Source organism: Hemitrygon akajei, chromosome 4, assembly GCF_048418815.1.
Source record: "Hemitrygon akajei chromosome 4, sHemAka1.3, whole genome shotgun sequence".
NCBI lineage: Eukaryota > Metazoa > Chordata > Chondrichthyes > Myliobatiformes > Dasyatidae > Hemitrygon > Hemitrygon akajei.
This window is the reverse complement of record NC_133127.1, coordinates 31928542-32000630: the sequence shown is the minus strand read 5'-3', so window position 1 is coordinate 32000630 and position 72089 is coordinate 31928542. Positions and strand designations below refer to the sequence as shown.

Sequence of the window (72089 nt, the reverse complement as noted above, 5' to 3'; positions counted from 1 at the left end):
TTGAAAGTGAGTCCATAGGTTGTAGGAACATTTCAGTGATGAAGCAAGTAAAGTTGAGGGAAGTTATCCCCTTCGGTTCAAGACCCTGATAGTTGCGAGGTAATAACTGTTCCTGAACCTGGTGGTGAGAGCCTTGAGGCTCCTGTACCTTCCTTCTGATGGCAGCAGTGAGAAGAGAGCCTGGCCTGGATGGTTGGGTGTCCCTGATGGTGGATGCTGCTTTCCTGCAACAGCACTTTGAGTAGATGTGCTCAATGGTGGGGAGGACTTTACCCATGATAGTCTGGGCTGTATCCACTACCTTTTGTAGATTTTCTGTTCCAAGGGCATTGGTGGTTCCATACCCAGGTGTGATGCCGCCAGCCTCAAGCACACATCTGTAGAAGTTCATCAAAGTTTTAGATGCCATGTCAAATATTCACAAACTTACAAGGCTGCTGTGCTTTCTTCATAATTGCACTTAGATGCTGAGCCCAGAACCAGTCCTCAGAAATGATAACACCGAGGAAGCTGAAGTTGGTGCCCTTCTCCACTTCTGATCCTCTGGGTAATGAGGGATGGGCAATAAAAATCCTGGCCTTGCCAGAAACAACTAGACCTAAAAAAAACTTACATTTAAAAAAAAATCATATTAAGATCAGAGAAAGGTTCTCCTTTGACTTCTACCCAAACCCATTGTTGGTATTGCTGATATAAGACCAAGAGTTGCACAAATGACTGATGTAAAATGCCTTGCCAATAGGAACTGATGAACTCTCCACCTCAATTCCTAATGCCCCTTTCTGAATGTGAGTATAATTCAACTCACTCTAAATTAATGCAAACACAATTATATAATACATAACCGGGGACAGGTTCTGCTCCATACTTTAAAGCTTTTCTGGGCCTTTGCTGTGTTATTGCTATTGTGCTCACTAAATCTAGCAAAATACTACCCCATTCCTAGGACTAATCAAGGAACTGCAATACTTTCAGCATGGTCAAGTGGTTAAGGCTTTGGGCTGGCGATCTGAAGGTTGTCAGTTCGAGCCTCAGCCGAGGCAGCGTGTGTGTCCTTGAGCAAGGCACTTAACCACATACTGCTCCTGCACGTTTATAGCCCAGTGGCAGCGGTTGGTGCAGTATGGACAAGACAAGACAAGACTTCTCTTCATAGTTGTTTTCACCTGTTTGTCAACAGAAGAGATTCTGTAAATGCCAGAAATCCAGAGCAGCACACACAAAATGCTGGAGGAACAGGTCAAGCGGCATCTGTGCAGAGGAATAAACAGCCGATGTTTCGGGTCCTTCATCAGGACTGGAAAGGAAGGCAGAGCAGGCCAGAATAAGGTGGTCGGAGAAGAGAAAGGAGTACAAGCTAGCAAATGATGAACACTTGCTTATTGACAAGTTCCTATCCATTTGTATATCTATTTTATCCAAGGAGAACTTCTTTTTGTCTAAATGACCACGCATTTCTTGTGAGTTTAAATTATGTTTATATGTAGCCACCTAAACTCTTCTATTATAGGAATATATTTTTCTTGTTCCTGAAGTTGTGCCATTTTGATTGCATAGACAATTCCATATCCTTACCATATGGTTTCTCATCTACATATTGCACATCGGAATATCTCCAGCTATGATTTCACATACAGAAGTGTTTTTATGCACAAATACAAGCAATCACATGCATTTTTGAAAGTAGTGGGGGTAGGGGGAAATGCGAAATGATAGGAGAAGACCGGAGGGGGTGGGATGAAGCTAAGAGCTGGAAAGGTGATTGGCCCAGCTCTTAGCTTCATCCCACTCCCTCCGGTCTTCTCCTATCATTTCGCATTTCCCCCTACCCCCACTACTTTCAAATCTCTTACTATCTTTCCTTTCAGTTAGGCCTGATGAAGGGTCTCGGCCCAAAACGTCAACAGTGTTTCTCCTTATAGATGCTGCCTGGCCTGCTGTGTTCCACCAGCATTTTGTGTGTGTTGTTTGAATTTCCAGCATCTGCAGATTTCCTCGTATTTGCTGTTAAAATCACATGCATTAATGGCTGCCACTGTTGCAAAGTGTTAACAGCTCAGGGCGTTCCAAAGTTTGGTGTTCAATTCCAGCACCATTCTGTAAGGGGTCTGTGCACGCCCTTCAGGTAGTATGTGTGGATTTTCACAGGTGTCCAGTTTCCTTCCACAGTCCAAGGTTATACCAGGTAGGGCAATCGGTCATTGTAAATCGTCTGATTAGGATGGGGTTAATCAGGGTTGTGGTGTTGCTGGGCAGGGTGGCTCAAAAAGGCCAGAAGGGCCTATTCCGTACAATAATCGCTAAATAAATAGATTGTAAAATATTAATGATGCTTGTTATCCACATTCAACTGAGCTTATGCATATAATGGTTTTGGTTTGATCGGAACTTTATATCCTGCCAAATCTGCATATAGATTCTGTGTCATCGCTAATATAGTGTTCGTCATTAACTGCCTGTTTAAATGTCACTTGTAATAGTTCAGTAGGATAGTTTTATTTGAGTTAAACACTAATGCAATTAGGATTTCTGAGTCACTCTGGCTTGTCTTCATTCTAATCTATCCAAACTTCCTCTGGTTTTCAGGGTATGAAATAATTGGAGATTTATCGTGGGTTAGTTTTGCAATATGAAACATATTGGCTTTATACACTGTAATACCCATGCAGGTTTCCTTAAACATTTCTGTATTCTTTCCCAATGATATGTCAAAGTGTGATATTGACAGAACCATGCTGAAAATCTTTTTCCAATCTGGTTTCAATTCCCTGAGCCAATCTTTGCTCATCAATGTTGACTGATTAATGTAATCAGCTACAATTATTAGTTGTTCTATTTGCTGACTCTTGTGACTCACTAAATAGTTCAGCTGGCCTAAAGTCTTCAATACATCACCTAAATACGGGTGCAACTTTGCTATATTCTTGGATGAACCTACACAGATATATAGTTTCGACAATAGTTGAGCAATCAGCCTCCATGTCAATAGGTCGGTCTTTTTACCAAGCTTTTCGCAAAGGAAACCCTGCTTTAAAACATTACTGCTTTATGAACACATTCTCTTTGAGTCTAGTATTGTGTAAACTTGCTATATGTGACTTTTCCCTGGGAAAGTTTTCCTTTGTGAAGGAATAGTACTTTCTGATGTTTCTTTAGCTTGTTATTCTGGCATTAGACTTGTACACTGAGGAAATGTGCCTTTTTGGGGGCATTTTTGGAAGGAAACATTTTGCCTTTTATATAGTGGATGGTATCCAAGATTGAGTTACCTTGTAACCTTGTGAAATGAAAGATATTTTATTTTTAATGATAGCAGAAGATTCACTAACATTTTGGATCCTCCGTCAGCTAACAGAATAGCTCTCTGCACTCCTCTATGGCATTATTCTGTGGAGCCGCATTTGCGCCACTGCCAAAAGGTCCCACTGCTGATTTTTGCTGGTTAAGCTATTCCCCTGCACTCTGTGCAGGAGCTGCTAGTGTCATCACTCTGATCATATACAACACACTGTGACCGGCCTGAGTCTGAGGAGCCATTTTGTTCTCTTCCTCGGACGTCATCCCCACCAAACTGATGTCACCACACTGGAGTGTGCAAAGGGTCTCACTATTTCAGCAGTTCCTTTGCCAGTTACATCTTCTTCTCAATACAAAAGCTGGACCTATCTGCAATTCTCTCACCCCGGATCATGCACACTTAACATCACATTGTATCTACATGCTCTTGTCCTGACCAGATTCCTGCCTGTACTTGCCCAGAGTACTCACTGATCAAATGTAGTATTTCCTGTCCTTGAACAGATTCTGGACGCTGCTCTCTGCAGTTCCCATGCTAGCTGTGCTCAGCCATATTCAGCTGCTTCTCTACTCAGCAGTGCTACTTGTGGTTCAGACTACCACTATGGCCACTGACACAGCTCGCTGGCTTATCAGTGAGTGTCCTTACATGGTTTGCAATTTGTTTATTTTCCACTTCAAAACAAATCAAAACCACTCAAAGACTCAGCACGGAGGACTGACACTGTATGATGCACTATCCACAATAACGCAGCTCCAAGTCGAAGAAAGTACATTTGATCCTTTATTAAGAAATCAGCAAAAAAAGAGAACAATCTTGTAACGATAAAAACTATGTAACTAAAACTAGCAATATAGCAAAATTAGGTAGTCTAAGCGTATTCAAATATACTTAAGCGGTAGTGTATTTAAATAACCTTAGATGTGTTTAAGCAGTCAACAAAAATCACCATTCCAGCTGCCTCCGGTTCTAATCTAGACTAAAAACTGAGCTAAGGACAAAGTGAATACGTAACTATATTCTTCGCTTCTACCATGCCCCAACACACGTGACAAAATAGCCAAAATAAACATGCAACACAAAATACAACGCAACCAGATAATGGGTATGTGGCTCCTACATCCACTTTATGAAAGGTTCTTTCACTGCACCCCTGTCACTAAATTGTATTATGCATGTGAATTCTTATTCTAACATTCTGTCAGGAATATAGTAAAGCACTAAGAGACATGGAGAAAGACAAACATGTGCATCTTGTACATTATGGTGCAGCAGGGGAGCACAGCAGTTTCCAGCACGGCAGCTGTAAGACTGGGTTTTAGTTCCTGCCACTTTTTAAAAGAAGTTTATACCTTCTCCTCGTGACCACATGGGTTTCCTCCGAGTGCTCCAGTTTCCTCCCATGTTCCAAAGACATACGGGTTAGGGTTATTGATTTGTGGGCAAGCTACATTAGCACCAGAAGCACAGCAACTTTTCCAGTCTACCCAGCACAGTCCTTGCTGGTTTGATTTGACACAAATGCCGTATTTCACACTATGATTCAAGTATATGTGACAAATACAGATATTTTTTTAAAATCTCTCATTATTCCATTCCATACATACTGTAGACATGTTCCTATATTATACAGTAATGACATACATCACTTACAATATTCACCTTAATGCAAAAAAAAGCTTTAATACAGGCATTTATAACTAACAGAACTTACAATGTAGAAGAGTTTGCTCCTACCCACTGACATACTTATCCAATCCCTGTGCACTTATTTACTTCATTTTATCATTTTTTCCCAAATCCTTTTCTTTACTTGTGTTAATTCCACATTTTCCAGAAATAAAACAGTAAACATTCGAACCAAGGGAGCTTATGTTAACACTATTACTATGTTGATGAGGAAAGCAGCATGAACTTTTAGGAGAGTCATCTAAAGTCTGCTCACACTGGGGTTAAATTCAATCCATTTATTCCAAATTTGATCAAATTTTTCTTTTTGAATTCTCGAAGAGTAAGTCATCTTTTCCATTTTAAATATTTCCAAAATAATTTCATGCCAATCTTCTAATGTAGGTGACTCTGGATTTAGCCACTTTCTGGCGATTGATTTCTTACTTGCCGTTAAAAAGGCCTGCAGCAGTCTTATATCTTTTTTATATAACATATAACATGAAAATATTAGGATACAAACACCTACAATAGAAGTTACATAGGGTTACACACAATATTTTGGACTAGAAAGAAATGGACCAGAAGAGAACCACAATTATTACTATTTTTTAACAACTATTATTATAATTTAGTTTAATAGTGTGGAATTACAATTGCACATAAATATCTATTTAAGTGCCTAATTATATATTTTTTATTCACACTATGTTACATACTATATCTTCTCAGTGTGTACTTGTGAATGTATAAATATATATAGATTTATACATGTATAAAAAATGGAAAAGGTTTTACATGTAAAAAGGTTTGCATAATACTTGCAAATACCTTATCCAAATAAAAACAAAATTTAAAAAAAAGAATGTAGGACAGTACAACACAGGAACAGGTTCTTTGGCCCATTACACCTGTGCCAACCATATGTCAATCTAATTAAACCCATTTGATGAATGTGTATTCATCTATATTCATCTATTTCCTGTCTATTCATGTGTCTTTCTAAATACCTCATAAATGTGTCTATTGTATGGGCTTCTACCACTTCTCCTGGCAAAGCATTGCAGGCACTTAACACCCTTAGTGTAAAAGACCTGCTTCATAAGGGAGTAGAGATAGCCCAGGAAATTATAGCCAGTGAGTCTTACCTCAGTAGTTGGTAAGTTGATGGAGAAGATTTTGAGAGGCAGGTTTTACGAACATTTGGAGAGGTATAATATGATTAGGAATAGTCAGCATGGCTTTGTCAAGGGCAGGTCGTGCCTTACGAGCCTGATTGAATTTTTTGAGCATGTGACTAAACACATTGATGAAGGAAGAGCAGTAGATGTAGTGTATATGGATTTCAGCAAGGCATTTGATAAGGTACCCCATGCAAGGCTTATTGAGAAAGTAAGGAGGCCTGGGATCCAAGGGGACATTGCTTTGTGGATCCAGAACTGGCTTGCCCACAAAAGGCAAAGAGTGGTTGTAGACGCGTCATATTCTGCATGGAGGTCGGTCACCAGTGGAGTGCCTCAGAGATCTGTTCTGGGACCCTTACTCTTTCAGATTTTTATAAATGACCTGGATGAGGAAGTGGAGGGAGGGGTTAGTAAGTTTGCTGATGACACAAAGGTTGGAGGTGCTGTGGATAGTGTGGAGGGCTGTCAGAGGTTACAGCAGGACATTGATAGGTTGCAAAACTGGACTGAGAAGTGGCAGATGGAGTTCAACCCAGATAAGTGTGAAGTGGTTCATTTTGGTAGGTCAAATATGATGACAGAGTATAGTATTAATGATAAGACTCTTGGCAGTGTGGAGGATCAGAGGGATCTTGGAGTCCAAGTCCATAGGACGCTCAAAGCAGCTGCGCAGGTTGACACTGTGGTTAAGAAGGCATAAAGTATATTGGCCTTCATTAATCATGGAATTGAATTTATGAGCTGAGAGGTAATGTTGCAGCTATATGGGACCCTGGTCAGACTCCACTTGCAGTACTGTGCAAAGAATGGGCTGCCAGCAATGGTGGTGGAGGCAGATACGATAAGGTCTTTTAAGAGACTTTTAGATAGAAACATGGAGCTTAGAAAAATAGAGGGCTATGGGGAAGTCTAGTAATTTCTAAGGTAGGGACATTTTCGGCATAACTTCATGGGCCGAAGGGCCTGTATGGTGCTGTAGGTATTCTATGTTTCTATAAATTTTCTTTAAACTTCTTCCCTCTAATCTTAAACTATGCCTTCTACTATTTCACTTTTCTACCTCGGAGAAGAAGACCATCTACCCTACCTACACCTCTCATATGTTTAAACACTTCTATTAGGATGCCGCTTAGTCTCGAATGCTCCAGAGGAAATAATCTGTCAGTCCTCTCTTTATATCTAATAACTCCAATCTAGGCAAAATCCTAGTGAATCTCCTCTGCACTCTGTCCAAAACTTCTAAATCCTTCCTAGAGAGTGGTGTCCAGAACTGCATAAAATACTTCAATAACTTTTTTTTATACAGCTGCAAAATGACTTTCCAGCTGTTATAGTCAGTGTCCTGACTAATGATGGTAAGCATGCCATAAATCTCCTTTACTACCCTACCATTTGTATTGACACTTTCAGGGAGCAATGGACTTGCACACCAAGATCTCTCTCAATATTAGTGCTCCTAAAAAGTCCTGTCAGGATTAAGAATAGTTTTAGAAAAGTAAGTGAGGGGAAGCTGTTTGAGTGGAAGACAGGTTTGTAGACAGATGCAGCATATTTAAAGTGAGTGATATAGGAACAAGAGAAAACACAAATCGCTCTGACATGAAAGAAACAGGTTCAACAGTAACATTGAAAGTGTTGCTTTCACAGTATCAGGAACAACACAATCACATTCTGAATAACTTCATTCTGTAATGTATCATTTGTAGAACGATAAAACAAAGTTACTACATATATACAAGAGCCCTAATCCTTGATGTTGACTCTTTCCAGCCAATCAGTGGAACAAAACTTCAACGGATTTCTCTCAGCTTGACTGATAATATGTCACTTCATATATCTTACTCAACATATGTATTCAATATTTCTAACACATTTAATCAATACATGTTATAATACATTTAAAGCTGCACTCCCAGACATATATATATATTTGCTAATATTTTATGGTATCTGTCATTATGTTTGTCAATAGTTTTCGATATATTGCTTTCCTGTATGAGGAATCAAGCCCCTGAGCTGAATAATGGGATCAATCAGTTTCTAGTTTCCATTCAATTCAGCCAAACTCCGCCATGCTCTTTGTAAATGTATTCTTTCTAGCTTACATGCAATTGTTTTTCCACGTAAACTCAATCTGATTACTTGTCGCCCTGTTCTCTTTAATTTAAGGTGTTTCTGCTTCAAAGTTTAGTGTGTTAAACTAAAGGGCCATGGGATGTGAACACAACAGGAATTAGATCTACAAAAGAAAATAGTGAATAAACAAGAATGCTGAAGTAAAACACAATTGAATGTGCTGCAAGTGAAGGCGCAGTCAGTTAATAACAGCTAAGAGACCAGCTACAATAGTGATGACACATCAGGAACAGTTGCCTATTATATTGCCATCCTCTTGTGAAATTTATGGGCAAAAGAGTGTTTACAGCTGATTAGGGCTCAAGGAAAAAAAAGTGCAAAATGTATAATGAGTGTCCTGGGGCTACTTGCATAGAATTTCTTTTCAAGTATTTACCAAGCATTTGAAAGCAAAATTGGGGATCGGAAACAGGTTACAGAGTGTCTGTTTCTTCAGTGTCAAGTGTCAAGGTTTCAAATTCTAGGTTTAAATTATCAAATAAAATGTGAAACCAGCAAGTAATTTTCATTAAACTGCTTGCAATAATAAAGTTATTTTATTTGCAAATTATTATCTGTGAGCAGATTCAGATAAATGCTCTGAACATGAAGAATGTTGAGGATCCACAAATGTGGTGTGTGCATAGTAACTAATTCCTTTATTGTGGTTTCATTGCATTTAATTGATATTCATACCCTGTGATGAATCTGTAATATCACTGTGTTCCACCGGTCTATACACATTTCAAAAAGAATTCAAAATGATCAGAAGAAAGTACCATTAACAGTGGTAGTTATAGTTCCAATGGAATGAAGCTCAATGTGCAGAATAAATAGTAGCAATTATAACCGGCTTGTCTTTTTTATCAGTTTGTGTTATTGGGGTGCCATGGTGGTGTAGTGGTTAGCACAATGCTTTACAGTGCAGGGGACTTGGGTTCAATTCCTGCCACTGCCTGTAAGGAGTTTATATATTCTCCCCATGACTGCGTGGATTTCCTCTGGGAGCTCCAGTTCTTCCCAAAGTCTATAGATGTACCGGTTTGCAAGTTAATTGGTCATTGTAATTTGTCCCGTGATTAGGCTAGGATTAAATCGGGGGTTTGCCGGGTGGTGCAGCTCAAAGGGGTGTAAGGGCCTATTCCACACTGTATCAATGAATAAACAAGTATATAAATGAGAAAATAAATAATCTGTGAAAATACAAAGCACATTTGAAGATTGTAATCCCTGGTTCAGGTCTACTCAGCCAAAGGAAAAAAAATATCACTGTACCTACAATGATGTTCCCCCCAAAAACTAATGTGCCTTTGAATGAGATCACCTCTATCTGAACTTCAACTTCTTTTTAATACAATTCTTTATTCTCTGAATGTTCTTGTTTTTTGTTGCACGTCGTGCCAACACACCACAGCAAATTCCGAATACATTTAAATGTATATGGCAAATAAAGTTGATCTTTCATTCTTGCTTCTTGATCTAATTCATCTAAAGTCTAGAGAGCATAGATCCATCCTTAACTTCTCCACATGCAGAAAACCTGCCACCCAATAACCAATCTGATGAACCTTTGTTGTATCACAATTATTATCCTTCCTAGTTAGGGAGACAATGTTCCTAACTGCTCCTAATCCAGGTGTTTTATATAACTGGAGCAAGCCAGCGCTTCACTTGGAGTTGTAGAGTCTTAGGCAGATACAAGAGCACAAGAAAACAGGAAATTGGGAGTGGGGCTAGGTCACTCAAGCCTCAATATGATCTATGCCAGCCTCAATTCTCTTCTGAGCAAGCTCCCCATAACCTTCAATTCCTCAATCTATCTCCACCTTAATTATATGTATTGATCTGGCCTTCAGCAGTCTTGGAGGTATAGAATTGCAGAGAAAGACGGTACTTCAGAGTAACGGCCTCTCTGCCTATCGTGTAAGTGTTGCCCACCAAGCTCTTATTTTTATCCGAATCCTACCCCAAAACATTTTATTCTCTTGACATTCCCACCTCAGATTCTACCACTCACTGATACACCAAGTGGCCAAATAATCTGTACATCTTCAGGTTGTGGGAGAAAATCGGCACAATCACAGGGAGAATGTGTGGGCTCTCTCACTGGCAGCTGTGTCACTGTCTTATCCCACGCACTCAAATCCTCCTGCTTTGAAGCAATTTGCAGCCATTAGAGTAGTTTGGATAGTGAAAAACACCCACCCATCTGCACAGCTGGCCCTTATAATAGCCATAAGATAATAATCAAATAATCCATTTTTATTAGTCAGGTTGTTTGAAGATCAAAAATGATCAGGAGAGCAGTAAAGATCTCTGCCCTGTAAACACTTTAAACCACTTTTTATAATGCTGTTTGCATTGTAAATACATACTGGTATTTCTGCACATTTTATTCCATATCTGTTCTTCTAATTTTATTTTTATACGCTGTTTGGCTACTTTATTAGGTGCACCTGTACCCCTGCTCGTTAATGCAACTATCTAAACCACCAATAATGAGGAATGAGGCAGCAGCACAATGCATACAAACATGGTCGAGGTTCAGTTGTTGGTCAGACCAAACATCGAAATGGGGAGGAAATGTGTTCTAAATGACTTTGACTGTGGAATTATTGTTGGTGCCAGACGGAGTGGAATGAGCATCTCAAGAACTGCTGATCTCCTGGGATTTTCACACACAACAGTCTCTAGAGTTTACAGAGAAGGGTGTGAAAAACTAAATAAAATCTAGTGAGTGGCAGATCTTTTAAGGAGAGGGAACAGAGGAGAATGGCCAGACTGGTTTAAGCAGACATGAAGGTAACTCAAATAACCATGCATTACAACAGCGACGTGCAGAAGAGCATCGCAAACGCACATGTCAAAACTTGAAGCGGATGTGCTACAGCAGAAGACCACAAACATACACAAAATGCTGGAGGAACTCAGCAGGCCAGATAGCATCTATGGAAAAAAAGTACAGTCAACATTTCAGCCTGAAAAGTCGACTGTACTTTTTTTCTTCCCACCCCATAGATGCTGCCTGGCCTGCTGAGTTCCTCCAGCATTTTGTGTGTTGCTCGGATTTCCAGCATCTGCAGATTTCCTTTTGTTTGTGATTGGATCACGAACATACACTCAATGGCTGCTTTATGAGTACAGGGGGTACCCAGTAAAGTGGCCACTGAATGTGTAATTCTTTATTCTGTGCAATTGTTGAATGTTGTCATTTTTGTTGCACATAGCGCCAACATACCACAGCAATTCAATTTCCTAGTACATTGAAATGTATTTGGAGAACAAAGCTGATCATTGAGCAAGTCAGAGCTCTGTATTGCATTTCAAGGATACAAACAATTCAGGAGATCCTGACGCCCACTGCTCTTTTGTCTCTATATCCATTCTGCCATCTGCTTGCTCTAATGGCTTGATTTGTTTGTCCCAATCGAGATGTCAGGTTCACAGTCTAGATCTTTCAAGAATTAATGCTTATGGACACCTAGAAAGACTTATCCACTGATCTTCAGACTAGCATTATAGCTCCTTTTAATTCTATCCAAGGGAGCATTAGACTTCAGTACAATGCCTCTCACAGCCTCTAAGAGGACCCCAACCTTGCCGTGGTTCAGAGGCCTGCATGCCCCAAAGACCCAGACAGCTATGTTGGCTGGAGTCAGGGCTTTATGCTTTGGCTCTTGGTAGGGGCACCCAAGCCAAACAGGTCAAAGGGTAGAGATTAGACTAAGAGTGGATCCACTGGTCCTCCAGGTTCTGGGGTTCAGCTCAGGGCTAACAACCCTGACTGGTAAAACAGAACTGTTATGGAAACGGCAACGAGTAATCCTTCTCCATCTGAGTGCGATGGTATTCCTGAGGCTCCATCCTGAACTTGCATGACTGACAGTAGTGAAAACAATCTACTGGCACAGTGAAGGAAGCCCTGAACAATGCCAGAGATGGAAAACCTTCCCTGCTGCATTAAATGCCAGTGGCATAATGGGCAATAGAGAGACAACACCTCCAACAGCGCAGCACTTCTAAATACTGCACTGTACTGTCAGGCAAAGTGTGTGGCTTCAAGTCTCTGGGGTGGAACTTGCCCTGGACCATTTCACTTAGAAGCAAGAGTACTAGAAATTGATGCATGTCTTGCTTGAGTCAGCAGTGGAAAAGGTGAACAGTTTCAAGTTCCTGGGTGTCAACATCTCTGAAGATCATCACGTCTGATTACAAAGAAGGCATGCCTGTGACTATTTTTCATTTGGAGTTTGAGGAGATTGGCTCTGTCACCAAAGACTCTCACAAACTTCTCCAGATGTACCATGGAGAGCATTCTGACTGGCTGCATCACTGTCGGTATGGAGGAACCAATGCACAGGCTTGGAAAAAGATGCAGAGGGTTGTAAGTTCAGACAATTCCATCATGGGCACTAACCTCCCCACCATCCAGGATGGCAGCATAGGAGTTAGCACAACACCTTACAGTACAGGCAACCTGGGTTCAATTCCCACAGTTGCCTGTAAGGAATTTGTATGTTCTCCCCATGACTGCATATGTTTCTCCCAAAGTCCAAAGGTGTACCAGTTGGTAGTTTAGTTTGTCATGGTAAATTGTCCCATGACTAGGCTCGTATTAAATCGAGGGATTGCTGGGCAACATGGTTCGAAGGTCCAGAAGGGCCTGTATCTCAATAAATTTTTTTTAAGTGTGTGTGTGTGTGTGTGTGTGTGTGTGTGTGTGTGTGTGTGTGTGTGTGTGTGTGTGTGTGTGTGTGTGTGTGTGTGTGTGTGTGTGTGTGTGTGTGTGTAATATCTTCAAAGGTCAATGTCTCAAAAAAGCAACATCCATCATTAAGGACCCCCACAAGGCAGGACATGCCCTCTTCTCGTTACTACTGTTAGTGAGGAGGTACATTCAATGTTTTAGGAATAGTTCTGCCATCAGATTTCTGAATGGTCCATGAACACTGCTGCACTATATCACTCTTTTTTGTGCTACTTATTTTACTTTTTTTATTATTTCTTATTGTAACTTATAGCAATTTTATATACTGCATTGCTGTCGCAAAACAACTATTTTCCCAACATAAGTCAGTAATAATGAACCTGATTCTGATTTTGTCTTATGAGAGACAATGAAGAGAGTTAGTCTGTTTTCTGACAGAGCTCTCAATGCCCATAAAGACTCTTCCTGCCCCCTGCCCCACTCTGCACCCCGACCTGACCCAAATCAGCATGCCCATGTCTCTTAAAAACGTTACATCTTAGTGCAGCTCTGGAATTCAAATACCCCATTTGGTTCTGCGACCAGTGGGAGCTTCTGTTTGAGACTAACTCTCCACACAGCAATACAAACTTCAGCAATAAGTTTACTTTGATGCTTGTCACAGGCCGAACTGTAGCATTCGACAAGAACAAACTGATTTTGAGGGACTTATCACACACCTCCGCTATTTGTCATTTCTTGCTTCATTACCCACTGCAGGGTGTCAAATTGTTGGGATTATGATTCTGTGACAAGCAAGGCATAACACAATGAACTGCAATGGACCCATGTAGCTCTGAGAAATAGTTCTATATTGTATAAAATACTACATGCGAAACTCTTAATATCTCAAAATTACTTTAAATTTACAGGCGAGTGTGAATAAACGCAATGTATAGTATAATAAGTATTCACCAATGAACAAAAAGATGTAAAGCTCTTAACATTTGCCAGCTGGGTACACATTAGGTGTTTGACTGCAAAAGAGAAACTATTAAAATCCAGTCTATGATAAAGTAATGAATAATATTATACCAATAAAATGCCGGTAAATTACAAAAATTATGTCTCTCTACTTACTGAGTGCCTCAATCGATTCGAAGCAGTTTGAGCCAATAGCTGCCATTTATTGAGTAAACATTCTCAAGTGGGCTCCTGAGGATCCAATTGGTCATGTAGTCTGCGCACATCCAAGAAATGCATTATTGTTCCTATTAGATTAGCACTTTCTGGAAATCTTAAGGAACACTGAAACTAGGGTGCCTAGGACTTGTGGAGTACTCTATTTGTCAACGCAAAGCAGAGAACGAGTTTGTAGATGTGCCTATCGCCACAATAGGTCAATGGCAGATGCAATCTCGATGGCTCTTCACACGGCTTTAGACCACCTGGACAACACAAACACCTATGTCAGGATGCTGTTCGCCCACTACAGCTCAGGATTGAATGCCAACCTTCCCACAATCCTGACTGAGCAGTTACAGAACATGGGCCTCTGTACCTCCCTCTGCAATTAGATCCTCTGCTTCCCAACTGGAAGACCACAATCTGTGCAGATTGATGATAACATCACCCCCCTTGCTGACGATTAATACTGGTGCACCTCAGGGGTGTGTACTTAGCCCACTGCTCTGCTCTCTATATACACATGACTGTGTGGCTAGGCATAGCTCAAATACCTCCTATAAATTTGCTGATGATACATCCACTGTTGGTAGAATCTCAGATGGTGACGAGAGGGCGTACAGGAGCGAGATATATCATCTAGTGGAGTGGTGTCGCAGCAAAAACCTGGCACTCAACGTCAGTAAGGTGAAAGAGCTGATTCTGGACTTCAGTAAGGGCAAAATGAAGGAACACATACCAATCCTCAGAGGGATCAGAAGTGGAGAGAGTGAGCAGCTTCAAGTTCCTGGATTTATTTCCTGGATTAAATTGATTTATAATGGCCCAGTAGCTGCGGTTATAACTAATAATCAAAAGTTTCCTTATTTTAGATTAAATAGAGGTACCCATCAGGGTTGTCCCCTTAGTCCTTTATTATTTAATTTGGCTTTAGAACCACTTGCTATTGCTCTTAGGGATTCTAATTCTGTGCAGGGTATTAAGAGAGGGGATAAATTACATAAGGTTTCATTATACATGGATGATTTATTAGTTTACATTTCAAATCCTAGGAAATCTATTCATTTTATGTTATCTATATTTATGGAATTTGGTATTTTTTCTGGATATAAACTTAACTTACATAAAAGTGAATTATTTCCTATTAATAATTATTCTGATTATTATGATCAAATACCTTTTAATATTGCCAAAAACCATTTCACTTACCTTGGTATCAAAATTACTAAAAATTTTAAAGACCCATATAGGTATAATTTCTCCCCTTTAGTTGAATATACTCAACAGGCGCTTTCTAAATGGTCACCTATGTCAATGTCATTGATAGGTCGAATAAATGCTATAAAAATGGTTATTCTACCAAAATTTTTATATATATTTCAAGCAGTTCCCTCTTTTGTTCCAAAAACATTTTTTGATAAAATAGATTCTCTGATTTTATCTTATGTTTGGAATAACAAAAGCTCTAGAGTGAATAAACTTCTATTGCAAAAACCAAAAATAAGATGGAGGACTGGCCTTACCAAACTTTAGATTTTATTATTGGGCAATTAATATTCGTTATATTACTTTTTGGATTTATGATATAGATGACCAAGATCGCCCTTCATGGTTACAGTTGGAGGAAAATTCGGTAGCGGGGTTTTCTTTAGCTTCTTTATTAGGAGCTCCTCTTCCATTTTTGCTCTTCAGAATAGGTAGACAAGCTTTCAACCCTATTGTTAAACATACTTTAAAAATTTGGTTTCAGTTTCGTAGATTATTTGAATTAAATTATTTTCTACTTTCTAGTAATATTTATTCTAATTTCTTTTTTAAACCATTAACTTTGGATAAGGCTTTTTTAACATGGAAAATTAAGGGAATAAAAACTTTTTTAGATTTGTTTTTACAGGACTGTTTAATGTCCTTTTCACAGTTAATGGATAAATATGATATCTCTAATACACATTTTTTCAGATATTTACAGGTTAAGAATTTTTTAGGTGATTTTTTTACCGAATTACCCCTTGGCCTGCTCTTTAAATTTGGCTTATGCTATTTTTCAGCTTAAACCTTTTCAAAAACGATTAATAGCTATCATTTATAAACAGTTAATGAATGCTCGCATGTCACCTAATGATAGGGTTCAACGCATCTGGGAAGTAGAACTTCAACACTCACTTTCAGACAATCAATGGAGTAAAATTTATTATCTAGTCAATAATTCATCTATCTGCACATGCCATATCTTAATTCAGTTTAAGATAGTACACAGGGCCTATATGTCCAAAGATAAATTGGCGCATATTTTTCCTAATATAAGCCCTATTTGTGACAGATGTAATGCAGAAGTGGCTACTCTAACTCATATGTTTTGGTCATGTGTAAGCTTAAACAATTTTTGGAGGGATGTGTTTGGAATATTATCTAAAGTTATAGATGTGGGTGTTCAACCATATAACAATCACAGCACGGAAACAGGCCATCTCGGCCCTCCTAGTCCATGCCGAACTCTTAATCTCACCTAGTCCCACCTACCCGCACTCAGCCCATAACCCTCCACTCCTTTCCTGTCCATATACCTATCCAATTTTACCTTAAATGACACAACTGAACTGGCCTCTACTACTTCTACAGGAAGCTCATTCCACACAGCTATCACTCTCTGAGTAAAGAAATACCCCCCGTGTTTCCCTTAAACTTTTGCCCCCTAACTCTCAAATCATGTCCTCTCATTTGAATCTCCCCTACTCTCAATGGAAACAGCCTATTCATGTCAACTCTATCTATCCCTCTCAAAATTTTAAATACCTCGATCAAATCCCCCCTCAACCTTCTACGCTCCAATGAATAGAGACCTAACTTGTTCAACCTTTCTCTGTAACTTAAGTGCTGAAACCAGCAATTTTTGGGAATATTCCAGAGGAAGTAAGCAAAGTGTCTGCTTCGGCTCAACATATGATAGCTTTTTCAACTTTACTGGCTAGGAGAGCTATTTTGCTACATTGGAAAGAATCTAACCCACCTACTGTTTTCTATTGGCTCTCCTCCATTATGTCATGTCTAAGCTTGGAAAAAATTAGAAGCCAGACATTTGATACATCCTTTAATTTTGAACAAGTCTGGCAACCCTTTATTCAATATTTTCGCATGATTTAATCTATTTTTTATTTATTTAGTTTTCTTTACTTTTTTCGGAAAATCCTTATCCGTGAAGGTTCGGAGATGTCTGGAAGGATGTTTTTTTTTCCTCTCTCTCTTTTTTTAATTTTATCCTCAATTGGACTGCCCAATTTTTTTTTCTTTCTCTTTTCTTTCGTCTTAGTTAGTTAGTGGGGTTTTTTTTTCCTTTATCAAATAAAATTTCCAATCTTTTTTCTGATTACTATGAGGAGTTATAGTTTTTTTATTGACCATTGTATATATAACAGCATAACATTTTACCTATCTGATTTTGACATTATATATTTTCTGTTTTTTTAAATTGCTGTTTATATGTCTTTTATATTATCTGTTTGCTAAACTCCTCCTCTGATTTGTATATTCTTTATTTGAAAATCAATAAAAAGATTGAAAACTGAAATGAAGTTCTTGGGTGTCAAGATCTCTGAGGGTCTAACCTGGTCCCAACACATTGATGTAGTCATAAAGAAGGCAAAACAGCAGCTATACCTTATTAGCAGTTTGGAGCAATTTGGCATGTCAACAAATACACTCAAAAGCTTCTATAGTTGTACCGTGGAGAGCATTCTGACTGGCTGCATCACTGTCTATACCAGACAGTGATGAGGAGGGGCTACTGTACAGGACCGAAAGAAGCTGCAGAAGGTTGTAAATCTAGTCAGCTTCATCGTGGGTAATAGCCTACAAAGTACCCAGGACATCTTCAGGGATTCATTTATATTTGTAATTAATTTAGATCACTTTGTAGAGACCTGTTTTCACTTTGACACAAAAGAGTCTTTTTCTGTTGATCAATGTCAAAAAAGCCAAAATTAATCCACTGTGATTCAATGTTTATAAAACAATAAAACTTGAAAACTTCCAAGGGGTATGAATACTTTTTATAGGCATTGCATATGTGCCTAAGACTTCTGCATAATACTCAGAACCAGAATCAGAATCAGGTTTAATATCACTGGCAAATGTCATGAAATTTGTTAACTTTGTGACATTCACCATTGATATTAATCCTGATTCTGATTTTGAGCAATGCACACAAAATGCTGGAGGAACTCAGTAGGCCAGGCTGCATCTATGGTAAAAAGTACTGTCGGATCGTTTCAGGCCGATTTCAGCATCTGCACATTTCCTGTACAAAACACCCCCTGATAGTCTAGCTGCTACGATGCCTAATTCATGCCCATGAAACAGGTGAGGGAGGTGCCATTGAACTTCCTCGTCATCATGTCAGACCTTGGACTGATTAGTTCAGAAGCAAACCGATTGTTAAAGTGATTTTCATGCCCATCAAGCAGCAGTTAATCTTTCTTTTAACTTGTTCACCCATCTGTAGGTGCAGGATACTCAGGTTGTGGCAGGTAAAGGGTTTTGAGTGACAGCAGGGTGGCAAAGTTACTGAAGCCGTGAAGTAGTTTGGCTAACTTAAATTCAATTATTTAAGCAATCTGTCATTAAAATGTCAGTATCCTTAATGTTTATCATGAAACTATGGGGTTGTTAGGCACCAAAGCTTCCAGAATATCAGGGGCTATTTTGTACAGGGACTGAGTCACCATTTCAGTGGATGCATCTGCATTGGCATCAAGCATAGTCACTCAATGGTCCTGAAGTATCCGTCACAAACAGGAAACACATTGCCTTATTGGTTTGGCATCAGTTCCACCCCAAGAACACACTAGTTTATCGACTCTTATCTGATAAGACTGACTTAGAAGGATACAAGCAACCCTTGTGTCACAGGTTGCCTTTTGAGAAAAGGTTCCATATTGTGATTTTCCTTCAATGCGAAACCACGTCATCTGTGCATGTGTCAAAGTCAAAGTAAATTTATTATCGATGTACAGGACTATGATCAAATTTGTTATCAAGGAACACGAGTTGAAAAAATAGATTTTTTGTTTATTTACTTGTTTTGACCATAAAATCCATGAGAGTGAATTATATAATGCATCTCAAAATTTTGGGTAGTGGTTTGTGAACTCAGTATGGTTAAGTTTCCATTACCCAGACAGTTGTAATGTAGGGTTGCCTGTACACCAATCTACATTGAATGCCTCAGCAAGCAGTTTTGTGATATAGTTAAGGATGGAAAAAAATGTTGGCATTCTACATATTCCCTAACAGTGACACCAGTGCACAGGTGGAGCTGCTTCCTTCAGCATCCATGGTTCAATCTTGAACTCCTCTTCTCTACATAAGGTGTTTGCTTATTCTACTAAAAAAATAAAGTTTAATAAATTATTTAGTCACTGTAAATTTCCTTCAATGTGGAAGGATCTGAAAGGCTGGGCAAAATAACATGAAGTTAGTCAAATACGGATTTTGTGGGCCATATGCCTGTTCCCATGCTATTTAATTCAATAGAGGCCCTCTGTTGGGCAGATTTGACCATGGATGCTCTGTCCTAGTTGTGATGCACAAGCTAGTACACAAACCAGGGCAGTACAACGCGGAGAACAAGCTGTTGCCCATGCAGCAGGATCCCCTTTCCATGCAGAGCACCAGCGGCATTGCAGGATTTTCCAGTCAGGGACTCCAGCTCTGGATTTTTCCTCAGGGTTACTCACGAAGCCTTCCCCATGAGTAGGTATAGCCACAGAGTTTTCCTTCTCCTAGAGGAGCTGCCAACCACGGCTGATGAGCCCCATCTGCCTAGAGCGACTGGTTTTAAGGAACCAGTAATCTTACTTTTCCCCTTCTCCTGTCAGTAGAAACTACTGCCAGGCTTAGTAGCTAAGCCACTTGTGAAGGTCAGGAGCTGGACTTGATTGTCCGAAGTTATCTGAGACGCACACCATTTTGCAACAGCTACTCACAAAACTGAAGAGCCACAGACTGAGCGGTCGAAGATAGACCTGGGATAAAGAAGAATCTGGACCCTTTATGATTTCCGTAGCTCTCAGTGGTAAATTCAATCCTCGACCTTCTAGCAGAATTTTCCTTAACAGTAGAAACATAAGGTTGGATCATGCTTGATCAGGGCCTTCTGCACTTTTCCTCACAATGGCCCCACTGGATCAGTTGTCCACAAACCTTGGCTCTCATGGCAATTTGATTTAAACACCAAGCCAGATTAAAAAGATTAAGGCATTGAGGCTGAGGGCAGAGAGTGAACCAGTGTTCAGCTCACTGCTCCCCAAGCCTTCACTTGCCTTAGCACTGAGCTGGCTCCACGGCTGAGGCCTACTGTCATCAGGCTCTTGGAACAGGCTCCATGGCTGTGTACTCATGATCAGGGAATCTGCAGTTCATGTTCTGTGTATTATTTGTTTATTTTTATATCGTTTGCACAATTTGTTCATTTTTTGCACATTGGATGTTTGATGGTCTTCGTGTGTGTGCGTTTTTTTTCTTAAAATGTGGATTCTATTGTGATTCTTTGCTTTGTGGCTGCCTGAAAGAAGAAAGAAGATGAATCTCAAGCTTGTATATAGTATACATACTTGATAATAAATGTACTTTGAACTTTGAATCCAATAGAATAGAGTGGCTTTCAAAGACCTTGGAGCAATTTTAAAATATCTCTCTTGATCAAAGACCTCTATAAATCGTTCAAATGGATGTAAATATTTTAAAACGCCTTAAACATTAAAATAATGAGAGCACTTATGACCAGCTTTATGTCTGAGTAATTATTTAAAGACCATAAGATTTGATAAATATATGAAAAATAATTAACTTTCAATCCATCTTGATGACCCTATCCAAATGAATGAAATTGTGATAGTTACACCAGCGACTTTTGCTGTTAAACTGCAGGGCCAGTTCTCTGCTGTACTATGGATGTCACTAAGCTATGCAGTTATGTAATATTATACAGATTGACATGGCAACAAACTGGCAGGAGCGTTGGCCTGAAATCCTGGAAGATATACTTGCTTCCCTTGCACATAGATAATGTCTTCCATATTCTCCAAAGAAAATGTCTGCTAGGTTCTCCAACAGCTTACCTATGAGCACCAGGTATGTTCTCTTTCACTTAATCTGTTACTCGGACATCTGCTTTTGAAGCAGCAGGGCTCTCCTGTAGTTAACACATACTATATGTCGGTTTAAGCTCAGGCTTCCAAGTTTGTATTTTCAATACAAAGAGCTTTCCCAAGATGCCAGTACAATATAATCCACAAAACCTAAACCGAGAGTTTCTGCAGATGCTGGAAATCTTGAGCAAGTCATATCAAATGCTGCGGGAGCTCGGAAGGTCAGGCTGATTCTATGGAGAAAAATAAACAGTCAGATGTTATCTTGTGCTCCTTCCCTCTCCTCACCTTCTTATCCTGGCTTCAGCCCCCTTTCTTTCCAGTCTTGATGAAGGGCCTCAGCCTGGAATGGTGACAGTTTATCCTCTCCTTAGATATGCCTGATTTGCAGAGTGCTTCCAGAGTTTTGTGTGCATAACCCACAAACGCTGAGGTAGCCCAACATTTCATGGAGTAACCCAATGTGCATTTCTAAAAATTCCACCTAAAAATATCTTCATTTACGTTGGAATTCTGAAAACAGCATGCCAAGCAATACTGTCTAGTATTAGCAAGAAAATGTAGGAATTGAGTTTCCGGTACTGTACCTCCTTAAAATCTTTCTTTGGTTTGCTGACTATAATGGTCCCACATGCACAGTTTGGTCAGCTCCAATGCATTGAACTACCCTCAGTTATGAGCAGATTAGGGGCAAATCATTTTGATATATGCAGCATGCCTGATGAGGGAAATAAAAGGTGTTGTGTGAGAGAAGGTGGGTCTCCTTCCAAGGACAGTCAGAGAGTAAAGGACCGTTATCCCTTCTCCATGCTGTATGAGTCTGCCACTGGGTGAGTGGAGGGCATGCAAATCACTAACCAAACAAATATTTCCATTAATTACTTACTTACCGACTCCGCTGACATTTAGGGCAGCAATGAAGGTCATCCATTTCTATCTGTCCATACAGTCACACACAAATATAGAAGAAGGATTCTTCACTGCTGTTCCCATTAATAATTTTTTTAATCAGTCAGGGTTGTTAGCCCTGAGCTGAAACCCCAAACCTAGAGGATCAGCGGACTGCTCTTAGTCTGGCCTCTACTCTTTAACCTTTTTGGCCTGGGTGACCCTACCAAGAGCCAAAGCATAAGGCCCTGACTCCAGCCAATGTAGCGCTCCAGGTCATTGAGACCTCCAAACCCTACGACAAGGTTGTGGTCCTCTTGAAGGATGTCCATTAATGCATTGAAGAAATTATACTGTGGTAAGAAAGATTCATTAAAATACACCTTTGACAAACTTATCTAGATTTACATCCTGGGAAGCTTTCAATAGATGCTGTGCTCAGAAATTCAAAATCCTTCATCTGTACTTTGTAATTCATTGCCTAAATTAGACAGCTCCCCTGTCATTCGCATTCATTCCTCTGCACAATACAGTGGATTGAAAACAAGATTACAGCAAACGGATTAGAATCAACCCATGATATTATCAACGGTGCAGTCCTTTTAGAGTAGAGAAGCTCTGTAAATCAGATAAGAGCAAATGTACACACTGGGAATTTCAAACAGCCAACTTAATTTTTGATCAAACGCCCCAATTAAATTAAAATGTTAGAAATTAAGTATTCCCTCTCAATATTTGTTGCACAGATGATATTTGCTCTCTTTTTTAGAAAGAGAAAATTGTTAAAATGTCATATAAGATTTGACCAAGGTCAAAAAAGGAATAGTTTATTCACTGGAGAACCCAGTAATCAATTACAAATTAATTATCACTTAAACGGCATTAATACATTCCAAACCAGTTTAATTTTTTCAATGTGTGTTAATGTAGATGACATTTACCTCCTAAGCCTGAAATTGTCAGAAAGTAAGAGACACATAGATAAAGCAAATTGTGAATTATAAACGTAATTACGTTAAAATTGTTCTAAAAACTAGCCAATATGACCTAAAGACATAGGAGCAGAATTCAGTCCAATGAGTTGGCCCCACAATTTGATCAGGGCTGATTTCTTTTTCCTTTCAGCTCCATTCTCCTGCCTCTCCCCACGGCCTTTGATGCCCTTACTAATCAAGAACTGATCAATCACTGCTTTAAATATACCCGATGACTTGGTTTCCACAGCAATCTGTGGCAATGTATTCTGTAGATTCACCACACCCTCAGGCTAAAGAAATTCCTCCTCATCTCTGTTCTGGAGAGCTGTCCTCCCATTCTGAGACTATACCCTTAGGCACTTCCATTTTGGAAACATCCTCCCCATGTTCACTTTATCGTTTTTTTAAATCCTTTTCGCTCCTTATGGAGCGTAGGGCCTCAACAAAAGTCCTCCACTTCCTGCGATCTCTAGAAGATGTTTTTGCAGTCTCCCAAGTTTGGCCGACGGCTTTCAGTTCATCCAAAAGCCTACGCCTCCAGGTTTGCTTTGGGCGACCTCTTCTTCTCTTCCCTTGTGGATTCCATTCGAGTGATTGTCGAGTGACATTCGACTGGCTCTTCCTCAAGGTGTGGCCGACCCATCCCCACTTCCTCCTCCTTATCTGGAATACAATGGGCTCTTGGTTTGCTCTCTTCCATAGGTCTAGGTTTGACACTCTGTCGTACCACTTGAGGCAGAGGATCTGCCAGAGGCATTTGTTGAGAAAGGTCTGGATCTTGTTGCAGCTGGTGTTAGTGATTCTCCATGTTTCGGATCCATATAGCAGGATGGCTTTCACATTGGAGCTGAATATACGGAGCTTAGTTTTGACAGAGATGGCCGTAAATCTCCAAACAGGTCGCAGGGTTGTGAAGGCATGTTGGGCTTTTCCGATCCTTGCTCTGATGTCCTCATCTGTACCTCCTGATTTACTGATTTTGCTTCTGAGGTAGGTGAATTTGTCCACATCTTCAATTATTTGTCCTTCAATCCGTAATGGCTCCTCTTGTTTGTTATTAATGCGTAGAACTTTGGTCTTCTCCTGACTGATCTTAAGGCCTACTCGCTGTGAGGTCTCTCCCAAGGAATCTACTTTCTTCTGCATATCTTGAAGCCGGTGTGAGAGAAGAGCGAGATCATCTGCAAATGCCAGGTCTTCCAATTTCCCTGTTAACGTCCACTGGATGCCTCTCTCTGAGCCAGCATAGGCTGTTCTTGTAGCCCAGTCGAGTACCACAAGAAAAAGTAGAGGCGACAGCAGGCATCCCTGTCTGACTCCAGTAGTGACCAGGAACTCTTCGGACAGTCTCCCATCATGGATGACCCTGCATGAGAAGCCATCATAAAGCTGCTTGATGATATTCACCATCTCTTCCGGTACACCATAGTGTCGTAAGATGCTCCACATTGACTTTCTGTCCAGGCTGTTAAATATCTTCTCAAAATCAATAAAACACACATATAGTGGAGTTTGCCATTCTATTGTCTGCTCCACAATGACTCTAAGTGTAGCTATCTGGTCAATGCATAATCTCTCTTTCCTGAACCCTGCCTGCTCATCTCTAAGTCTCTGGTCAATGGTGTCTTTCATCCGCTCCAAGATGACCCTGGGGAGAACTTCGCTAGGAATGGACAACAAGGTGATCCCCCTCCACTTGCCACACAGTGAAAGATCTCCAGATTTTGGCAGCTTCACAAGGAGGCCCTTCTTCCAGTCTGATGGGATCTCTCCTGTTCTCCATATCAAATTCAGCAGTATATGCAAATGGTCCACCATAACCTCTCCACACTCTTTCAATGCTTCTTCCCTCTCAAAAGTTTAGTTGTCGTGTAGAGTGCCTTGAGGTCCCCTTTACTGGCCGCTGTTTCTGCTTGCTCTGCTATTTCATTGAAGTATGACCTCTTGTCCTTTCTGAGCTGTTTCTTCACCTCCTTGGCCATCACGCTGTACCTGTTCGCGGCGATTTGTTTCTGTTGCCGGGTTCTGGCCTGATTCAACTCCTGTTTGAGTTTTTCCTCTCCTCCACCTTCTGCCATGTCTCGTCCCTGATCCAAGGTTTACTGTTGACTGGTGCTTCGCACATGCCCAGGAGTGTGAGATGGTATCGGTTCATTTCCTTCACTGCCTGTGCGCACCTACCCATCTCCCAAAGCAAATTCACATTCCATGTTCCGATTAGGATAGATTTCTTCTGTGAGAGCAGCTTTGGAACCTCCGTTATGGTTTTCCTCAGGTGAAGGAGGGTTGTCAGCCCTGCAGCTTCCTGGAATCGGAGTTCCTTCTCCTAGGCTATGTTGGTTCACGGCACCTTCTTCCATATTATCCGGTGCACCCCTCACACGAGGGATCCCCCATCCACCACCCAGGGGATGCGCCTCAATGCCGTATAGCCCCAGCGCGAGGTCACTTTATCTAGGCATTCCAATATTCAGTAGGTGCGGTAAGTTCAAGGCCACAATCTAAATAAGTGTTGATAAAATGTCCAGTCTCCCGTCAGAATGGTTTATGATGCCTTCTGAGAACTTTAAGTGGGTTACATTCCTTCGTTCATTTTTGCTGTGTGCAAGCGAGAACCAGAAAGTGATGAGCACAGAAAACAGTTAGCATAAATAGCATAAATGCATTTATAAAAATGTAAGTAAATTATGAAATGGAAAAAATAGAAGGTTGTGCTTTGAAGTGTGCCAGGAGGCTCGTGAGGGCCATGACATTTTGGACTGAATGGCAGCTTCCTTGTTGTAACTCAATGTAATTCTACACTGTAAGACATTTACTTGCCTGTTATTTTACACTAGATTTCATGTGGTGTGTTATTCCAGAGAAACAGGATTCATGTCAAATCAGTTTTATAGAAGCCTTAACCTTATCTTAATTCTATTCAGTAAATAGTGAATGTTAGGTGCAAGTTGAATCCAAACTAATAGTAATAGATTCCAATGTGCAGGTTGAACTAGAACATAAGAGATAAAACTACAACTGGGTCATTCAACTCCTCATACCTACTTTGCCAGTCAATGGCTGATTTTTTTCCTGCCCTAATCCCTCATTGTCCAAAAATCAAATCTTGGATTTAAATATATCCATAAAATGAGTACCCACAGACCCCTTAAATAAGAATTCACTACCTTCTATGTTATACAGCTTCTTCTCATATGAGTCTTCAATAGCCTACCCTATATTTTAAGACAGTGACCTCTGGTTGTAGACCCTCCCATGGAAAATGCCACGTTTGCATCTTCTCTGTCAAGCCATGTGCAAATTCTAAATGTTCCAAAGCAGTCACATCTTATTCTTCTATAAAGAGTATAAATATCGTCTGCTCATAAAACAAATCCTCCATGGCAGGAAATCATTAAAGCAAACTTTCATGGCACTCTCTCTGTTACTAATATATACTGTATTTCTCTGTATATGGCGACCAAAGTTGCACACAGTATTCCAGATTTTATTCCAATTTGTGCATTATAATTGTAACAAGATGCCTTACAGTCTGATGCTCAAGTCTTCTTGCAAAAAGCAGCAACTTCCTAATTGCTTATTGTATACACACATTATCTTTCCCTGATGCACATACAAGAAAACCAGGACTTCAGAACATCAATACAGTTCGTCACCATTTTAGAAAAATATTTTGCCTTTCTAGAGATGCAAGAAATTCTGCAGATGCTACACAAGTCACACAAAATGCTGGAAGAACTCAAGTCAGGCAGCATCTATGGAGGGAAATAAACAGTGGAATTCTTGTGCTGAGATCCTTCATCAGGACTATTTTGTTAACCAAGGTAAACGACCATGCATTTTTTCATATTATATTCCATCTTCTATTTCTTTGACTTTTCACTTCTGTCCATCTCCCAGTGAAGCCTCTCTTCATCCTTCTTACAGCCCGCATTCTAATTTAGCTTTGTATCTTCAAGCAAGCTTGGTTATATTACATTTGGTCCCTTCATCCAAATTGTCAACTAGATTGCATCCGATGAGCTACCAGCAGTAATACCTGCATAACCCCACCAGTCACAACTTCCCAACCGAAACTGTACTATTTATCTGTAACTGTCCATTATCTAATCTTCAGTTCACACCATTACATTACCTCAATACCATATGATTGAATTTTGTTTAATAGTGTATTATGTGGGATCTTTTCAAGGCCTTCTGAAATCCTCCGTGCACCATACCCATTATAAGAAAGAGGAGTAGGAGTAAGCCATCAGACCTGTCGAGCCTGTTAATAAGCTCATGGCTGACCTGGCCATGGAGACAACTCCACCTACCTTTCTTTTCCCCATAATGCTTAATTCCCCTGATAGCAAAAATCTAACTGCGTCTTAGGTATATAAAGAATGAGGTAGCCTTTTCTGCTTCCCTGGTAGAGAATTCCACAGATTCATTAGACTTTGGGAAAAGCACTTTCTCCTCAATTTCATTCTAAATCTATTCCCCTGAATCTTGAGGCTAAGTCACCTAGTTCTAATCTCACTTTTCAGTGGAAATAACTTTCCTGTCTCTATATTATCTATCCCTTTCACAACTTTTGTATGTTTCTATAAGATCTCATCTCATTCTTTTGAGTTCTAATGAGTACAGTCCCAGGTTATCTCTCTGCATATGCTAACCCTCTCATTTCCAGAATCAAGTTGATGAACCTCTTCTGCACCCTCTCCAAAGCCGGTATGTCTTTCCTCTGTAGGTGCCATGGTAGTGTAGCAGTTAGCGCGACACTATTACAGCTCGGAGTGTTGGAGTTTGGAGTTCAGTTCCAGCACTATCTGAAAGGAGTATCTGTATCCCCGTGGAATGCGTGGGTCTCCCCAGGTGCTCATGTTTCCTCTCACAGTCCAAAGACATATCGGGTAAGTTAGCTGGTCGTTGTAAATTGTCCCGTGGTTAGGTTAGGGTGAAATCAGGTTCTCAGGGGGCACCAGGACAGCACAGCTTGAAGAACCAGACACAGTATCACTAAATAAATAAATATCGAGACCAGAACTGCACGCAGTACCCCAGGTGCAGCCTCACCAGTGCCCTGTGCAGTTTCAACATAACCTCCCTGCTCTTAAACTAAATCTTTCTAGCCAAGGCCAACATTCCATTTGCCTTCTTGTTAACCTATTGCATTTGCTACAAACCATTAGTGGCCCATGCACTAGCATTCCCAAGACCCTCTGCACAACAGCATGCTGCAATTTTTTACCAATTAAATAATGATCTAATCTTCTGTTTTCTCTTCCAAAGTGGATGACCTCTCACTTACTAACATTGTATGATATCTACCAGACCCTTGTCCGTTCACCTAACCTATCCATACATCTGTCATCCTCATCCTCTGCATAATTTGCTTTTCTACTCAATTTAGTATCATCAGTGAGCTTAGATGCGATTCACCCTTTTAGCTCTTCTGTTATTTACAGCCTTAACTTCCAATAAGTTTCTCATTTTATAAATCTACATTCATTCTGTGAATATTTTCTAAATGCCCTTTATCACTTACTTAATTATGTAGTCTAGTAACTTTCTGTTCTCTCATCTGTCTTAAATAATGCAGTCTTAAACTTCCAAATTATCAGAACTGTTTTTAGAAAAGCAGAATTTTGGGAAATGGTCGTTCTTACCTCCAAAGCTTGTAATTTCTCCAATACCTTTTTACTTATGTTAATTTCTTTTATCTCCATGTTCACTCTGGCTATCACTCTCCACTATTTTTGTTGCGGGTTTCTATGTCTTCTTTCACAAAGGTAGATAATAATTGTGATTAATTTTCACCAATATAATTCTGCTGCCTCAGACTGTAAGAGATGCTCAGTCACCCTAGCTAACTTGCTCCTTTATAGATATCTATATAGCTTGTGAGGGAGAAAGGGTGGAGATATGTCTCTATCAAGACAGCAGTAAGGCTCTCCTTCCCTCCACTAGCCTGCAGGTCACCCCGGGCAAGGCATGGGACCTGCTGGATTGCCATGGGAGCAAATGGATTGTTGTATGAGCAACTGGTGCATATCACTATTACTGGTTATGCGACCACTGATGCCAGGCAGACAATTTATAAAGAGTATTGATAGTGGCTGGGGTCACCCGTCTTGTAAAGGCACTACCCAGAAGAAGGCAACGGCAACCCACTTCTATAGAAAAATTTGCCAAGAACAATCACGGTCATGGAAAGAACATGGTTACCCATGTCATATGACACAGCACATAACGAGTGAACATTATAGCTTTTTAGCCTGTATTTGAGAGATTTCTATTGGAATACTCTTGTATTCTACTTTCTTATCCTTATTTTTTGTAATCATATCCAACCGCACAAATGTTTTCCATTCTTATGCGACCAATTATATAGTATCAAAAGTCTTTTCCTTTGAAGTTATATTAATTTCCCATCATTAACTACCCTTGTTACGCAAAGCTGGGACACCTATTTTGTTGGAATTTATGCCTTAAAGAAATATACAATTGTTGTGACTAAATGTTAGTCATTTGATTGTTTCCTGATATGTATTTTAATGCAGTTTCCCAATTATCATCACTGGCACTAACTTCATAACGTCACACTTTACTTTGTTTAAACCTAAATTCTAATTTCAGATTAAACTACAGGTAAATCACTTCAGTTTTAATATAAAATGCTACCGAATTTTATAACTCTTCCATAAAAGCCCTTTAATCACAACATAATCAATGAACTCTCTCTCACTGTACAATGCTAGATCTAAAATAGACAACTCACCTTTTGTCAGTTCTTTAATAATATATTCCACCATTTTTGTTGTACTGGTGCCAGTTTAACTGGATTAAAGCTCACTGGTATCTCTCTCCCTCTCTTTCTAAATATTGGATTTACATTTGCTACCCTCCGACATGTGGGAGGATACTGATCTGAAAATAAAATTATTTATTTTTATATTTTACTGCTATTTTCATTTGTCAGTCTATACATAAATTAGAATCCTGCATAATTATTGTGTTATACTTGTTACATGTGTATCTAATTTCCTGATTTATACAATGCTCTTGGAGTACAGTGCTCAAGTCCAGTCACCTCATTATAGGAAGGACGTGGAAACCATAGAAAGGGTGCAGAGGAGATTTACAAGGATGTCACCTGGATTGGGGTGCATGCCTTATGAGAATAGGTTGAGTGAACTCGGCCTTTTCTCCTTGGAGTGACGGAGCATGAGAGGTGACTTGATAGAGGTGTACAAGATAATGAGAGGCATTGATTGTGTGGATAGCCAGTGGCTTTTTCCCAGGGCTGAAGTGGCTAACACGAGAGGGCATAGTTTTATGGTGCTTGGATGTAGGTACAGAGGAGATGTCAGGGGTAAGTTTTTTATGCAGAGAGTGGTGAGTGTATGGAATGGGCTGCAGGCGGTAGGTGTTAAAGGTGGAAACGATGGGGTCTGATGGCTACATGGAGCTTAGAAAAATAGAGGGCTCTGGGTAAAACCTAGGTAGTTCTCAGGTAAGGACATGTTCGGCACAGCTTTGTGTGGGCTAAAGGGCCTGTATTGTGCTGTAAGTTTTCTATGTTGTATGTTCTACGTTCTAAGGATTTCCCATTTTACATTCTCCTTGAAAGAATTAAGCACCTTCCAAGTCTTAATCTCTTAGTAACTAAATCTTAGGAAGGACTATTAGGTTGCACCTTGTGCCAGTAATTGATCCAGCTTATTATGAGCATTACAAAGCTGTGCAGTGCAGTGATGTGGATCAACACACACAAAATGCTGGAGGAATTCAGCAGGTCAGGCAGCATCTACAGAAATGAATAAACATTCGACGTTTCAGGTTGAGACTGGAAAGGAAGGGAGAAGACTCTAGAATAAAAACGTGGGAGGAGGGGAAGGACAATATCTAGAAGGTGAAGCCAAGTGGCTGGGAAAGGTAAAGGGCAGGAGAGGAAGGAATGTGGTAGGAGAGGAGAGTAGACCATAGGAGAAAGGGAAGATGGAGGGGACCCAGGGGCCAGTGGGAGGCAGGTGAGAAGAGGTAAGAGGCCAGAGTAGGTAATGGAAAAAGAGGGGAGAGGGAGGGAAATTATTTTTACTAGAAGGAGAAATCAATATTCACGCCATCAGGTTGGTGGCTACCCAGACAGAATATAAGGTGGTGCTTCTCCACCCTGAGGGTGGCCCCATTGTGGCACAAGAGGATGGATGGACCATGGATCAACATGTCAGATCAGGACTGGGAATCGGAATTAAAATGTTTGGCCTCCGGGAAGCTCTGCTTTTGGCTGATGGAGCGGATATGCTCAACAAAACAGTTCCCCAAATTACAAAGGATCTCACCAATGTAGAGCAAACCACATTGGGAGCACCAGGCACAAAAGACAACCCCAGGAGGGGTGAAGTATTGCCTCACCTGGAAGGACTGCTTTGGACTCTGAATGTAGGTGAGGTGTAGGTGGGCAGGTGTAGGACTTTGTCTGCTTACAGGGAAAAGTGCTGGGTGGGAGATTACTGGGGAGGGATGAATGCACAAGGGAATCACAGAGGGAACATTCCCTGTGGAAAGCGGAGAGTGGGGAGGAGTTAAGGATATGTTTGGTGATAGGATCCCTTTGGAAATGGCAGACATTGTGGAGAATGATGTGTTGGATGTGGAGGTCATGGTAAGTAATGAAAAGAGGAACGCTATCACTGTTAAGGTAATTCGAAGATGGGGTGAAAACTGATGTTTGCAAAATGGAGGAGATGCAGATGAGGGTGGCATCAATGGTGGAGGAAGGGAAACCCCATTCTTTGAAGAAGGAGGGTTTCTGAGGTCCTGGAAGGGAAAGCCACATCCTGGAAATGGATGCGGTGGAGATGAAGGAAGTGAGAAAAGGGATTAGCATTTTTACAGCAGACAGGGTGGAAACAGGTATAGTCAGTATAGCTGTGGAAATTAGTAGGTTTGTAAAAGATGTCAGTCAACAGTTTTTTCTCCAGAGATGGAGACAGAAAGATCGAGAAAGGTTGAGGCAGGTGTCATAAATGGGCCTAATGAATTTAAGTGCAGGGTGGAAGTTGGAAGCAAAGTTGATGAAATTGATGAGCTCAGCGTGGGTGTACGAAACAGCATAAATACAGTAGCTAATGTAGCGGAGGAAGATTTGGGGAGTATTACCGGGGACGGCTTGTTCTACATTGCCAATGAAAAGGCAGGCATTGCTGAGGCCCATGAGGGTGCCTACGGCTACCCCTTGAGTATGAAGAAAGTGGGAGGAGCCGTAAGAAAAATTGTTGAGGGTAAGAACCATTTCTGCCAGACAGAGGAGGGTGGTGGTGGAGGGGAACTGCTTGGTTCTTTTATGGAGAAAGAAGCGGAAAACTTTAAGATGTTCTTAATGGGGGTAGAAGTGTATAGGAACACAACATCCATTGTGAAAATGAGGCGGTCAAGGCCAGGAAATTGATGGTTAGTAAGGAGATTAAGAGCTTGAGAAGTGTTGTGGATGTAGGTAGGAAGGGACTGTCCAAGGGGGATAGAGTGGAGTTGAGGTATGCAGACATGAGTTCTGGGGGACAGGAGCAGGCAGAGACAATGGGCCTACCCAGACAGTCAGGTTTATGGATTTTGGGTTGGAGGTGGAAGCAAACAATGCAGAGTAAGGGAACTATGGGCTTAGAGGCAGTAGATGGCAGTGACACAGATGGTGGGACTCTGCTACCTCATACTTTCAACAGCCTGGGTTCAATCCTGACCTTTCATGCTGTCTATGTGGAGTTTGCTCGTTCTCCTTGTAGCCACATGTGTTTCCTTTGGGTGCACCAGTTTTTGCACACAAAGATATGAAGGTCGGTAGGTTCATTGGCCAGTGTTAGTTGCCACTACAGTAGAATTTGCAGCTGATAGGAATGTGGGGAGGATAAAATAAGATGAAAGTTGGAGTAGTGTATATGAGAGCCTGATGATCAGCTGAAGAGATCATTCCAGTGCTGTTTCTCACAATGACTCCATAAATGTTGTACAAAGAGCTTCAATTTTACCGTTGTTATCCATTTTCCAAACTTTGATTCGAGTTGGAGATTTTTACTTATAATTTTAAATGCTCTGATCTTTCCTAACAACCGCTGCTTCCTGGAAGGAGTTTTTACATTCTCCCCATGACCGGGTGTGGTTCCTCCTGCAGTTCAAAGATGTACAGCTTGGTAGATTAATTGGGAACTGTAAAGTGTCCTGTGATTGGGCTAGGATTAAATCAGGAGATTGCTGTGCGGCGCAGCTTGAAGGGCCAGAAGGGCCTATTCCGCACTGTATCCCATTAAATAAATAAATAAAACACGTCTGGTCATCATTAACCATTTCACTACCCTGCACTACTTACTACCTTATGCCTTCTGTTTAGTTTTTTAAATGTTTCCTCACCAGAAACCGACCAGCTGCTTCCCACTGTCCATAATTAGGTTAAAGCACTACATTGCCATGCAGTTGTGTAAAATAAAAGTCAGCTAACTAGTTCACAACTTGTTCAATTGAAGTCAGTGACAATAATATTTAGTAGTTATATTCGGAGTTTGTACGTTCTCCTCATGACCACGTGGATTTCCTCCAGGTGTACTGGTATCCTCCCGCGTTCCAAACATATACAGTACAGGTTAGTAGGTTAATTGGTCACATGGTGTAATTGGACAGTGAAGGCTCATTGGACCAGAAGGGCCTGTTACCATGGTGTATCTCTAATAAAAAAACTGCTATCCCTTGCACAAAGTAAAGGTCTCTCCTACCATAGAAATCAGTGGTCCACAAGCCAGCTTTCAGAGGAGTTCACCCAATGAGAGACTTTCTCCTTCTCTAACTCAGTTTTCCAAAGCTTAGGATAGCTGTGTGTTCATGGATAATGGAGTCCTTCATACCCACTTGCCGCTCTGTTTACAGATTTGTCATTGTTTTATACCTTCATGGATGCTAATGCTGATTATGTTAGTGTAAAATTCCAGTCATGCTAAATTTCCCTTTAATTGAAGATTAAAGTCAACCCCATCTAATTTGTAACTATCTTAAACATGCGGGTCATCAGATATATGGAGTCATTGATACTAGAAAAAATTGTAATGAACAATCAGGAACAAAGTATTATATTATTTATAATTTATTTGTTATATTGTTAGTGATGGGGCAAGGTAGCATGATTGTTCTAAAAGCATACTGGACACTCATATTCATTAAACATAGAACTGAGTGGAATCTGAATCAGGTTTAATATCATAGAGTCATAGAGAAGTACAGCACAGAAACTGGCACTTCAGCCCATCTAGTCCATGCTGAACCATTTAGACTGTGTACTCCCATCAACATGCACTGGGACCATAGCCCTCCATATCACTACCATCCATGTACCTATCCAAACTTGCTTTAAACATTGAAATCGAGTTTGCATGGATCAATTGTGCTGGTGGTTCATTCCATACTCTCACAACCCTCTGAACAAAGAAGTTTCCCCTCATGTTCCCCTTAAATTTCTCACCTTTCATTCTTAACCCATAACGCCTGGTTGTAGTCCCACCCAACCTCAGTGAAAAAAACTGCTTGCATTAATCCCATCTATACCCCTCAGAATTTTATATAGCTCCATCAAATCTCTGAGTCTTCTACGTTCTAAAGAATACAGTCCTAACCTATTCAACCTTTCCTTCTAACTCAGGTCCTCCAGACCCGGCAACATCCTTCAAAAATTTCTCTGTACTCTTTCAACTTTGTTTACATCTTTCCTGTAGGTAGGTGACCAAACCTGCACACAATACTCCAAATTAGACCTCACCAACGTCTTATACAACTTCAACACATTCCATCTCCTGTACTCAATACATTGATTTATGAAGGCCAACGTGCCAAAAGCTTTCTTTATGACCCTATCTACCTGTGATGCCATTTTCAATGAATTCTCAATCCTTTGTTCTACCACACTCTTCAGTGCCCTACATTGACTGTGTAAGACCTACCCTGGTTGGTCCTACCAAAGAGCAAAACCTTGCACTTCTCTGCATTAAATTCAATCTGCCATTTTTCAGCCCATTTTTCCAGCTGATACAGATCCCTCTGCAAACCATGATAGCCATTCTCACTATCCACTACACCCCAGTCTTGGGGGTCATCTACAAATTTGCTGATCCAGTCAACCACATTATCATCGAGGTCATTGATATAGATGACAAACAACAAAGGACCCAGAACCGATCCCTGCAGAACACTACTAGTCACAGGCCTCCAGTCAGAGAGGTGACCCTCTACTACCACTCTCTGACTTCTCTCACAAAGCCAATGTCTCATCCAATTTACTACCTCATCCTGAATGCTGAGCGACTAAACCTTCTTGACCAACCTCCCGTGCAGGACCTTGTCAAATGCCTTACTAAAGTCCATGTGGGCAACATCCACTGTCTTGCCTTCATTCGCTTTCCAGATAATCAGTCCATGTCTATCCAAAAACTTATACATCCAATCCCTTAGAATACCATCCAATAACTTTCCCGCAAATGATGTCACACTCACCCGCCTATAATTTCCTGCTTTCAGTTTGGAGTATTTTTTAAGCAACAGAATAACACTGGCTATTCTCCAATCGTCTGTGTTAAATAACTCTGCGAGGACCCAGGCAATTTTTCTATTTCCCTCCCATAGGACCATAGGATCCGAGGGAACACTTTGTTAGGCCCTGGGATTTATCAGCTCTGATTTGCCTCAGGGTAGCAAACACCTCTTCCATTGTAATCTGTACAGGGTCCACAAAGTGGATGCTGCTTTGCCTCACTTCTATAGACTCTGTCCATCTCTCGAGTAAATACAGATGCAAAGAATAAATTTAAGATCTCTCCCATCTCTTTCGGCTCCACACATGGATTACCATTCTAGTCTTCCAGAGGACCCAATATGTCCTTTGCAATCCTTCATGAGTATATGTTGAGAAACTTATTAACACTGTGGCAGCACTACAATGCAATACATGACAATATAGAGAAAAAAAATTGTGAATTACAGCAAGTATATACAGTGCCTATAAAATATATTCACAAGCCCCGCTTGGAAGTTTTCATGGTTTATTGTTTTACAACATTGAATCACTGTGGATTTAATTTGGCTTTTTTTGACACTGATCAACAGAAATATACTCTTTAGTATCAAAGTGAAAACAGATCTCCACAAAGTGATCTAAATCAATTAGAAATATAAAACACAAAATAATCAATTACGTAAGTACTCAGCCCCTCCTCTCCTTTAATATGACACACTGAATCATCACTGGTGCAGCCAATTGGTTTTAGAAGTCATATAATTAGTTAAATGGAGATCCCCTGTGTGTATTCATGGTGTTTCAATTGATTGTAGTAAAAATAGGCCTATATGCAGAAGATCCAAATGCTGGTGAGTCAGTATCCTGGCAACAACTACACCCTGAAGACAAAAGAACACTCCAAGAAAAGGTGATTGAAAAGCACAAGTCAGGAAATGGATACAAGAAAATTTCCAAGTCACTGAATATTTCTTGGAATACAGTTAAGTCAATTAGCAAGAAATGGAAGGAACATGGCACAGCTGTAAATCTGCCTAGAGCAGGCTGTCCTCAAAAACCGCGCAAGAAGGGGTCTAGTGAGGAGGCCACCAAGAGAGCTATGACAGCTCTGGAGGAGTTACAAGGTTCAGTGACTGAGATAAGAGAGACTGCATATACAACAGCCGTTGCCTGAGTGCTTCACAAGTCGTAGCTTTATGGGAGAGTGGCAAAGAGAAAGCCACTATTGAAAAATAACTCACATGAAATATCGGCTAGAGTTTGTCAGAAGGCATGTGGGAGATTCTGAGGTCAGCTGGAATACGGTTCTATGGTCTGATGAAACCAAAACTGAGCTTTTTGGCCATCAGACTAAATGATATGTTTGCCATAAGCCAAACACTGCTTGTTGTTCAGTTGTTAAGTCGAGTCTGACTCTTGGTGACAGTATGGACTCCTGCACACCAAGCCTTCTTGTTGCAAACTGCCCCACTAAGATCCCCCAAGATCATATGCATTGTCTGAGTAATATTATCTATCCAATGTAGCCTCTGTCATCCTCTCCTTTTACATTCTGTTTTACCTAACATGAGATGCTTCTCCAAGGAATCCTGGCTTTTCATGATGTGGCCAAAATATTTGAGCTCTTGTCTCATAATCAAGCCTTCTAGTGAGCAGTCTGGCTATATTTCTTCAAGTATCGACTTGTTGGATCGTCTTTTTGTCCAAAGAACTCTTAACACTTTCCTCCAGCATCCAAGTTCAAAGGCGTTGATTCTTTTGTATTCAGTCTTACTAATAGTCCAGCTCTCACAGCCATACATCACAACTGGAAATACCATCGACTTGACTATACAGATCTTTGTAGACAACATTATGTCTTTGCTCTTCGGTGTTTTATCTAAATTTACCATTGCTGCCTTCCCCAGAAGTAAGCGCTGTTTAATTTTGTGGCTGCAGTTACCATCAACAGAAATCTTTGAACCAAAGAAGACAAAATCCGTCATTGCTTCCACTTCCTTTCCATTTATTACCACGGAGTTAATAGGGCTGGTCGACATAATCTTGGTTTTCTTAATATTGAGCAACAAGCCAGCTTTTGCACTTTCTTCTTTCACTTTGATTAGAAACTTCATCAGATCCTCCTCACTTTCAGCCATTAGAGTAGTGTCATCTGCATATCTGAGGCTGTTAATATTTCATCCGGCAATTTTGATTCCAACCTTTGAGTCCTCCAGACCAGCATTCCTCATGATGTGTTCAGCATATAGATTAAATAAGCAGTGTTACAGTATGCAGCCTTGTTGTACTCCTTTCCCAATCTTGAAGCAGTTTGTTGTTCTTTCTTGATCTTCATACAAGTTTCTCATAAGGCAGATTAGATGTCCAGGTATCCCCATTTCTTTAGGGATTTCTCCATTATCCAGCATAGGTAATCAATTTGGTCACGGGTGCCTCTGTCTCTTCTAAAACCAGCTTGTACATCTGGCAATTCTCGTTCCATGTATTGCTGAAGTCTTGCTTGCATGATTTTTAGCATTACCTTGCTAGTATGTGAAATTAGTGAAATTGTTCAGTAACTTGAACATTCCTTTACATTTCCTTCTTGGGAAATTGATCTTTTCCAGTCTAAAGGCCATTGTTAGGTTTTCCAGATCTGCTGGCAAATTACATGCAACACTTTTACAGCATCACCTTTCAAGTTTTAAACAATTCAGCTGGAATCCTATCACATCCTGCAGCCTTATTATTGACAATGTTTTCTGCTGCCCATTTAACTTCACTTTCCAGAATGTCTGGCTTTAGATCGATGAGGGAGTCATTGCAGGTGTCTTTGCTGTTGGGATCTTTCCTGTACAATTCTTCAGTGTATTCCTGCTGCCTCTTTTTGATGTCTTCTGTTTCTGTAAGGTCCTTCCCTTCTTTGTCTTTTACTATACTCATTTTTGCATGAAATGTTCCTTTGATTTCTCTAATCTTCTTGAATAGACTCTTGATTTTCCAATTCTGTTGGCTTCTTCAGTTTCTTTGCATTGCTCCCTTAAATCAGTTTCCTTATCTTTCCTTGCTATCTTCTTGAACTTTGCATTCAGATGGAGGTATTTGTTCCGATCTCCATTGCCCTTCACTTCTCTTTGCTGCTCAGTCACTTGTAGAGCCTCCGAGAAAGCCATTTTGCTTTCCTGGCCTTCTTTTTGTTTGCTACATTTTTTTGTTGCCACCTCTTGTACGATGCTCCTTACTTCTATCCATAGTTCTTCTGGCTTTCTCTCTGCCAGGTTTAATCCATTGAACCTGTTCTTCACCTCCACGGCATATTCTTGAGGGATGCTATCAACATCAAACTTTGCTGGTACGTTGGCTTTCCTGAGCTCTTCAGTTTCATTCTGAATATTGCAACAAGCAGCTCATGGTATGAGCTACAGTCTGCTCCTGGTCTTGCTTTAGCTGAATCTACAGAGCTCTTCCATCTCTGATTGCAAAGTATATAGTCAAATTGATTTCGGTGTTGACCATCTGGTGATGTCCATGTATAGAGCCACCTCTTATGCTGTTGGAAGCGGGTATTTGCTATAACCAGAGAGTTAATTAGGCAAAATTCTACCAGTCAATGTCCTGCTTCATTCTGTCCTCCAAGGCCAATGTTGCCCATTACTCCAGGTGTTCTGTGATTTCCAACTATGGCATTCCAGTCTCCAAAGATACATGTCATATCCTTTTTTGGTATCATATCCAGAAGGTGCTGCAGTTCTTCATAAAACTGGAACTGTTCTTCAAACACTGCACGTCACCAAAATCTCACCATCCGTCCCATGGAGCATGCTGGTGGCTGCATCACTGCAGCAGACTCTGGAAAGTGGAGGGTAAAATGAATGCAGTAAAATATAGGGATATCCTGGAGGAAAACCTGATGCAGTCTGCAAGAGAACTACGACTTGGGAGAAGATTTGTTTTCCAGCAAGACAGTGACCCAAGCATAAAGCCAAAGCTATACAGGGATGGCTTAAAAACAAACAAAGTTGGTGTCCTGGAGTGGCTAAGTCAGAGTCTAGACCTCAAATCCAATTGAGAATTCCTGACTGGATTTGAAAAGGACTCTTCACTCATAAACCCCATGCAATCTGACAGAGCTTGAACAGTTTTGTGAAGAAGAATGGGGAAAAATTGCAGTATACAGATGTGCAAAGCTGACAGGGACCCATCCACATGAACTGAAGGTTGTAATTGCTGCCAAAGGTGCATTAACTAAGTACTAACTTGAAGGGGTTGAGTAATTATGTAATCAATTATTTTGTGTTTTATATTTGTAATTAATTTAGATCACTTTGTAGAGACCTGTTTTCACTTTGACACGAAAGAGTCTTTTTCTGTTGATCAGTGTCAAAAAAGCCAAATTAAATTCATTCAGATTCAATGTTGTAAAGCAATAAAACTATAGGCACTTGAAAAAAAATACTTTTTTAAATTTATGTTATGTTAAATAAGCAGTGCAAAATTTAGAATATAAAGTAATGAGGTAGTGTTCATGGTTGCAATGTCCATTCAGAAATCAGATGGCAGAGGGGACAAAGCTGTTTCTGAATCATTGTATGTTTGCCTTCAGGCTTCTGTACTTCTTTCCTGATGGTAGCAATGAGAAGAGGGCACGTCCTGGGTGGTATGAGTCCTTAATGATAGATGCTAGAATCATTCGAATAGAAGAGTTAGAATAATGGAGAGGCAATGCATAGAGTAGAATGCAGAGTTTTAGAAGTATATCTGAGGAATTGTTTTCAATTTAATGGTTCATGGGTCACTGATTAAGCTGACATTTATTGCCCTTCCTAATTTCCCTAAGCTAAGCTGTTTTCTAAGCCTCTGCAGAGAGAAGTTTAACAGTCATTGGTTGATCTGGAATCACATATAGGCAAGATCAGGTTGGAATGGCAGATTTCCCTGAAGAACATCAGTGCAATAAATAGGTCTATATAACAATGCAATACTTTGGTAGTAACCATTATTGAAAGTTTTTTTTTATATATTCCGATTTTTGATTGACTGAATTCAAGTTACCCAGCTGCTACGGTGAGATCCAAATTCTTGATTCTGATCAATAGTTTCAGCTTGCAAAGCAATTAATTTAATTACCAGAGGAGAGCATCCCAATTTCTAACCTATCCACCCATTAAGTACTTAAGCATAGCAGACAATGAAAACAGTAAGTTGTTCAGTTCCTCCTGCCAACACTGATATACAATAAGATAATGCCTGATGCTTCCACCACCCCCACCCCCCAGTGCCATCCCCTAACTCCCTTGTTTCTTAAATATAGTGCCTAGAAAAATATTTCTCCCTTTCCAGAAAAAAATCTTCACAGCTTTCTTGGTTAAAGAATTCCCTCAGGGTGAAGAATGTGTTCTCAGCCCATTTCTGAATGGCATTTATGTTGAGACTGCAACTACAATTTCTAAACATCCCACTCAAGGGAAACGACAGCTCAACATCTATACTGTAACACCCCTTAATTACTGGGCATGATAAATCATAAAGCTGACATGCCAGAGCAATCCTCAATTTGGAATAGTTAAGTCCACTGAAATCCTGCTTCGATCTGAACTCTGAAGAAAGCGCATTATTTTGCTTCCAGATGTGGATCATCATTGATACTGGAATAAATTTGTATGGACGAGCAAGTTAAATGTATAATATTGCTAATGAAGGAGCAAGCTAGTAAGAGCGAGATCCTTTGGAAACCCGACTTAGAATGCCGACAAATACAAACTTTAATTTTGCTTGAAGTTTGAGACTTCATCAAACCTCTGAGCCCTAATCAGTTCATAAACCAACATGTTGTCTCCCCATTGCCACATCAAGCTCAAAATGTGGCATTTTGGGCAGTGATGTGTTCTCAGATCAGATGTTCAAGTTTATTGTCATTCAACTGTATACCGTCAAATGAAACCACCATTGATTATAAACAATTTGATAAACGTTATTGAGGAATAGATACAGGGCAATGGAAAGATTGCACTGAAGTGGAGTTAGCTGATTAAAAGTTATTTTCTTCCTGTGAGTGTACTTACTGATGTCATGAAAGTAAACTACTGAAAGCAAAACCAAATGTCAGTATGGGGTGACCTTTAGCTCCTGAATCTCGTGTATATGGAGATTTAAAATAAAGCAGAAATTCCAACAGCACGGCTGTGCATATCTTCCAGTCAATGGACCGAAGGACCTGTAAAGCAAAGAACAGTAAAGGAGTCTTCTGTAGAATAAATGTAGCATGCAGTCTAGAAGGGTCATCAATGATCATAACATCTTAGAAACCTTGTTTCCTGTTGCTTAGAAATGTTTTTTGGGGAGGAGATTTGATTTGGCAGATTAAGAGAAAAAAACGTCATCTCAGGCAATTTAGCTGCAACGTATGAGTTCAATCATTAAGAAAACAATTCACATATCTAGACAGAATAATTCTGACTAGGGTTATATTGGCAAGTGCGTAAATAGGATCGTTTCTGAAATTTGGCACTAATGAGGTACCATTGCTTTTCTTGATTTATTGACAAGCAAGTATTGCCTTCCTGGTTGAAATAATTGAAGCACAGATATAATTAGATTGAGAAAACCCCTGATCTGAAGAGATCTTTGCAGTGAAAAAGATAATAATTAATTATGAGTGCCAACATTGCTGATACTTACAGTGCAGTGGGGACTGAAGTGGGCTGGGGGAAGGGGGTGTGTATGGAAAGTGACTTTAAAGTGTTCCATATATGGGTTCAGAGGCACTTTGAACAGCTGTTAGAAAACCATCCAACAGCCAGATTAAACATTAGCTGATTACCGACAAGTAATTAACAATGTCAACGAAACACAGAAACTGAATTAATAATAATTATATCATCAACATGAAGATTGCCTTGTAGAGAATCCTGGGGAAGAGGAGAGGTTAATTACTCGCTCACAGAACATCACTGAATTGACCATGGTTGTGCCTCAGGATGGTGTTAACTGCCAGCTGTATAATTAATTAACATCATAATTGCAATGCAGGCAGCATGAAAATATTGAAATATTACACCATCTCTATTCTATTACCTATCATAACCTTCTATAATTTAGAACACTGGTTTGCAGGCCGCGTTCATCTTTTGTTGGGTAATATATATCAAATCTATATTGTAATTTGCCTATTTTTTTGCTCATTGTATAGTTCGTGAAAATTGTAGAGTTGATTGAAGTAGGTTGCAGGAAAGATTCTGCTCTGATATGCACTGAGTGCATGGGAGTAATTATAGGATTGCTCACAGAACAGGTTAGTAATTGCTAAACAGTGGTGTTTAAAGGCACAGTTTTCACAAAAATTGGGATTAAATTAGGATTATGTTGGTCCAAGATCTTCCTCCACTTCATTGAGAAGACAAAATGTTTGACTTAACCAAGTGAAAAGAGTATCTGAATCAAATCACACAGTGACATGTGCAGCCTGTAACAACTACAGCACAATCTGTCCATTTAGCTAACCTAAGGATGAGTGGAATTGCATCATCAGTGAAGTGGAAATTTTAGTCTCAAGTTTACTTCAGGGTATAATGACTTGGTTTACAAATTGCCCATATATCTTGACAGGAGATAGAAGGGATTTTATCTAGTTTTGATCATCACAACGACAGAAGGAACTGTCTTGGTACCAGATGTCTGAAGTAAAAATTAGAAGATAGTGGGCACACTTAGCAGGTCAGGCAGCATCTGTGGAAAGAGAAGCTGAGTTAGTGCTCAAGATGAAGGCCTTAAGGCCCTAATCGGAACTGAGATTTAAAAATATGGTATCAGAAGGATCACAGACCTGAGACATTAATTCTGTTACTGTTTTCCATGTGTGTGTATGTCTGTGTGTGGGGGTGGGGGAGCTGAAGGGGTTAGTGTGTGGCAGGGGAAGATTTCATATGTATCTTTGAATTGACCATTGGACTGGGTTACCATAAGACTACAAGAGTACAAAACATGGAGGCAGGATTAGGCCGCTCGGCCAACTGAATCTTCTCCACCATTTTATCTTGGCTGATTTATTTTTCCCTCTCAACCACATTCTCCTTCCTTCTCTTCATAACCTTGACACTCTTACTAATCAAGAACCTATCAACGTCTGCTTTAAGTATACCCAATGACTTGGGTATATTTCATAGATTCCATAGCCAAAGGATAGATTCTAATGAAACTCCTCCTCATCCCTATTCTAAATGGATGTCCTTTTATTCTTAGGCTTTATCATCTGGTCCTAGACTCTCCAGCTACTGGAACCATGTTTCTATGTTTCTATCCATTCTATTCAGGTCTTTCAATGTTCATTAGGTTTCAAGGAGACATCCCTCCTTCATCCTTCTGAACTCCAGTCATATAGGTCCAAAGCCATCAAGTGCTCATCATATGTTAACCTTTTCATCTCCAGAATCATTCTCATAAAACTTCTCTGGACCCTTTCATAGTCAACACACCCTTAGATATGCTAACATTGCATTTGGCTTCTTTACTACTGACTCAATCTGAAAATTAACCTTTAGTGAATCGTGCATTAGAGCTCCCAAATCCCTTTGAACTTCCAATTTATGAATTCTCTCCTCATTTAGAAAACGGTATATGTTTTTATTTCGAAGTGCAGCAGCTTTGAGTGTCCTATCGACATGGGCCCCAAGATCTCTCAGATCCTCCACACTGCCAAGAGTCTTATCATTTATATAATATTTGGTCTTCAAATTGGGCCTACCAGAATGAACCACCTCACACTTACCTGGGTTGAAGTCCATCTGCCACTTCTCAGCCCAGTTCTGCATCCTATCAATATTCTACTGTAACCTCTGACAACCTTCCACACTATCCACAACACCCCCAACCTTTGTGTCATCAGCAAACTTACTAACCCACCTTTCTATTTATAAAAATCACAAAGAGGAGGTGTCCCAGAACAGATCCCTACAGAACACCACTGGTCACTGACCTCCATGCAGAATGCAAACCATCTACAACCACCATTTGCCTTTTGTGGGCAAGCCAATTCTGGAACCACAAAGCAATGTCCCCTTGGATCCCATGGCTCATTACATTCTGAAGGAGCCTTGCATAGGAAACCTTAACAAATGCCTTGCTGAAATCCAAATACACTACATCCACTGCTCTATCTTCATCAATGTGTTCTGTTACATCCTCAAAGAATTCAATCAAGCTCATAAGACACGACCTGGCCTTGATAAAGCCATGCTGACTATCCCTAATCAGATTATGTCACAGCAAATGATTATAAACCCTGTCTCTCAGGATATTCTCCAACAACTTGCCCACCACTGAAGTCAGACTCACTGGTCTATAATTTCCTGGGCTATCTCTACTCCCTTTCTTGAACAAGGGAACAACATTTGCAACCCTCCAATCTTCCGGTACTTTTCCCGTCCCTATTGATGACACAATGATCATCGCAAAGAAACTCAGCAATCTACTCCCTTGCTTCCCACATAGCCTGGGGTATATCTCATCCAGTCCTGGTGACTTATCTAACTTAATGCTTTTCAAAAGCTCCAGCACATCCTCTTTCTTAATGTCTATATGCTCAAACATTTCAGTCCGCTGTAAGTCATCCGCACAATTGCCAGGGTCATTTCCCTGGTGAATATTGAAGCAAAGTATTCATTAAGTATCTCTGCTACCTCCTTCGACTCCATGCACATATTTCCACTATTGCACCTGATTGGTCCTATTCTCGCATGGCTCATCCTCTTGCTCTTCACACACTTGTAGGATGCTTTGGGGTTTTCCTTATTCCTGCTTGCCAAGGACTTCTCATGGCCCCTTCTGGCTCTCCTAATTCCATTTTTAAGCTCTTCCTAGCAACCTGGTAGTTTTCTAGAGCTCTAACAGTGCCTAGTTTCTTGAACCCTTCATAGATTTTCTTTTCTTCTTAACTAGATTTTCTACATCCTTTGTACACCATGGTTCTTTAACCCTACCATCATTTCCCTGCCTCAATGGATCATACCTATGCAGAGTTCCATGCAAATATTCCCTGAACATTTGCCATATCTCTGCTGTGCATTTCCCTGAGAACATTTGCTCCCAAGTTCCTGCCTAATAGCATCATATTTCCCCCTACTCCAATTAAATGTTTTCTCAGATTGTCTGTTCCTATCCCTCTCCAGTGCTATGGTGAAGGAGATGGAGTTGTGGTCATTTAACTATAACAATGAACTGAAGTCATACAAGGGGAAAACAATGTGGAATAAAATGTTACAGTTATGGGGAAAGTGCATTGCAGGCAAATAATTAGGTGAAAGTCCATTAGGAGGTACATTGTGAGGTCAAGTGTCCATCTTGTCATACTAAGAGACTATTCAATAGTCTTATAACAGAGAGATAGAAGATAACCTTCAGCTTGATGGTACATGTTTTCCAGAGTTTTATATCTTTTCCAGTGAGATGGGCAGAAGAGAGAAGATCTCAGGTGTGTGGGGTCTTTGATTACGTTGGCTGATATATTGAGACAGCAGGAAGTGTAGACGGAGTCCGTGAAGAGAAAGCTGGTTTCTGTTGTAACGTGCTGTAATGTCTTCTCTGTAATGTTCACTGCTGAGGTAACGGTTTCCCTGTAGCAACAATGTTTGGGTTATAGCTGGAGGTAACAGGACTGTGGGATGCATGTTAGTCAATCAGGATTTTGTTGCTCTGTCTTGTGAATCTGGAAGGTGGTGGCTTTTGCCGGGGAGAGATGAGGAAAGAAGATGTGAATGGAGAGATTTGATAGACCGCCGGACTGGGTGGACTCAGAGCGAGGATCCGAAGGGCAGCAACAATCGGAGGAGGTCGATGGTGAACGATCAACTTGTCAGTGAGCTCCAACTTTGTGCAACAGACTGTTTAATGACTTTTCTTTTTTCTCGTTTCTTTACTAACCATATAGTCAAAGTAAGAATTATAAAGCTTAACCATTTAATCACATATTGTGTACTGTTTGTTATTTTGGGGTACTGATTTGTAACAGGGGACTCATCACGTAGCATCCACCCAAACGAGATTTCTTAAGTTGGCCGGGCCAGGGGTTATCACCCCCTATATTAAGCCGAAAGCTGAAGCGGGAGTTACACTGTGATGTGCTGAATTGTGTTCACAACTCTCTGCAGGTTCTTGTGGTCACATGCAGAACAGTTACCACACCAAGCCATGATGAATCAGGATAGGATGTTTTCTATGGAGCGTTGATTAAAAAGTGGTAAGGATCGACAGGGACATACAAAATTTCTTTGCCCTCCTGGGGAAGCAGAGGCACTGATGCACTTTCTTGGCCATGATGTCTACATGGTTGGTCTAGAGCAGGCTACTGGTGACGTTCACTCTTGGGAACTTGAAACTGTCAACCCTTTCGACCTCAGTACTGTTGATGAAACAGGAACATGTCTACACCCCTCTTCCTCATGTCAATGACCACGTCTTTGTTCCATGCCTTCAAAATTCAAAGTAAGGTTATTATCAAAGTACAAGTGTGTTACCATGAATAACCCTGAAATTCACTTTCTTGCAGAAATACTCAATAAATCCGTAATAGAATAATAACCATAACAGAATTAATGAAAGACTGCACCAACTTGGGTGTTCAACCAGTGTACAAAAGATAGCAAACTGTGCAAATAGAAAAAGAAAGAAATAATAATCATAATGATGAAGAGTCTTCGATAGTGAGACTGTAGGTTGTGAGAACATTTCAATGATGAAGTGAAGTTGAGTAATGTTATCCTCCTTTGGTCCATAACCTGATGGTTGAGAGGTATTAACAATTCCTGACCTGTTGTGTGAGTCCTGAGGCTCCTGTACCTTCTTCCTGATGGCAGCAGTGACAAGAGAGCATGTCCTGGGTTGTGGGGATCCCCAATGATGGATGCTGCTTTCCTGTGACAACATTTCACATAGATATGCTTAATGCCATTAAAGGAACATCTGCAGAAATATCATTTGCATCCAGATGAAATAAATGTTTTGAGCACGTGGCATCTTATCACAGCTGTGCTTTGCAATATTCTTTCTGCTGTTGTCCTTTACTTGTTATTGAGATGAAATCCCAAGTTCAAGTTTAAATGTCATTCAACTATCACGAATACTCATGAATAGAGCCAAAAAAAAAAACAGCGTTACTCAGGGGCTAAGGTGGAAAACACAGTACCAGCAGTCATACACAACACAAGGCACAGAAAGCACATAGTCTAAGTACATTTATTATCAAAGAATGAATAAATTATATAACCTTGATATCTGTCTACTTACAGGCAAGCACAAAGCAAGAAACCCGAAAGAACCCATTGTTAAAAAGTAAAAACCAACAGCCAAACGCAGAGGAAAAGGAAAACAAAGCACAAATGATGCAAACAATAGAAGTGAGCAACTGCATTCTGAACCAAATTGAGTCCTTGGATCCATACACCCAGAGAAGGCCCAAAGCCTCAGTGTCAGCCCATCATATTAATGGGGTGAATCGCTGCGAAGCTTGCAGACACAACGCACGGTGGCTAGAGCAGTTCAGCCTCAGCACCGCAGAGATAGGGCTGAACATTACGGGAGAGCAAGCAAAATTGGCCCAACTCTCAGCTCCAGTCCTGACACCCTCCCTTTCCATTCTATCCGGGCTAGCGCTTAAATTGTACAAATAGCAGATCATGCCTCACATTAGGAAATGAGCCCCTCCATAATTGAAACGCTCTGGGCCTAGGTTTCACCACCCAGCCTGAAGCCATTCTCAATCTCTCCAAATCAGCTTGGCGCTTAGAGCGATCCAACCTCGCGCCCAGCCTAGTTGGACAGGCATCAAAACTCCTCTGCCTCGACTCCCCCTCTCTGAAGTACACACTCCAACTCCATCTACATTGACTTTGCAATGCATCATCACAGCTCATCCCTCGAATTCGTTTTGTCTTCACTCGCTTCTTCATTGTTTGTGGTGATGGTTTACCATAATTTACTTCAAAGAAAAGGTGTTAGTAATGATGTTTTTAGTCAAATTTCTTGCCTTTTGAACTACCAGTAAGCTGTTGCTCACCGTCAGCAGTGCCATCTTCAACCAGATGATAAGATAGTAAGTAGATGTACAGTCACACAAAGAAATATATATACCTGAGTGACATGTCCTGTAAATTGATGGTGCAGGGATATTATCGGCAAGAACAAACAGTTCTCTGCAGTCCAGAGATGAATGAATACATGCACACATGCAATCCAACTTGTCACTCCACCGACTGAATATTGGAGGGCGGCACCGATAGAAGGGGCCAGTGCTCAACACAGCACGGGTGCTCCACTGCACTGCCTCTGGCGCCTCTGCTCCTGGACTGCTGTAACAAACAAGCTCATGGCTTGAGGTCTAGTCTTCACTACACAAGGCCACACAGTTCCCCCACTGTCTGTCTTGCCAATAAACACGGGAAACAGACTTGCAGCATTTTACACTTTCAACATCTCACAGGGTCTTGGGGTCGCAATAGAAACATCCAAGACAATCACTCACTGCACATCGCCTTCAATGCCTTCCTGTAGTGGGCAGCAACACGGTCCAGACTGTCTAGCTGCTCCACCATCATTGAACTTGTTGATGGGTTAGACCTGCAGAAGTTAAGTTCTTAATGTCCAGCATTATCCTGCAATCATAAAAAAGACAAAAACTCCTCCTGTTGACCCCCAAGAGGCCACTGCATCCAAATGTGTCGCCGTCTTACCAGAAGACCTTTAAAGCAAATCTTTGTAAATTATGCATTTGGAATTATCTAGCACATTAATTTGATGAAGGGGTTAAAATTTAAGTGACTACATTTTTGTAAAGGTCTGATTTCTGATAGCTTAGTTTGGAACTAAGTGATGCTTGTTAAAAATGAATAAACATTTCAGTGAGGCAAACTGTGGGCTGGATATGAAGGTGATGGAGATTTTGATACGGTTTTGCTACCAGCATTCATTTACCACACAGCCCAAACAAGGCACTCTAAAGATTGTCTTCAATCTGAAGTACAATGAATATGAGCTGTCAGAAATCATAGAAACAGTTGAAGATTAAAAGGTCTCCCCTGTGGGCAATTGGAAACAATTGAACGTTATCAAGATCATTAGATGATAATGGATGAAGAGAGCCGTTTGGTCCATTTCATTCATCCATCTAGATTCTGCTGCCTTTCACTTCACTGTGCCATCAATCCTTTCACAAATGATTTCAGAGATTCTGCTTCCTCTCCTCTATCCAAAATCTATTCCACATCTTGATCTCAAATAACATAAAAAGGTTTTTAAATGTGTGCCTTATTGGAACTTTTACCTCCATGCTAGGTTTAATAAATTTAAGTGATATTCTAAGTTGACATTTTCCATGCACTTTTATATCAGTGTTAGGTATCTACATATGGCATGGTAGCATAGTGGTTAGCACGATGCTTTACAGTACAGGTGAACCTGGTTCAATTCCCGCCACTGCCTGTATGGAGTTTCCTCCGGGTGCTCCGCTTTCCTCCCACTGTCCAAAGATGTGCCGGTTGATAGGTTAATTGGTCATTGTAAATTGTCCTGTGATTGGTCTAGGATTAAATCAAGGGATTGATGGCCGGAAGGGCTTATTTCATGCCGTATTTCAATAAATAAATAAACCTTACACAGATATTTAAACTCTCAATTTCCCCCTTTACAGGCTTTCTTAATACATTGATTTATTTATTTATTGAGATACAGCACAGAATAGGCCCCTCCAGCCCTTTAAGCCGTGCCTCCCAGCAATTCCCCGATTTAATCCTAACTTTATCATGGGACAATTTACAATGGCCAATTAACTGACCAACCAGTATGTTTTTGGACTGTGGGAGGAAATCCACACGATCACAGGTAGAACATACAGATTTCTTACAGGCAGCAGCGGGAATTGAACTCGGACTGCTGGTACTATAACCACTACACTGCTGTACCCACATAACTCGCAAAGCTTTGAACACAAGATACTGGGAAAAAAATCAAGAGAGAAGAAATAATGATGTAGAATTAAAAATAAGGTTTACACTTGTTTAGAATCTTCCTGAAACATGAATTTGGAGAGTTTGTTAGCAGATAAAATTTCAGAACCTCTAAGACTGTAATCTTTGGATTACTTCTTGTGCCACACACTCCCTAGAAGAGTGGCAAAATAGATTAAATTAATGCACAGCTAAAGGAATAGGACCATCAGACCATAAGACATGGGAGTATAATTAGGCCATTCAGCCCATTGAGTCTGCTCTGCCATTCCATCATATATAACCATATAACTATATAACAATTACAGCACGGAAACAGGCCATCTCGGCCTTTCTAGTCCATGCCGAATGCTTACTCTCACTGATGGCTGATCCCGAATCCCACTCAACCCCATACACCTGCCTTCTTGCCATATTCTTTGATGTCCTAACCAATCAGGAAACAATCAACTTCCTCCTTAAATATACACACGGACTTGGCCCCCTCCGCAGTCTGTGGCAGAGCATTCCACAGATTTACTACTCACTGGCTAAAAAAAAAATTCCTCCTTATCTCTGTTCTAAAGGGTAGCCCCTCAATTTTGAGGCTGTGCCCTCTAATTCTGGATACCCCCACCATAGGAAATATCCTCTCCACATCCACCCTATCTAATCCTTTCAACATTTGGTAGGTTTCAATGAGATCCCCCGTATTCTTCTAAATTCCAGTGAGTACAGGCCCAAAGCTGCCAAACGCTCCTCATATGTTAACCCCTTCATTCCCGGAACATAACCTTTCTGAGATATGATTCCCAAAACCGTTGACAATACTCCATGCAGCCTGACTAGTATCTTATAAAGCCGCCACATTATCTCCTTGCTTTTATATTCTATTCCACTTGAAGTAAATGCTAACATTGCATTTGCCTTCTTTACCACAGACTCAACCTGTAAATTAATCTTCTGGGAGCCTTGCACGAGGACTCCTAAATCACTCTGCACCTCTGATGTCTGAACCTTCTCCCCATTTAGATAATAGTCTGTACTATTGTTCCTTTTATCAAAATACATTATCATACATTTCCCAACACTGAATTCCATCTGCCACTTTGTTGCCTCGGCACTACCTACCTCTCCACCTATCCTAGTATCATCCACAAACTTTGTATCACCTGCAAAGAAAGCCATCAATTCCATTATCCAAATCATCAACAAACTCCGTGAAAAGTAACAGTCCCAATACAGACCCTTGAAGAGAACCACTACTCGCTGGCAGCCAACTAGAAAAGGCCCCCTTTATTCCCACTCACTGCCTCCTGCCTATCAGCCATTCTGCTATCCATGCCAGTATCTTTCATGTAACGCCACAGGATAATACCTACTGAAAATCCAAGTAAACTGCATCCATTGCTTCTCCTTTGTCCACCCTGCTTGTTACTTCCTTAATGAGAGAGGCCAGAGGAGAATCTCCAGGCTGGTTCAAGCTGAGAGGAAGGTGACAGTAACTCAAATAACCATGAGTTACAATGGTGGTGTGCAGAAGAACATCTCTGTACGAGCATCACGTCAAAGTGGATTTGCTAAAACATAGAAACATAGAAAATAGGTGCAGGAGTAGGCCATTCGGCCCTTCGAGCCTGCACCATCATTCAGTATGATCATGGCTGATCATCAAACTCAGAACCCTGTACCTGCTTTCTCTCCATACCCACTGATCCCTTTAGCCACAAGGGCCATATCTAACTCCCTCTTAAATATAGCCAATGAACCGGCCTCAACTGTTTCCTGTGGCAGAGAATTCCACAGATTCACCAATCTCGGTGTGAAGAAGTTTTTCCTCATCTCGGTCCTAAAAGGCTTCCCCTTTATCCTTAAGCTGTGACCCCTCGTTCTGGACTCCCCCAGCATCGGAAACAATCTTCCTGCATCTAGCCTGTCCAACCCCTTTAGAATTCTATACGTTTCAATAAGATCCCCCCTCAATCTTCTAAATTCCAGTGAGTATAAGCCTAGTCGATCCAGTCTTTCTTCATATGAAAGTCCTGCCATCCCAGGAATCAATCTGGTGAACCTTCTTTGTACTCCCTCTATGGCAAGAATGTCTTTCCTCAGATTAGGGGACCAAAACTGCACACAATATTCTAGGTGCAGTCTCACCAAGACCTTGTACAACTGCAGCAGAACCTCCCTGCTCCTGTACTCATATCCTCTTGCTATGAATGCCAACATACCATTACCTTTTTCACCACCTGCTGTACCTACATGCCCAATTTCAATGACTGATGTACAATGACACTCAGGTCTCGTTGCATCTCCCCTTTTCCTAATCGGCCACCATTCAGATAATAATCTGTTTTCCTGTTCTTGCAACCAAAGTGGATAACCTCACATTTATCCACATTAAATTGCATCTGCCATAAATTTGCCCACTCACCCAACCTATCCAAGTTACCCTGTATCCTCTTAGCATCCTCCTCACAGCTAACACCGTTGCCCAGCTTCGTGTCATCCGGAAATTTGGAGATGCTGCATTTAATTCCCTCATCTAGATCATTAATATATATTGTAAACAACTGGCGTCCCAGCACTGAGCCTTGCGGTACCCCACTAGTCACCGCCTGCCAATCTGAAAAGGTCCCGTTTATACCCACTCTTTGCTTCCTGTTTGCCAACCAACAGAACACCAGACTGAGTGCAACTCCTGTACCTAATAAAGTTGCCACTGAGTGTAAGTGGAATCTATTGAAAAGCAAAGACTCTGACTGGTGATGCATATGAACTTGGAGTACTGATTTGAGGAATACAACATTCTTGCAATCACTGAGACATGACTGAAAGAAGAGCAGGACTGGCAACTCAACATTTCAGGCATGATAGGCAGGAGAATAAAGGAGAAGAAAAGTCATTATTGACCAAGGAGACCATCACAGCAGTAACAAGGGAAAATGTCTTTGAAGGCTCTTTGAAGGAACCCCTATGGCAAGATCATAGGAACAAAAGAGGGATGATCCACCACTTCACTTTGATTGTACTACAGGTCTTCCAACAATCAGCAGAAGATAAAGAAGCAGTTACAGTATGTAAGCAAGTCACAGCAGATTAGGGTTATAGAAGAAAGAGATCTCAAATTTCCCAATAAGCAACAGTGGGGATAAGAATAGAATGAGGCGGTAGATAACTATATGGCTGAAGAATTGGAGCGGGGCCAGGTATTTAGATTCCTAGATAATTGAGACCTCTTCTGGGGTAAGTGGGGCCTGTACAGAAGGAACAGGCTGCACTTGAATCCAAGGGGGACCAATATTCTTGTGGGCAGATTTACTACAGTTGTTGGGAGTGATTTAAACCAAAATGGCTGGGGGTGTGAACCAGTATGATAGAGCTGAAGATGAGCCACCACGTTTTCAAGTAGATGATGGGTGTAACTTGAATATAAGAAAGGTCAAGCCAATGAATGGGTACAAATGCAGACAGAGCAAAGAATTTAATTGTACCACAGGGGTAAAATTCAAAAGGGCAAAGAATGCAGAACTGAAGGTGATGTATTTAAGTGTGAAAAACATTTGGAATAAGGTGGACGAACTCGTAGCACAATTAGTGATTGGTCAGTATGATGTTGTGGGCATCACTGAGTCATGGCTGAAAGAAGGCCATAGCTGGGAACTTAACATCAAAGAAAAAATGTTCTATTGAAAGAACAGGCATGAAGGCAGAGATGGTGGTGTGGTTCTATTGGTAAGAGATGGAATTACGTCTTTAGAATCTTTGTGGGTGGAGTTAAGAAACTGCGAGGGTAAAGAAAACCATTATGGGAATCATATAAGAGCCTCCAAATAGTGGACAAGATGTGGGTTTGAGATTGCAAAGGGAGCTGGAAAAGCCATATAATAAGGGAAATGACACAATTGTAATGGGGAAATTGAATATGCAAGGCGACTGGGAAAACCAGGTTGGTGTCGGATCGCAAGACAGTGAATTTGCAGACTGCCTACAAGATGGCTTTTTAGTGAGTTTGTGCTTGAGCCTACTCAAGTAAAGGCTATCTTAGATTGGGGGTCGTGCAGTAACCCCGGTCTTATTAGGGAGCTTAATGTAAAGAAACCCCGAGCAGACAGTAATCATGATATGATTGAATTCATACTGCATTTTGAGAGGGGGAAGCATAAGTAACATGTATATGTATTCCAGTGGAATAAAGGGGATTACTGAGGCATGAGGGAGGAGCTTGCCCAGGTGGATTGGAGAAGGATATTGGCAGGGATGATGGCAGAGCAGAGATAGACGAAGTTTCTGGGAATAGTTCACAAGACACAGGATAGATATGTCCCACAGAGGAAGAAGTTCTCAAATGGCAGGGGTAGGCAACCGTGGCTGACAAAAGAAGTTAAGGACTGCATAAAAGCCAAGGAAAGAGCACATAAGATAGCAAAAGTGAGTGAGAAGTTGGATGATTGGGAAACTTTTAAAATCCAACAAACTAATGCAGCTATAAGAAGGGAAAAGATGAAATATGAAGGCAAACTAGCCAATAATATAAAACCGAATACCAAAAGTTCTTTCGGTTAAATAAAGTGTAAAGGAGAGGTGAGTTGATATTGGACCACTGGAAAATGATGCTGGTGAGGTAGATGCTGGGGAACAAAGAAATGGGAGATGAACTTAATGAATTATTCCGCATCAGTCTTCACTGTGGAAAACACTAGCACTGTACCAGAGGTCTACGAGTGTCGGGGAGCAGGAGTGAGTGCCATTGCTATTACAAAGGAAAATGTGCTAGGCAAACTCAAAGGTCTTAAAGTGGATAAGTTACCTGGCCCAGAAGGACTGAATCCCAGAGCCCTGAGAGAGGTTGCTGAAGAGATAACAGATGCATTGGTCATGATCTTTCAAGAATCACTTGATTCTGGCATGGTCCCAGAGGATTGGAAGATTGCAAATGTCACTCCATTCTTTAAGAAGGGAGAAAGGCAAAAGAAATGAAATTATAGGCCAGTTAGCCTAACCTCAATGGTTGGGAAGGTGTTGGAGTCTGTTATTAAGGATGAGGTTTTGGGGTATGGAGGCTAATGATAAAATAAGTCAAAAATCAGCATAGATGTGGCGAGAAGGCAGGTGCATGGGATTCAGTGGGATCCAAGTCAGCCATGATGGAATGGTGGACTAGACTTGATGGGCTGAATTGCCTAATCCTGCTCCTATGTCTTATGGTCTAATGGACTGGTGTTCCAGAACACACAGCCAGCGACAATGGACCACAGTCTGTGGTGGAACAGTTTCAGTTATTTCTAAAAATGGATTGAATAAGGCATGTTACATCTGCACCATACCACCCAGCTGCAAATAGCTTGGTGGAAGGGTTTGTCCAGAGTCTAAAGGATGCACTGCGAGCAATGTCAGCAGAACACAGTACGCTGACACTGAATCATTAGCTGGTCAATTTCCTCTTTGCATATCGCAGTGAAGCCCACTCCACAACCAACATCTGTTCCTGGGTCATCCCTGCAAACCCAGTCTCAGGACAAACCAATTGAGGGCTGCTCGGACAAGGAGGTTCAATGTTTCATTCCTGGACAAGCAGTCCTGGTGAGTGATCACAGAGGTAAGTACTTGGAAAGATTAAGGACAGAAATAGACCACTCTCCTACACAGTGGAGATTGCATCTGATGTCACCTGGAGACAATGCATCGATCAGTTGAGGAGACCAGAGTCAATTGCTGGAGAAGGAAGGTATCCAGAGCTGTCAGAATCACTTACTGCAGACCCAGAGTCAACTCCTACAATCACCACAGGTGAGCCCCAGAACCTGAGATTGTTTCACAGCCACAAGTATTACCTGTGAAGCAGAGTGACCTGCAGCTTGTCAGGAAAGACTTTATCCCACACGAGTAAGAATCCTCCATAGTGATTAAATGTATAGGCCTTAATGGGAAAATTTTAAATTAGCTATGCTGTGGATGTCCACAAGGGGTGATTGATAAGTTTGTGGCCTAGGGTAGAAGGAGTCGATTTTAGAAAGCCTAGCACATTTATTTTTCACCCTCCACTAGTGTTGCCACCATGTCCTTGTGGACCTCCTTGGGTGATAAGTCCTTGAGACCAAGGTAGCGGATGACAGCACAAAGGCTGATGTTGTCCATTTTCTCAGACAGTGCTTACTTACAATTTTCAATGATCTGAAACAGAAATATCACAAAAGTTATTAACTTCAAACTTTCTGCATAATCACTCAAAGAGTTGAACTGCACGTGCATGTAACAAGAACTGTATAACTCATCTTCTTCTACCTTAGGCCACGACTTATCAATCACCCCTCATATATAGTATTTGTATTACACAGTATATTGTAGATATATAAAGTTGAGGTGCATTCTGTGTTGAATTGGAGTTTATAGATAATCAGAGAGTGTATTTAATATTTAGTAATATTTGAGTAATATTGTAAATATATAAAGAAGGATCCTGAAGATGATTCCAAAACGTTAACTGTTTATTCACTTCCATAGACCTGCCTGACCTGTTAAGTTCCTCCAGGATTTTGCCTTGTAAATATATTGTTTGATTAAGCATACTTTGTTGTTTACATTATCCATTATGGGTTAGATGTAAAAGTGCGTGAATGGCATACGTCATCATGTCACTGCGTCAGTTGTATGCACCACGCTAAAAATAAAGAAAATCGAAACTAAGGCACGTTCTGCTGGGCTCCATGTTTCTCCTTCAATTAGTTTTATACTTTGGAGTTACAAAACATAATACCTGACCTTACAAACATTCCTACTTCACTGTTGAGAAGATGGCTACCTATTCCTTGAGCCAAGTATCATTAGCCTATCAAATACAGAAACTAGTTAAACTCCTAGCACTTCCTAGGCACATTCAATAGATATTTAAGATTATGCACAATGTATTTCAGCTCTTCTATTCATGGCCTATTAGTTCTGCTATGGGACATTCAAATAGAAAAAAGATGAGTGGGATAAAAAGAAAGGGAAAGAGAAAAATAAAGAAAAAGCTCAGAATAAAAAAATAAATGGAGTTATAATAACCTTAAAGATTATGTCTTTGGAAAATCTTCCGATGACTTAGTGAATTGAGTCATATACTATACATCAGAAGAGAGTCATAGAAACATAGAGTAATATTGCAAGGAAACAGGCCTTTCGGCCCAAATCATCCATGCTGACCAAGATGCCCATTTAAGCTAATTCCATTTGCTCATGTTTGGCCCATATTCCTTTAAACCGTTTCTTTCTAAGTATCTGTTCAAATGTCCTTTCAATATAATTATTGTACCTCAACCACTTTTACCTGCAGCTGGTTCTATATATGTACCACCCTCTGGATGAAGAAATTGCCCTCAGTCTCCTTTTAATTCATTTCCCCACCCCTTAAGTCTCTGCCCTCCAGTTCTGAGTCCCCAATCGCAGGGAAAAAGACAATGTGCACTCAAGCTATTTATGCCCTCTTGTTTTTACATAGGTACCTCCATAAAGTTAGCCCTCAGCATTCTGCACTCCAAGAAATAGCATCTTAACCTGCCAACTTTTCCTAATAATTCAAGCGTCCAATCTGTGCCAAGTTAAATTAAATACAACCGATTCAATGCAATTACCCTGGCTTTTCAGAAACCTTTGCTTGATGCACAAACGCATATGATCCGATGTTCAAATTGCTTTTTGGTACTGATACATATCTCATCCATGAGTAATGGCCACTTGGGGTCAGTACGGTGAATGGCTGGCACTTCCCTCAGCAGAAGCAACCTGGAACAAGGCATGGGAGAGAATTAGAAAGTTTTAAAGTTGTTGAGGAATTGAACACAAATGCTAGTCTTATTTTCTAAACTATTGATGACATAATTTCTGTTGGAACTAATTTTCATAAATAAAATTCATGGTTTGTTAAACATAATGAGGACAAAGTTCTAGGTTGGGCTGATTGCAACAGGCAATTTAGAAATACAGATTAAAAAGAGCATTTTTTGTTATATGACTGAATAAAGCTCTCCACTCTCTGGGAAATAAAACTCAAGACCTCAGAGTAAGACTGCAGTACCAGGGGGACAGGAACTTCTGTACACTTTGTTTCATGGAAGTATGGCTCACCCTCACCACTGTGATAGCTTCACCATTCTCTGTAAAGACAGATCAACTGAGTCTTTTAAAGGTAGAACAGGCGGAGTAACGCTTTGTAATTAACTCATCGTGGTGCACCGGCGTGACAGTTCTGTCTCAATCCTGCTCACCCAACCTGAAACACCTAGCAGACAAGTGTCATCGATTTTATCTGCTGAGGGAGCTTTTGCGTCATTCTGGTAGCAGTGTACCTCCCACTTCAGGCCAACGTCAGTCAGGCACTGGAGGACCTGAGCGCTTACGATCAGCAGTCATGCAGCAGCAGACCAGGATGCTTTCCCTGTCAACCTGGCCAGCCTGAAGAAGTCTCTGAATAACTATGACCAACATATCACCTGTGGAACCAGAGGAGCCAACACACTTGCCCACTGAGTATACTCACTTGCCATCCCACACCCACACTTTGGAAAGTCCAGTCACCTGGCTGTATTTCTACTCCCAGTTTACAGGCAGAGACCAAAGACCGTAACTCCAGTGGTGAGAGCCAAGGGAGGAAGAGGAGCATTTACAAGACTGCTTTGAGTCAGTAGACTGGACAATATTTTAGGAATATTGTCCAGTCCACTGGAATATCCTCGAATCTGAATAAAAATGCCACAGTTTTCATTGACTTCATCAAGAGCTGTGTGGATGTGTGGCTGTGTGGCTTTGAGAGCGTACTGGACACACCCAAACCAAAAACCATGGATTAATGAGTAGATTCGTAGTATAGAGTTAGATCCGTAATCCAGAACTATACAAGAAGTCCAGGTACAACCTATGGAAGGCTACTTTAAGAATGAAAAAAACAATTTTAAGTGAAGTTAGAGATGACCCTCACAGGGTTTGTGGGCCATTATTTCCTACAAAGCAACATCTAACATCATGAATGGCTGCGATGCTTCACTTCTTGATGAGCTCAACATTTGAAAGGGAGAATAAAACTGCATCAATGTGAATCCCTACAGCATCTGGTGACCCTGTGATCTCTGTTTCAGAGGCCAAAGTGTCAGGACATATTTCAAGAGGGTAAATGCTCATAAGGCGTCAGGCTCTCTTAGTGTACTTGGTAGGGCTCTGAAAACCTGAACCAAACAACTAGCTGGAGAGTTCAAGGACATTTTAACTTTCTAACTACTGCAGTTAGAGGGTAAAGGACAGCAAACATGCCAGTGCCTAGGAACTATATGGTGCCAAGTTCGAGGTGAGGACTGACAACAATCGATTGACTTACATCCTGACCTCAGTGAAACTGGATGCCACAGGCCTTCGGTGGTTGGCAGTGTTGTCTGCTTATGATTTCAGCCTGAAGTACCGTCCAGGGAGCTGAACATTGATGCTGATGTGTTGTCCCGATGTGCACATGAAGGGCTGGACAGGGACGGAGAGTGAGAGAGCGTTCCTGCACCTGGAGTTAAAGCAATGTGCCAGTTTTATGCCACGGGGAAACCAGAAGCAAGGCCAAGACAGGATAGAGTTGTGAATCATTTGGCGGCTTCTGTTTGTGCCATTATTGAAACTTGGCTGCCCTGAATATGAAACAGTTGGCTGCTTTGAGTCCTGGGAAAGAGGGCACCTCTCAGCGAGATGACCCTTGTCTAGGTACTGTTTGGTCAGCTATTGCGAAGAGGGATCTGGCCCAAGCTGAAAAGATGAAACACCCTGCCACATCTCTACTGCTGAGAGAATGGAACAAACTAGAGTTGAGGAACCAGATTCTAGACCGGGTCACATCTCCTTCAGACAGGCCTCAGCTTTCCCAGTTGGTTTTGCCTGAGAAGCATCGGAGGATTGTGTTGAAGTCACTTCATGCTGATTCAGGTCATTTGGGGTTGGACAAGACCTATGGATTGGTCTGAGATTGGTTCTACCGGCCCCGAATGAAGTCTGAGGTTGAAGAATACTGTAAATCGTACATTCATTGTATTCGGAGGAAGACACTGCCTATAAGGGCAGCTCCTTTATCCCATTTGCAGATTGCAGGGCCACTTGATTTAGTAAGTATGGATTTGCTCTCCATAGACCCTGATTTTAGCAACACTGTAAATGTCTTAGTTATTACTGATCACTACACCAGATATGATCAAGCTTTCCCTATGTAAGTCTCATTTCGGCTAGTGGCTAAATATAGGGGGTGGATGCTGCGTGATGTGTCCCCTGTTACAAATCAGTACCCTGAAATAACAAACAGTGCACAATATGCGATTAAACGATTAAGCTTTTTAATTCTTACTTTGACTATATGGTTAGTAAAGAAAATGAAAAAAAAGAAAAAGGGCCCAATCTTATGAAACAGTCTATTGCGTTCTGTTGGAGCTCACAGATAAACCGATTGTCCACCATCGATCTCCTCCGATCGGCGCTGCCCTTCGGACCCTCGCTCCAAGTCCACACCGTCCGGTGGTCTACCAACTCTCCCCATTCACGTCTTCTCTCCTCGTCTCTCCCCGGCAAAAGACAGCAGAAGTCTCTCTTCCAGACTCATAAATAAGAACAACAGCATTCCAAACTCTGTTATCTCTAGTCATAACCCAAACATTGCTGCTACAGAGAAACCATTACATTATCAGTGAAACCTTACAGCATGTTACACAGCAGTGAAACCCTACTGCATGTTACACCTACAAAGGATCAGAGAGCGTCCACTGTGGCCTAAGTGTTATGAGAAAAGTACTTCATTGATTGTGGCCTTCCCAGATGGATACACAGCGATCAGGGAAGGGATTTCGAGAGTAGGCTCATATGTGAGTTACTGAGTATGCTTGGAGTCAGGAAGCTGAGTACCATGCCTTATCACCTGCAGGGTAATCCACAGCCCAAGAGGTTCAACTGGACATTGCTAGACATGCTCAGACCCCTGGATATCAGCAAGAAGAGCAAATGGAGACAGCACATAGAGCATCTGGTCCACTGCTACAACTGTACACAGAATGTAGCTACTGGATATTCGCCATAATATCTGAAGTTTGGGCACGAAGTGGGATTGCCTGCTGACCTTTGTTTTGGGACTGGTGGGTAAGACTTGCTATAGAGGACCTATCTTAAGTATGTGTCTGACATGAGGAAGGAATTGCAAGAATGCTTTAGAACTAGCAGAGGTCTCTGCTACCAAGCAGAACCAAGGAAACAAGAGGAGATATGATCAAAAGATTAGGTTCTCCCAACTGATGCCTGGAGACGGCTCTAATAAGGAATTTGGGGCTACCAGGGAAGTTGGCTGACTGTTGGGTGACTAGGCCTAACATAATAGAGAGTCATATGCTAAATGTGCCAGTTTTTTGGGTGAAGTCAGAAGATAGGAATGGGCCTGTGAAAATTCTCCATGGACCACCTTTTACCTCTAGGACACGTAGCATGTGTTGACCCAGATCCTGACATAGACCCTACACCTAGTAGGAGGACTCTGCCCTGAAGTGGGAGAACAGAAAGATAATCAGTGGAGAGACCTTAAGGGGGGCTAACTACTGAATGTTGTACGTACTCAGAGGGTGAGGAAATGGGGGTGTGGTCTATGTTACCTTATGCAAACTCCCCAATAATTGATGAAGAGATTACCAACTCTCCCCATGCTGATGCGGATGTGGTGGGGGGGGGGGGGGGGGCGCTAGCAGTGGACAGGCAGGCTTGCGGCTGGACAATGAAGGGAAACTGGGCTCCAAAGTAACTGGGGATGAAGCTGAGCTTAGTGAAGTGACAGGGGACCTGAGTTGCCAGAGGGTATGAGTAATGGACAGGGAGAGGCCTCTCCAAGTAGAAAGGAAAGATCCCAAGGAGTGTCTAAAACTGAAGAAGTGAATGATGGGATAAGGAGGTCTCAACGAGTCAGGAACCTCCCAGGTAGGCTGGAGGAACAGTGTGATGCACCTATCCCATAGAGAGATATGTCACTACCATTTACAAATGGATTGGAGGCCCTGACATCATGAAATTCCTTTGAAAACTGTTATTAATGATGGTTGATAAATTTCAAAGTCATGAGGACATGACTATTTTTGGTGGAGGGAGAGTGTAATGCCCTGATATAGATTTTGCTGATAATGTTGTACGGTAGTTCTTGTAATGGTTTCTGTAGAAGTAATGGATTCTGCTCATAGTGTTTGAGTAACTGTTAAAGATAAGGGATGCTGAGGAATGCTTTGTCATCCAATCAGGATGGTGGAACTAGGAGAGAATTTTAGAGAATGCTGGAGGAGAGGTTTTGAGACAGACACTGAGGTGGGTCGACGCCTTTATTTGTGGGAGATGGAGGGAGAAGAAGCTTGAGACAACTGGCCATAGGATTGAATCTAGCAGGAGTGCACAATTCGATGGAGCTCAAGAGGGGAAATTCTACCAAGAATCAATGAATAGGAATTGGCACCATGAGTACATCAGACTCAAAGGACTTTGGAAGATTCGGGCTCCAACCTATGCACATTTGACTGCTTAATTAAGATAAGCCCTTTTGTTTTTTTCTTTAATAACTGTTTGGTTAACTAAAATCCATAAAAATATTGATTTATAATTGTATACAGTATGCAGTCTGTTATTTTTTACCACGGTGTGATTGCATGGGAGCAGTAAGTTATACAGTATTCACAGAAATCGGGGTTCGGGTGAGCGAGACAGCTGAACCTCAAGGGTTTGTCGGGACCAAATTCATATCTACCCTAGATGAATGGGGTCTGAGAAAGGTGGTTTTCCCACCACTAATTCCAGTAGCTGTTAGTGAGGGGGTAACGAGCTGTATCTCTAGAGGCATCTGGTAAAAATGGGTCTCACTGGACAATAGCAATACCTATGTCAGGCTGCTTATTGATTACAACTCAGAGTTCTACAGTTCCAAAAGCTGGGCCACTGTACCGCCCTCAGCAACTCAACTTCCTCACTGGGAGACCACAGTCAGGTTTGATTGGAAATAACATCACCTCCTAGCCGACAATCAGCCCTGATGCACCTCAAGGAACCGTGTTTTGCCCACTGCTTAATTCTCTCTACAACCATGATTATGTGACAAGGCATAGCTCAATCACTGTCTATGAATTCCCACCACTGGCTTGTAAGGAGTTTGTACATTCTTCCTGTGTCTGTGTGAGTTTTCTCAGGTGCTTCAGTCCAAAGATGTATCTGTTGATAGGTTAATTGGTTATTGTAAATTGACTCTTGATTAGGCTAGGGTATTGCTGGGCATTGTGGGTTGAAGGGCCAGAAGGGCCTATTCCTCACTGAATCTCAATTTAAAAGAACTTGCCAATGACACAACTACTGTTGTCAGAATTTTAGCTGGTGACAAAGAGGCATACAGGAGCGAGGAAGATCAGCTGGTTAAGTGGTGTCCCAACAACAACCTTGCACTCAACATCAGTAAGATCAAGGAATTGGTTGTGGACTTCAGGAAGGCAAAGTTGAGGGAACGCACGCTAGTCCTCATCGAGGGATCAGCAGTGGAAGGAGTGAGCAGTTTCAAGTTCCCGGGTGTCAAATTGCTCAAGATCTATCATGGACCCAACATATTGATGCAATTACAGAGAAGGCATAACAGAAGCTATATTTCATTAAGAGTTTGAGGAGGTATGTCATCAAAGACTCTCGCAAATTTCTACAGATGTACCGTGGAGATATTTCTAACCAGTTGCATCATCATCTGGCACGGAGGGATTAGAAAAAGCTGCAGAAATTTGTAAACTTAGCCAGCTCCATCATGGGCACTAACCTTCCCGTAGTCAAGGACACCTTTAAAAGGTGATGCCTAGAAACGGCAGCATTCCATTAAGGACTCCCATCTCCTTGGATGTCCCTCTTCTTATTGTTACCATCAAGGAGGAGCTGAGGAGCTTGAAGACACACACTCAGTGTTTCAGGAACAGCTTCTTTTTCTCCGCCATCAGATTTCTGAATAGACTATGAACCCATGAACACCACCTCACTATTTTTTTCTTTTTTTTGCCCTCTTTTTGCGCTACTTATATATACTTAATTTTTATATATACTTATTGTAATTTATGGATTTTTTATTATGTATTGCAATGTACTGCTGCCAGTAATCAACAAATTTCACAATATATGCCAGTGACATTAAACCTGATTCTGACTCTGATTCAAAAGCATAAGGCTATCAAAATACCTATTGATGCAACCATTTTGGCTCATAGAATCAATGAAATCAACAAAGTTCAAAAAATAAGCTTTGAAGATATGTCTGAACACCAAGGTTTGCACAGTGTTAATGGTTCATCCCTGATCCATTAACAATTACAGTGATTAATAATCACACTCACGTCTCATTTTTCTTTAAAGCCTATGGCACTGACGTGTTAAGCTATATAGACTGGCTCATGTAGCCTGGGCCCATTCATCACAACAACCAACCATGAAACAACAAAACGTTATCCTGCAATCTCAAAAGGCTGCCTGAGCTTTTGACCATGTGATGGAACAGGATCTACAAAAAGCATAGGAAGTACAGACAAAGCATTTTTTATTATTTATTCAGTGACAAGTTGTGGGCATCACTGGTAACACTTGCATTCGAATTCCTGCTGTAGACAGGGCAGACAGTAAGGAACTGTTCCCCATGGCAGAGGTCTCTAAGATCAGAGGGCATAGGTGTAAGATGGGACTTTTGAGGGGATTTAAGGAAGATCTTTTTCACCCAGAGAGTGATTGCAATCTGGAATACAATACTTGTGAAGGTAATGGAGACAGGTACTTTCATAAAACTTAAGAAAACATCTGGACAAATATTTGAATCACCAAGACATAGTGGACTACACTCAGGTTCTAATAAAGGGATTAGTACAGAAAGAAACTTGATGCTCAGCTTGGAAATGGTGCTTCTATGTTTCACAGCTCTGTGACTATTTATTGTTCAATCCAAAATTGCTCCTGAATTGAGGAGGTTGCCTATTTAAGACAATAGTTTGCAGATTATTTTCTCCCTGAAACAACCATAAGACGTCGGAGTTCCCTTCCTCAGAGCACAGTGTCACAGAAACAGGGGCCTTGAATAGTCTTAAAGCAACAGCAGATAGATTCTTGATAAGCAAGTGGGCAAAACATTACCAGGGGTATACAAGAATGTGAATCTGAGTTACAGTCACATTGGTCATGATCTTATTAAACAATGAAACAGACATAAGGCCCAAGTGACCTTCTCCTTCTCCTAATTTGCATAGTTGTATTTCATTTTTGATACTTTGTATCTTTGATACAAAGATAGGTGGAGGAGCGGGTAGTGTTGAGGAAACAGAGAACCTGCAGAGAGACTTAGATAGTTTAGGGGAATGGGCAAAGAAGTGGCAAATGAAATACAATGTTGGAAAGTGTATGGTCATGCACTTTGATTGAAGAAATAAACGGGCAGACTATTATTTAGATGGGGAGAGAATTCAAACTGCAGGGATGCAAAGGGACTGGGAAGTCCTTGTGCAAGGTACCCTAAAGGTTAACCTCCAGGCTGAATCAGTGGTGAAGAAGGTGAATGCAATATTGGCATTCATTTCTGGAGGTATAGAATATAAGAGCAGGGATGTGATGTTGAGGCTCTATAAGTGTGAGACCACACTTGGAGTATCGTGTGCAGTTTTGGGAGTTATTTTAGAAAGGACATACTGACGTTGGAGAGGGTTCAGAGAAGATTCAAGAGAATGATTCCAGGAATGAAAGTGTTACTGCATGAGGAACGTCTGGCAGCTCTTGGGCTGTATTCCCGAGAGCTCAGGAGAATATAACCATAAAACCATATAACAATTACAGCACGGAAACAGGCCATCTCGACCCTTCTAGTCCGTGCTGAATGCTTACTCTCACCTAGTCCCACCTACCTGCACTCAGCCCATAACCTTCCATTCCTTTCCTGTCCATATACCAATCCAATTTTTTTAAAAATGACAAAATTGAACCTGCCTCTACCACTTCTACTGGAAGCTCGTTCCACACAGCTACCACTCTCTGAGTAAAGAAATTCCCCCTGGTGTTACCCATGAACTTTTGGCCCTTAACTCTCAACTCATGTCCTCTTGTTTGAATCTCCCCTACTCTCAATGGAAAAAGCCTATCCACATCAACTCTATCTATCCCCCTCATAATTTTAAATACCTCTATCAAGTCCCCCCTCAACCTTCTACGCTCCAAAGAATAAAGACCTAACTTGTTCAACCTTTCTCTGTAACTTAGGTGCTGAAACCCAGGTAACATTTTAGTAAATCTCCTCGGTACTCTCTCTATTTTGTTGACATTTTTCCTATAATTTGGTGACCAGAACTGTACACAATACTCCAAATTTGGCCTCACCAATGCCTTGTACAATTTTAACATTCCATCCCAACTCCTATACTCAATGCTTTGATTTATAAAGGCCAGCATACCAAAAGAGAATGAGGGGGGATCTCATAGAAACATTCCGAATGTTAAAAGTCCCGAACAGATTAGATATGGCAAAGTTACTTCCCATGGTAGGGGATTCTAGGATAAGAGGGCACAACTTCAGGATTAAAGGACGTCCTTTTAAAACTGAGATGCAGAGAAATTACTTTAGTCAGAGGGTGGTAAATCTGTGGAATCTGTTGCCACGAGTGGCTGTGGAGGCCAAGTCATTGGATGTAATAAGGCAGAGATAGGTAAGCTCTTGATTAGCCAGGGCATCAAAGGGTATGGGGAGAAGGCAGGGGAGTGGAGATGACTGGAAGAATTGGATCAGCCCATGATTGAATGGCGGAGCAGACTTGATGGACCAAATGGACCAACTACTTCTCCTCCTATATCTTATGGTCTTATGGTATCATTTCCACTTCCAGTTTGAAGCATAATGTAAATCTTTCACTCAACGTCAACAAGACCTAGAAATTGATTACAGACTTCAGGAGAAGGAAACCAGAGGTCCATGAGTGAGTCCTCATTGGAGAATTAGAGATGGAGAGAGTCAGTAACTTTAAATTCCTGGGTGTTACTATCTCAGAGGACCTGTCCTTGACCCATCATCTAAATGCAATTGCAAAGAAAGCACGACAGTGCCTCTACTTCCTTGGGAGTATGGGGAGATTTGGTATGTCATCAAAAATTTGAGAAACTTCTATAGATGTGTAGGGGAGAGTGTATTGACTGGCTGCATCATGGCCTGGTGTGGGAACACCGATGCCTTTGAATGGAAAATTCTGCAAAAGATAATGGACTCAGCCTCATACATCATGGATAAAGCCCTTCCAACCATTGAACACATCTACATGAAACACTGCCATAGGAAAGCAGCATCCATCATCAGAGATCTTCACCACCCAGGCCATGCTCTTTTCTCACTGCTGCCATCAGGTAGAAGGTACAAAAGCCTCAGGACTTGCACCACCAGGGTCAAGAACAGTTACTACCCCTCAACCATCAGGCTCTTGAACAGAAGGAGATAACTACACATATCTATTGAGATGTTCCCACAACCAATGATCTCACTTTAAGCACTCTTCGTCTTGTAATTTCATGCTCTTGTTATTTATTGCTATTTATTTTTATTTGCATTTGCAGTTTGCTTTCTTCTGTTCTCTACTTGATTATGAAAGGCCTTGATAGAGTGGATATGGAGAGGATGTTTCCAATGGAGGGAGAGTCTAAGACCAGGGGACACAGCCTCAGAATAGAGAGATGTCTTTTTAGAATGGGAATGAGGTATAATTTCTTTAGCCAGAGTGTTATCTGTGGAATTCTTTGCCACAGGCAGCTGTGGAGTCCAAGATAGGCTCTTGATTGATCAGGGCATGAAAGGGTACAGGGAGAAGGTAGGAGATTGGAGCCAAGAGGAAAATTGGATTAGCCATAATAAAATGGCGGAACAGACCCGATGGGCTAAATGGTCTAATACTGCTGCTATATCTTGTTGTCTTATGGTCTTATCTTCCAATGATCCTGTTATAGATATTAATCTATGGATTTGCAGAGTATGCCTGTATGTGGTGACATATAGGTACTCTGACAATAAAACTTACTTTGACTGAACTTTGAAACTAAAGGAACAGCACCTTATATTTTTCCTGGGTAACCTAGAGCCCAATGATATGAACACTGAATTTCCTAATTTCTGGTAATCCTTCACTCCTGCATTCTGCTCTCTCTTTCTCTTTCTGATTTACCTCTCGCTAACCCTACTGCCATTTTTGTTTCCTTTCCCATAACCACCAATCTCCCCCCTCCCCCAACATCACCCATTTTCATCAGCCTCCTCCTCCTTGTTTCCTTCATATTCTACCTACACGCTTCATCCACTGGATCCTCTTTTCCCATCTACCCAACACTGCTCCTCTAATGGTTCTCATTATCATTTCCTTTACTCATCAGATTCCATCATCTTTGAGTCCCCATTTATCACTCTCCAGCCTCTGACTCCACCTTAACCCTCCCCTCCACCCTTCTCTATCTGGCCCCCTCTTCCTTCACTTCTTGGTTGATCAGTCATCTCCCAACTCCCCTATTCCTCTTTGTGCTGTCTATCTCCCTTCTCTATTCTCAGTACTGAGGCCTTGACCTGAAGCATCAACAATTGTTTTACACCCCCACCCCCACCACACATAGATGTTGCTTGACCCAGTGATTTCCTCCAGCAGTTTATTGTTTGCAGTTCATTTAATCTTCCCTGCTGCTCAATAAATCCTCAGTTGTTCCATTGCTAGGAACTCAGGGACTCTGGAAATACCACAAGTTCCAGGCCAGAGATTATGGCTTTGAACTAGTGGACTGGTGAGGGTGCCTTTGATGTAGATATTAATCATTTCAGTGTGGTGTCTTTTTTTTAAACACGAGAGTCTGCATGTGCTGGATATCCAGAACAACACACACACACATTGCTGGAGGAACTCAGCAGGTCAGGCAGCATCTACAAAAATGAATAAACAGTTGCATTTTGAGTGGAGACCCGTCAATGCTGGAAAGGAATGGAAAAGTTGCCAGAATAAAAATGTGGTTGGGGTGGGGGGTGAAAGAGGACTAGCTAGAAGATGATAGGTGAAGGCAGGTGGGGAAGGTAAAGGGCTGAAGAAGAAATCTGATAGGAGAGGAGTGTGGACCACGGGAGAAAAGGACAAAGGAGCGGCACCAGGGGAGGTGACAGACAGGTGAGGAGAAGAGTAAAGAGTGAGGAATGTGGAATTCTAGAAGAGGGAAGGGGAGCTGGAAAGGAAAAAAGAGAAATTAAGTGGAAAGAGGAATCGATGTTCATGCCATCAGGTTGGAAGCTACCTAGCTGGAATATGAGGTTTTGCTCGTCCACCCTGAGTAGCTCATTATGGCAAAGAGGAGGCCATGGACTCGGAATGGGGATAGGAATTAAAATGGTTGGCCACCAGGAAATTTCACATTTGTCAGGTGGAGTGAAGGTGTTCTTATTACCCTACATGCACCACATAGCAGAACAAGCCCCTCCTTCTTATGTTCTTGTTCCATCAGCCATCTTAAATATTCATTTTATGTTTCTTTCTGTTAAGTATGTTCTGAAAAATTTAATTTCTCATATTACAGCTGGTAACCATTACAACTGGGATTCCCAACCTGAGGTCTACATACCCTTGGCATAATGGTGTTGGCCCATGCATAAAAATGGTTGGGAACCATTGACATAGCAGGATGAAACCTTTTTAGTCTTTTTAAACAGCTAAGTAACTGGTAACTCTCTCAAGAGTTAATACTCCAGACCCTGTGGGAAAATACATAAACACAATATCCACGTTCCTCTCCTGTCTACCAAAGCAATTACAACTCTCCTAAATCAGTATTTAATATTTTTATTGATTTCTTACAAAAAAATCAGAAACCCAGGCTCATTTTTTCCTCATTTACCTTAAATCATCAACTTCAAACTGGAATCTCCAAATTTCACATACATATGCTTGTCTCTGACAGGAATAACATTTGAGAAGAATTGAGATTGGTAATTCATGGAACCAGACACCTCATCATGTTGGTACACATCACCTTTGCCTACCATTCTTTTCCCCCACAAAATTGTGAGCAAATGATTTGCCCTCAAGCAGCTTGTCATTGTTGCTTAACCCTAATGCCTACTTCTACTCCACAACTCTCCTCCTCCACGCCTGAGCATCTTCCCTCCACAAACTTGCCTTGATATCTTTTGCATACCCTGCATCAGAGCAGCATGCAAAGAAAGGTCCCTCACTTTTGTAAGGACCATACAATGTTTCCTAATGTCCTGGAATGAGGCAAGTATTGAATTTCCAAGTGGTAGGCCCACAAACAAATCAGTGCCCAGCATTGTGATTGTTTAACACACTTATGTGAGGGATCTGGAAGTTCTTGGCCAGTGTTTTAATCATTCTCAAGGATCTTTTTAAGTAAATATCAAACACAGAATAGAACACCACAGTACAGACCCTTCAGCCCATGATTTTACTGCAAGATCATTCTAATCCTTCCCTTCTACATTGTCCTCCATTTTTCTTTCATCCATGCACCTACCTAAGAATCTTGTAAAGGTCCCTAATGTATCTGCCTCTACCACCACCCCTGGCAGTGTATTCTACTCCTTCCTTGGACATGTCCCCTATACTTTCCACTCCCTACTTGGACATCTTCCTGATACTTTCTTCCCAACACCATGAAGTTATTCCTCTTTGTAATGGCCATTACTGCCCTGGGTAAAAATCTCTGGCTGTCCATTCTATCTATGCCTCTTATTGTCCTGTACACATCTCATCATCCTTCTCTCAAAAGAGAAAAGCCCTATCTTACACAATCAATCTACATAAGACACGCTCTCTAATCCAGGGAGCATCCTGGTAAATCCTGGTAACATTAAATTCTTTTTGGAGTATTATTGTGTCACTCCCTTCTCATTCATTCTCCGTTCTGATCTTTCTTATTGTAAGCACTTTAAATGATACTAAAAGATGACTGCTTGATAAAAAAAATAGCACTTCCAACAGGTCAATAACCCTTTGGGACTGCAATGGAGTATCAGACCAGATTTTTGTGTATGATTTACCAAAGTGGGATTTAAACTCACTGCTCTCTGAATCAGACACTAGAGAGCCACTACAAAACCTCACCTGATACCTCTGAGAGTACAGGCTGTCTTAAGAAGATATAACACATATCTTAAATATGTTATAGCTGGGGGTGGTAATGTGGACAAGCTCCCACTACCTATTAAATGCTCCCAATAGCAAGTGCCTCAGAAAGCCTCTGACAACCATCATGTGTGGCTTAGCTCCTCATCCCATTTCTACTGATAAGAGAAGGGGCAAAGGTGCGTTACTGGTACCTTAAAACTAGTCGCTTTGAGCAGATAGGGCTCATCAGCTGTGGTTGGCAACTCATCTAGGAGAAGGAAAACTCTTATCTCGAACCTCCACTGCCTTGCAGCTATAACCGATC

At 41.1% G+C, this 72089-nt stretch overlaps 1 pseudogene; it reads right to left on the bottom strand.

Moving 5' to 3' along the window:
- Positions 1–21281: 21281 nt before the first annotated feature.
- On the bottom strand, positions 21282–48718 carry LOC140725994 (uncharacterized; annotated as a pseudogene).
- Positions 48719–72089: the final 23371 nt, after the last annotated feature.